Below are 72,089 nucleotides of genomic sequence, written 5' to 3' on the forward strand. Positions count from 1 at the left end.
GCTGTTGTAGATTGTCTTCAGTTGCAAGTCAATGGTGTAGATATGTTGGTATAGTTTCCGAATCTCATCCCTAATGATGGATCTACCCAGAATTTTTACTTGTTTAGCCTTCGTTGCATTGAAGTTAAGTTCTCTTAGTCTACCTCTAGCATAACTAGGCAGCAGGTTGAGACGTAAACATTCGTTGTTATAAAAGATCTTAGATTTTGTAACATTTTCTTGATGTTAAGCTCCTTGTAACGGTGTAGCAAAGTTGCTAGTCTTGCATTATTCAAGTATTGAATGGGTTGCATATGTGAGTCCATATTAAATATAGTAATGAAACACAGACTTACTCACAATCATTTAATTATACTTTGACGACCGGTTTCGATCTCTACAATATACAGATCATCTTCAGGTCGGCGTTACAAGTAGTTAAATGCTACAATAAGAGAAAACTTGTGTTAGACCAGTGTCTGATTGAAGAGATGTTAATAGAAAGCCAAATTTAAAAATTTTAAAAAATTTTTTATAAAATTTCTTGAAATAAAGGTTTGCAACTGTTGACATTTCAGAAAATTGGTATATACAATGTCACACCTATGAGTAAAAATGCTCATAGGCATGTATGTGCAAATGGGTGCGTACAGTTAAAATTTGTTGAAATTAAAATTTTTAACCATTAAAAACAAAATAAAGATAAACTGACTTAAATATGCTTCCAAATTCAAAGTAGTAATAATAAAAGAGATAGTAATATTGTTCTAATCTACTTACATGCCGTTACAAGGATTGCGTTGCAACTTAGTTGTTGTCATATTAGTACGTCCAAATTATGCTAATTGGTTTGTTGGGATAGTGATAGGGTAAACAGACATGTTACGTAGGTAAAAACACAGTAAGATTTCGAATTTGGAATAGATCCTGAAGGAAGATGCGTATGTGAAACGGGTGATGTTTTGTTCGAATGGAGAAAGACAATGCTCCAGGGGTTGCGTATTAATTGTAGCAAAGTATGAAATGTTATTCTAGACTCTTGTACAAATGTGATGGTCTTAGCTCGTAGAAGTTATACGATGCGGGCAGAGGTCAAAGCATAGGAAGTGACAAATAGGAAATTGTTGTCATAAATTAATCTAATTTAAGATGTGTTGTTCTCAGTAAATTAACTGAGGGATGTCATAAGTATAATAATAACATTATAATATTATGAAGTAGTAAGTGCCATACACTGTGAAACTATGAAGTGTATAGAAATTAAAAGAAAACAAGTTAGTTAAATGAAAAATTATTATTATCAAAAAGTCGGTTAAGAAACTTTAAATTGAAAAAGGTAAGAAATTGATAAAATTAAAGATTATTTTGTTTGAGCTATTGTATAATGAGATATGTACAAAGAAAAAGAAAGAAACGAAATATTAATGGAAGGGTGTAGGCACTTACTTGAGAATAGTTTTTTAACTAAATAAATAAATTAACACATAACACATAGGGTTTAAAAGCACAAAGACATAACAATTATTGGTAAAAGGTTTTTTTAAGGGAGGTAGCACTACATTTCCCCAATTACTATTTAACTTAGTTTTTATTTCCTAAATTGAAGTCTAGTTTTTGTGTTTTCAAGAGGGAATATTGACAGTGTAGACAGATGTAGGTTATCTGAAATGTCAAAACACTTCTTCTCAAATGTTGTACAGTAGTTGCCTATTTTAATTAAATCTTTTAGTAACATAAAGTATACAGCATTTTCAAATTTTACAAAAAAGAAAGTTGTTAATTTAATAACAAAATCTAAACTATATGTGTAACCACTATTGTGCAAAAGGCTGTTGTAACAATAATAAAAGTACATGATTAAAAGATAACAGATGTATTATTCTACATTAGTATTCAAGTAGAGAAGAATTAAAGTAGAGAAGAAGTGTTGAGTTTAAGTTTAAGTACGCAGCAAGAATGCATAATCTAACGTACAAGCATATCACCTGTTGCATAATTGTAGGATAAATTGATTAGCTTAGTCTAATTAAATTTAGTAAGTGAAAACAGATATAAAACGTGAAAGTTATAACGAAGAAAAAGAAAAGAAAGTTGGTTGGTAGTATTGTTAATATTGCAGTCGTGGCAATGCCACGTCAACGAGGTCAAAGGAAGCGGAATGTTTAATGACAGGTGTGTGGAGGGAGGTAGGGGGGGGGTGTTAATTTAAAAGAGAACCTAAAGTTTGTTTAAATCCTATTTGTATTTAAATATTGGTGCCAACCAACTTCCTCATGTGCCATACTTGGTAAGTTATAAATTTAAAGTATTTAATAGATTAAAAGGTTTTGATAACTTGTACAAAATGATCATGCACTTCCATAGCGGAACCTATTTATTAAATTTATAAAGCTATAATATAAAATGTGTAGTCTTAGTGAATTCAAAATAATTTAGGGTGACATTTTTAAATTGAGAAACACGTGTTTAATATTTAAGAATATTGTACTGATCAAACTCCGTATTAAATGTTCAAACGGTCAGGCAACTATGGGATATTAACAGAATGAGCTCAAATGCCATACCAGCAAATTTTCTGACATTTTAAAAAGTTGTAGGTTACCATTTTTATATCACCACGTGGAGAAGTGCAGATGGTAATTGATTATCCAGTAATGAAGCTGAGATGGGCCAATTGGCTGTGTACTGAGCTACAAAATCATCAAATTCAACAGGAAACGAACAATGGAGAATGGATTCGAATAAAATTAAAATTAACGGGATTTTGGAAATTAAGGGTGAGTAGTTGTTGTAACTTTAAAAAATTGTAAGAGTGTGTATAAGATTGTGAGTTGGAACTATGGAGTAGTTTGAATGAAAAAGCGGGTACGATAACTGCTGTTGGTGTATGTATATTGAAAGATAGGTTTGAAATAAATTTTAGATTTTGCAGGTTTGAAGTTTTAATTAGATGTCAGGTTGTGTACAGTAATAAGAGTGGGTTATTTTACAGTAAAACTGAATAAGCTGGTATAAATTCAAGCTCCAATTGGGCATTTAATGTATGTCTAGTAGTTAATCTTAGCAGTTAATCTTAGTAATGAAGATTTACTGATTTCCTTAGACATAACTAATCTCTTTACTAACATTCCAACACAAGAAGTTATCAGTATTGTTGCTTTAGACTTGTGGAATAATAATTACCATCCTAATCAAATTATTGAGTATACAGAGCTTTTGAATTTGTGTCTGAGTCAGAATTTCTTTAATTTTAACAACACCACATATGTGCAACCGGACGGACTAGCTATGGGATCTCCTCTTTCACCGATATTAGCTGATATTTTTCTAAATGACTTGGAATCTAATAAAATAGTGAAAAATAATCCATTTACAGATTATATTAAATTTTACGCTAGGTATGTTGACGATACTTTAATAATATGGAATGGCACAATTGACATTCTTCACGATTTCTTAGATTTCCTCAATACTTTACATGACACTATTAAATTTACTTTAGAGATTCAGAATGACTCAAAGAGTTTGAACTTTTTAGATCTTACATTGACACTCAGAAATGGAACGATTGACTTTGGTATTTATAGAAAACCAACCCATACAGGTACAGTTATCCCTGCCGATTCACACCACCCCATACAACATAAACTGGCTGCTTTTTATAGTTACATCAACAGGCTTGTCTCTATCCCATTGACTTCAACTTCATTTAATAAAGAATTAAAAATTATCCAACAAATAGCAGTTAATAATGGTTATACTGTGGACTTAGTAAATAAAATTTTACACAAAAAAACAAATAGAATTTTAGAACATCGAGTATATACACAGCCTATTCCAGTCGAACAGGAGCCAAAACCATATAGATCATTAACATTTACAGGTCAATTCTCTTACAAATTAGCTAATATTTTTAAAGATTTCTGTAATATTTCTTTTAGAACTAATTCAAATTTAGGTTTGGTTTTCTTGAATAACAAGGATAGTCGTGATAGATCTGAGTGTTGTGGAGTTTATGAGCTTAAATGCCATACCTGCTCGTCATATTACGTCGGAAGAACCTTTAGATCGTTCAACACCAGATTGAAGGAACATCTTAGATACATACAGCGTCCAACATCTGGACAGTCTCATTTTTCCCAACATATCCGTAACTCCAACCATAATTTCAATCCGGACACTGATTTCAAAATTCTTCACATCTGCAAAAAGGGCCACGTCCTGAATAACCTGGAACATTTTGAGATTTTAAAATCTTTAAAGGACCCTACTAGACATACATTAAATGCCCAATTGGAGCTTGAATTTATACCAGCTTATTCAGTTTTACTATAAAATAACCCACTCTTATTACTGTACACAACCTGACATCTAATTAAAACTTCAAACCTGCAAAATCTAAAATTTATTTCAAACCTATCTTTCAATATACATACACCAACAGCAGTTATCGTACCCGCTTTTTCATTCAAACTACTCCATAGTTCCAACTCACAATCTTATACACACTCTTACAATTTTTTAAAGTTACAACAACTACTCACCCTTAATTTCCAAAATCCCGTTAATTTTAATTTTATTCGAATCCATTCTCCATTGTTCGTTTCCTGTTGAATTTGATGATTTTGTAGCTCAGTACACAGCCAATTGGCCCATCTCAGCTTCATTACTGGATAATCAATTACCATCTGCACTTCTCCACGTGGTGATATAAAAATGGTAACCTACAACTTTTTAAAATGTCAGAAAATTTGCTGGTATGGCATTTGAGCTCATTCTGTTAATATCCCATAGTTGCCTGACCGTTTGAACATTTAATACGGAGTTTGATCAGTACAATATTCTTAAATATTAAACACGTGTTTCTCAATTTAAAAATGTCACCCTAAATTATTTTGAATTCACTAAGACTACACATTTTATATTATAGCTTTATAAATTTAATAAATAGGTTCCGCTATGGAAGTGCATGATCATTTTGTACAAGTTATCAAAACCTTTTAATCTATTAAATACTTTAAATTTATAACTTACCAAGTATGGCACATGAGGAAGTTGGTTGGCACCAATATTTAAATACAAATAGGATTTAAACAAACTTTAGGTTCTCTTTTAAATTAACACCCCCCCCCCCCCCCCCTACCTCCCTCCACACACCTGTCATTAAACATTCCGCTTCCTTTGACCTCGTTGACGTGGCATTGCCACGACTGCAATATTAACAATACTACCAACCAACTTTCTTTTCTTTTTCTTCGTTATAACTTTCACGTTTTATATCTGTTTTCACTTACTAAATTTAATTAGACTAAGCTAATCAATTTATCCTACAATTATGCAACAGGTGATATGCTTGTACGTTAGATTATGCATTCTTGCTGCGTATTTAAACTTAAACTCAACACTTCTTCTCTACTTTAATTCTTCTCTACTTGAATACTAATGTAGAATAATACATCTGTTATCTTTTAATCATGTACTTTTATTATTGTTACAACAGCCTTTTGCACAATAGTGGTTACACATATAGTTTAGATTTTGTTATTAAATTAACAACTTTCTTTTTTGTAAAATTTGAAAATGCTGTATACTTTATGTTACTAAAAGATTTAATTAAAATAGGCAACTACTGTACAACATTTGAGAAGAAGTGTTTTGACATTTCAGATAACCTACATCTGTCTACACTGTCAATATTCCCTCTTGAAAACACAAAAACTAGACTTCAATTTAGGAAATAAAAACTAAGTTAAATAGTAATTGGGGAAATGTAGTGCTACCTCCCTTAAAAAAACCTTTTACCAATAATTGTTATGTCTTTGTGCTTTTAAACCCTATGTGTTATGTGTTAATTTATTTATTTAGTTAAAAAACTATTCTCAAGTAAGTGCCTACACCCTTCCATTAATATTTCGTTTCTTTCTTTTTCTTTGTACATATCTCATTATACAATAGCTCAAACAAAATAATCTTTAATTTTATCAATTTCTTACCTTTTTCAATTTAAAGTTTCTTAACCGACTTTTTGATAATAATAATTTTTCATTTAACTAACTTGTTTTCTTTTAATTTCTATACACTTCATAGTTTCACAGTGTATGGCACTTACTACTTCATAATATTATAATGTTATTATTATACTTATGACATCCCTCAGTTAATTTACTGAGAACAACACATCTTAAATTAGATTAATTTATGACAACAATTTCCTATTTGTCACTTCCTATGCTTTGACCTCTGCCCGCATCGTATAACTTCTACGAGCTAAGACCATCACATTTGTACAAGAGTCTAGAATAACATTTCATACTTTGCTACAATTAATACGCAACCCCTGGAGCATTGTCTTTCTCCATTCGAACAAAACATCACCCGTTTCACATACGCATCTTCCTTCAGGATCCATTCCAAATTCGAAATCTTACTGTGTTTTTACCTACGTAACATGTCTGTTTACCCTATCACTATCCCAACAAACCAATTAGCATAATTTGGACGTACTAATATGACAACAACTAAGTTGCAACGCAATCCTTGTAACGGCATGTAAGTAGATTAGAACAATATTACTATCTCTTTTATTATTACTACTTTGAATTTGGAAGCATATTTAAGTCAGTTTATCTTTATTTTGTTTTTAATGGTTAAAAATTTTAATTTCAACAAATTTTAACTGTACGCACCCATTTGCACATACATGCCTGTGAGCATTTTTACTCATAGGTGTGACATTGTATATACCAATTTTCTGAAATGTCAACAGTTGCAAACCTTTATTTCAAGAAATTTTATAAAAAATTTTTTAAAATTTTTAAATTTGGCTTTCTATTAACATCTCTTCAATCAGACACTGGTCTAACACAAGTTTTCTCTTATTGTAGCATTTAACTACTTGTAACGCCGACCTGAAGATGATCTGTATATTGTAGAGATCGAAACCGGTCGTCAAAGTATAATTAAATGATTGTGAGTAAGTCTGTGTTTCATTACTATATTTAATATGGACTCACATATGCAACCCATTCAATACTTATATTAGGAGGGTTTTGGGGTCGCTTATAACGAATCCAGGATCCGCTGACCTCTATCACGTGTAGCTGAAGGTCATTTCGAGGTCAAATCAAGATAAATCAACACAATCGCTGTGAAAAAGTATATTAGGGTGTTTTTGGGGTCCCTGATCACAAAACTGGGGCCCGTTGAGCTCAACCACGTCAGGTAAAGGCCATTTCAAGGTCAAATCAATTTTGTTAACTCCTCCTGATTTGAACTTGAAATGACCTTTACATGACGTAGTAGAGCTCAACGGACCGCAGTTTTCATGATCAGCGACCCCAAAACTCCCTATACTTTCAGAGCAATTGTGTCAATTTATGTTGATTTGACCTTAAAATGACGTTGAACTAGACGAGATAGAGGTCAGCGGACTCCGGATTCATCTTCAGCGACCTCAAGAACCCCCTAATATACTTTTTCAGAGCGACTGTCGATTTATCTTGATTTGACCTTGAAATGACCTTTACCTGACGCGATAGAGGTGAGCAGACCCCGGATTTGTGATCAGCCACTCCAAAAACCCCCTTGTCATATGGTTTCGTCAAATTGTCCGAAATTTAGTTTTTTTTGTAAACCTGTGTTATTTATGATAATATGATTGATATTTATTTTAACAAAAATACTAATATATTATTATTGCTGTAAAATGGATTTATTGGAATTAATTAAAAAAGTGTTAATAGTAAGTCATTTCTTTATGAAAATTATATCAAAAATGTTAATAAATAAATTTGAACTTATAGAAAATTTTAATATTTTAGATTTTATTACAGGCACCGTCCTTTTAATTTTTGATGTACCAATAATAATATGTAATAAAAAATTAAATGGCTAAACCCTCCAGGTGGGGATTACCCGCTAAAAAGCTATCTAGATCCATCTTTTTCGAGCAGATTTTTCCCAATCTGCTACTCGATACTATTGACTATGCTTCTCCATTTTTCTATCCTCTTTTGTTTTTCTGCTAGTCTCTAATTCCTGCCCTATATAAATCTTCCTTTAATTCCTGTAACCATTTATTCTAGTTCCTCCGCGTCTCCTTCTAACTCCGGGTCTCCATTGTAAAATTGAGTTTATAGTTGTTGCGCTACCTGCTCTCCATATATGCCCCAACAATCCAACTCTGTGCCCAAATCTGAAAATCTGGAATAATATCTACCCGGGTCGAAACATTTTTTTTTTAATATATGAAAATAGTTATTTATGAAACGGAGTGAGTGCTATACATCGTGTAAGTTCGCAAAAAGTACTTCACGCACAATTTCATACAATATTTTATCTGCTATAAACAAATAAAAATACTGTAACTCTTCGTCACTGGAATTCATTTCTATTCTACAATTCTTAGAACTGTGACATATAAAAATTCTAATTTCTTTCAAACCACAAAACTGTCAAATTTTTTTTTTGTAATTTATTGCTCATTATGTCATCACCTCTCTTGTGCTCTGCACAAGAGATCTAAGGTTAGAGCTAAGAATAAGGTTGGCTAGGTGCTACGTTTTCTCGACTCTGTTTTACGGAATGGAAGCTTGGACCTTGAATGCGGCATCAATGAAAAAACTGGAATCATTCGAGATGTGGGTATATAGAAGAATTCTAAAAATATCATGGACAGAACACGTCACAAACAAAGAGGTTCTGAGAAAGGTGAATAAAGAAATGGAAATCTTAAATACAATTAAAACAAGAAAATTGGAATATCTCGGACATATTACACGTGGAGAGAGATACAACTTGCTCCAACTCATTATGCAGGGAAAGATTCAAGGAAAAAGAAGCATAGGGAGACGCAGAATATCGTGGTTGCGCAACCTGAGAGAATGGTACGGATGTACATCAAACAAACTTTTCAGAGCAGCCGTCTCCAAGGTCCGAATAGCTATGATGATTGCCGACCTCCTTCGCGGAGATGGCACTTGAAGAAAAAGAAGATGTCATCACCATGAAACGCGAAAGTTAAGAAAGAATATTTAATTATATGAAAGTGTGTCAAAAACAGTGAGAAAAAGTAAATCCCATTTAAAATACATTGTTACTTTATGCTTACTTTAAAGCACTGCTATCTATAATGACAGTTTTCACAAACTAAAAATGTATATATTATAATATGACATAGAGTAGATAAAAGTTATTTATTAATTATTAATTGATTATAGTCAGAAGAAAATTAGATCATGCACCCCTTGTTTTTTATAATTGTTAACATACTAAATTACATATCCAATAATTATTGTTATCCATTAAATAGATCGATGCAGATCGGCCTTATATCGGATCCTCTTCTATTAGTCCGTTCGCTGACGGTAAAATATTGCAAAACCCATAAATTTTAAAAAACCACTTAAGATTGACATGAAATTTGGCATACACATAGGTAACATATCAAAGAAGAAAATTGATATTGTGCCGATGTTTTCTTTTGCCAAGCAGACATTCCGTTAACATTTTTAGTCACAACATAATATCAATGTTAAAGTATTATTAGAGCAACGTGTTATGGTGTCACATTTCTTTTAATGACCGACACACAAAATATTCTAATGACGGATCCCACACTAAAATAGAACCAGATTTTTATTACCTACTGCTGATAAGGTAAAGAGTTATCAAATATCACTCCTTGTCATCTCTGTGTTAATTTGAAATAATAAAATATAAATATTGTAGTTTTGTATTCTAACATATTTGGAAAAAATATCTATGTATTTTTTTTTTCATTTAGGTACACATCATTTTAAGGGATTGTCCGGAAGAGTACAGGCTCAGTATATCGGCAAATGAATTTTGTTTTAAATACCGTCCGTATAGAGGAGGTGCTCTTTGGGGATAGGCGCAAAATCTTAGTCCAGTGCTAATTAAATGCATTAATTTTTTTCGAATTCTGAGAAAACTAATAAGTATTTTTGAAAAATTTAAACGCAGAATGGAAGCTTACATTATTACCGAGGGCAGAAAGTCCCTGAAAACTTATATAATGCTTATTTTAATAACTTATATACCTAATATATGTTTATTTTAATAAAGATAATGGGATGAAAAAACAAGAGAAAAGTTAGTGTGATTTTTAATTTCGAATATTTCATTCAAAAGAAACTTTTTTTTATTCTAAGGGACTTTCGGTCCCCCGTAATAATGTTATCTTTCATTCTGGGTGTATGTTTTAAAAAATATTTATTAGTTTTCTCAGGATTCGAAAAAAATAAATGTATTTAAATAGCATTGGACAGAGATTTTGCGCCTACCCCCTTAAGAGAGAGTTTACTGTATTTTATATTATTACTAGAATTTATTACTTTAAACTTTTTATCGCTCTTGATTCATTTTATCGTGTATTTAATTCCATTCAATTGTAATTGTACATTCAATTTTTTTGTAATTTTTACACGTTTTATTACTTTCGAAATAACAATAACTATAAAATCGATTTTTCAGCCTACTTGGGTCAAAAAAATACACAATTTTCGGAAATTTCGTTAAATGAGAACATTTACCTACATTTCTTGTATTTAAGCTTTTAATAAGATTTTTAAAAATAATTTAGATTATTTAATAGATACATTCACCGGCACGAAAAACGGGCACCCCAAAAAATGGCTCATTTTTGATGGCTCGTATCTCCTAAACCTATTCTCCGATTTAAGTATTTCTTTAATATGTTATAGCCTTATTCTTTAACTATATCACTGTAATAATATTGTTTCTAGACAGGTAAATTATCATTGTATACTGGGCGTACCAATCAAACTGTTTTTTTTTTCAATTTTCACAACACTCTGTGGAACATTCTAGCCTTTATACAATATTGAAATTAAAACCCAACTATAGCCCCAGGTTTTCTTAATGTTCTGTTTGTTATTCATTCGCTTATGTTGGATAATAAAAAAGTTAGGGACTTTAACAATTAAACATGTTCTTTATCAATACATGGTGTTTCTAAATAAGTGCGACAAACTTTAAGGGGTAATTCTGCATGAAAAAATAATGATCGTTTACTTGATAAAGCTATGTCCGCAAATGCTTGCAAATATAAAATTATTTTGCCAAACGATCATTATTTTTTCATGCAGAAATTACCCCTTAAAATTTGTCGCACTTATATTTAGAAACACCTGTATCGATAAAGAACATGGCTAGTTGTTAAAGTCCTTAACTTTTTTATTATCCAACGTAAGCGAATGAATAAAAAAACAGAATGTTAATAAAACCTGGAGCTATAGTTAGGCTTTAATTTAAATATTTTATAAAGGCTAGAATATTCCACAGGGTGTTGTGAAAATTGAGAAAAAAACCCAGTTTGATTGGTACACCCGGTATACAATGAAAATTTACCTGTCTATCAACAATGTTATCATAGCTATATTGTTAAATAATAAGGCTATAACATATTAAAAACATTACTTAAATCGGACCAAAGGTTTGGGAGATACGAGACATCAAAAATTACCCATTGTTTTAGGGTGCCCGTTTTTCGTGCCGGTGAGTGTAGATTAAATTAGAAGTTCATTGTAAAAAAGGAAGTAAACAAAAACACGAGAAAAATGAATTTATATAAGTAAATAGGTAAGTAAATATTATAGATTGAAATAAGTACAGAAAATATATAATTATAGAGATATAAAATCACTTATTGTACCTTCATTTAAGGCTAACTTTAAAAGTAAAGCAGATCTGCTATTATTCATGTTTAAAAACAAAAGGCACACAAAACACTAAGTACGATTAGGACCGCGAATCTACAACAGATAAATGTCTGGAAACCGTTACACAGGGTTGCCAAAAAACGGAAGTCACACCGAGCGGTGTGGTATACGGAAGACGCTACGCGTTGTGTACATAACCTGTATAGTAGCATGGGAGCGACACTAGCGCTGGTGATATACCGTCGAACTAAAATCTGATCTTATGAGTATGTTAGATACGATATGACTTCCAGCGAAATTTTTAATATAAGCCTTCTGATACCATCTAGTAGCCAAATTCGTAAAAATATAGGCAAAACGTTGTGACTTCCGAAATCGGAAGTCATAACGGTATATATGAAGTAACAACGTATTACGAGAATCTACTTTGGAAGTCACATGGATACATGTATCAATATATATATATATATATATATATATATATATATATATATATATATATATATATATATCACACAAATGAATATTTGTGTCGAAATAATAATACGTTTGGTCGGTAAACCAATAACTTAGATCTTTTGATCACTGAGTGTGTTTCAAAGATTTACATCTTTTGTTTTTTTTTGTTTTTCAAATATATATATATATATATATATATATATATATATATATATATATAAATAGATGAAATAGAGAATGTGGAAAAATCCCCTTACGAACAATTCACACATCCACCATTTCGGGCTGGGAAAAATTTTTCGAATAGAATCAAAGATCCAAACACCAGTTCTTAGAAATGTGTTTATATATATATATATATATATATATATATATATATATATATATATATATATATATATATATATATATATATATATATATATATATATATAAAGAAGTTTGGTATTATTGACTGACAATATGTAGACTTTAGTTTTTTATTGAGGTTGCAGTCATTTATTTCTAAGGGGCAGGGTAAGAGAAACTCTGTGTTATAATCAAGCTTTCGCAAAATTTATTTGCTTCGTCAGGATTAGCTAAAATTATTATATAGTTATAAATAAATACAACGAAATGAAAGAACATTGCATAAAAATTAGTACAAAAACTTACAACGTGAGGTTTGTTCCTTAATTTGACATTTCTACAAAACATAAAATATCTAAAAAAATCTTTATCCTAATGGTTTTCAAGTTTCAATGTTTTAATTTTTACAATTCATGATAAAAAATATGATTTAATAATTTAGTTCTAAATTTGACTAATGCCAGAAAGACACTTAAATAATGTCAAAAAGACACTCGTAGGTATTTGTTTATTTGATTTTAAGTTGTTAAGAACTAGATTTTTGATTATTACTTGCTTGTGCATTTTAAAATTTTAGAAGTTATAGATATATATATATTGAATACCAAATACCCAATAACCAAAAATATATTAAATACCAAATGAATATGTAAATGAATGAATGAATATTTATTAATATAAATATTTAATCATATTTAATCCAACTTTACTGGCTTCTTGGTCTAATTGTTGTATCATTATTTGTATTTATCCCATATCTGTAGCGATAAGGACGATGTCGTCAGCGTACCTTAGGTGATTTAAATATTGGCCGTTAATAATGATTCCATATTCTTCCCATTGTAATTTCTTAAAAATGTCTTCTAGTGCTTGGTTAAAGAGTTTCGGCGAAATCGTATCTCCCTATCTAACGCCCCTTTTGATAGATATGAGATATGTATTCTGTTTCAAGTTGGATCGTAGTTGTGGCCTTACTATATATATTAGAGATTAGTTCTGTATACCTGTAATCTACTCTGCTATTGTGTAGTGATTGTTTCACTGCCCAGTGTTCTATAGAGTCGAATGCCTTTTCAAAATCTATAAATGCCATATATATGGGTATTTGGTATTCATTCATTCATTTACATATTCATTTGGTATTTAATATATTTTTGGTTATTGGGTATTTGGTATTCAATATATATATATATATCTATAACTTCTAAAATTTTAAAATGCACAAGCAAGTAATAATCAAAAATCTAGTTCTTAACAACTTAAAATCAAATAAACAAATACCTACGAGTGTCTTTTTGACATTATTTAAGTGTCTTTCTGGCATTAGTCAAATTTAGAACTAAATTATTAAATCATATTTTTTATCATGAATTGTAAAAATTAAAACATTGAAACTTGAAAACCATTAGGATAAAGATTTTTTTAGATATTTTATGTTTTGTAGAAATGTCAAATTAAGGAACAAACCTCACGTTGTAAGTTTTTGTACTAATTTTTATGCAATGTTCTTTCATTTCGTTGTATTTATTTATAACTATATAATAATTTTAGCTAATCCTGACGAAGCAAATAAATTTTGCGAAAGCTTGATTATAACACAGAGTTTCTCTTACCCTGCCCCTTAGAAATAAATGACTGCAACCTCAATAAAAAACTAAAGTCTATATATATATATATATATATATATATATATATATATATATATATATATATATATAAAGCAGTTAGGTAATATTGACTGACACTATGTAAAATCTTGTTAATTTTATGTACAATATTTTTTATCGTCTTAATTTCATTGTATTTACTAAAACTTTTTTAGCATATCTTGAAGAAGCAAATAAATTTTGCGAAAGCTTGATAATAACTAAGAGTTTTACTTATCCTGCCCCCTGAAATTTATGACTGCAACCTCAAAATTGACAAGATTTTATATATATATATATATATATATATATATATATATATATATATATATATATATATATATATATAAAAGGTTGTATTATTGGGGAATTCAGTTATAAATATATATACAGGGTGTCCCAGACTAATTTACCCACGCTATATCTCTTAAACGAATAGAAATTTTCGAATGGGACAAAAAGTGGTCTATTCTACTTGTAATACACTTTAATATGGCGAAGAAAACAATCATCCCTTAGTTACAACCCCTAACTTTAATTTTTTTAATAGCACCCTGTATATTTTTTTATAGTTTTGGATCAGGTCTTCTATCGTCTATTCAACACATTTTTTGAAAATAAAATCGGTTCGTAAATAATCAAGAAAATATCAGTTTAGTTTTGTTAATTATATGTCCCAGACTAATTTATCCAGGCTATATTTCTTAAACGAATAGAGATTTTCGAATGGGACAAAAACTGATCTATTACATTTGTAATACACTCTAATATGGCGTAGAAAAAAAATTATCCCCTAAATATTCATCCCTTAGTTACAACCCCTAACTTGATTTTTTAAATAGCACCCTGTAAGTTAGGGATGAATATTTAGGGGATGATTTTTTCTACGCCATATGAAAGTGTATTACAAATGGAATATATCAGCTCTTGTCCCATTCGAAAATCTCTATTCGTTTAAGAAATATAGCCTGGATAAATTAGTCTGGGACACACAATTAACAAGAATAAACTGATAGTTTCTTGGTTATTTACGAACCGATTTTATTTTCAAAAAATGTGTTGAATAGACGATAAAAGACTACATCCAAAATTATAAAAAAATGTGCAGGGTGCTATTAAAAAATTAAAGTTAAGGGTTGTAACTAAGGGATGAATATTTAGGGGATGATTTTTTTGTACGCCGTATTAAAGTGTATTACAAGTAGAATATATCACTTTTTATCACATTCGAAAATCTCTATTCGTTTAAGAGATATAGCGTGGGTAATTTAGTCTGGGACACCCTGTATATATTGTTTTGATTCTACTTATTGATATCTACTTTGATTGGGCTAGCTCAAATTAATAAATTTTTCTCAGGGTTTTACATCATCCAATCGCAGAAATGCAAAACCAAGACTCAGAAAAAACTCATGGAAAAATAAAAATAAAATAAAAATAAAATATAACCGTATATGAAAGAAAAATTAATTATACCAAACAATTGAAACACAAATTTTTAATAATAGAATACAAAAAAAAACAGACAATCTATGAAATGCTTGTGCAAAATACTGAAAACAAATCTGAAAAATAACGCAAATTATTTTGAAATTGAAATTACCCAGTATGAATACAAAATGAATTATAACTACTTAGTAAAACAAAAGTCAATTTGAAAATCACGAAAAAGTTTATGTGAAAGTTTACGTCCTATTTCACTGGATCCTTTACGTATAGGTCGATGCAACCAAATGAAACCAAAAGCGTGGCAAACAGAGACTATTTACGGAGAGTATAATGTATATGTTTGGATACCTCGGTACAGCTGTGTTCACTTGACATTGAATCTTCCTTTGACTTTTAAAATAACATTTTACTTTATAATTTTTATGTACGGGTGCCTATAAGGCTTTTTTATTAACGAAGACCGACATTCTTGTTACTTATTCTTCAACAGTACCTTCTATTTCAGCTCTCTAAAACACACCCTGACTCTCGTTCTTTTCTTGTCTTAAAAAATTAAAATTTCTGACATCCTTCAAACTATATCCTCCCTTCAGTTCCATTCGTCCAAACCAATATCCTTACTACGTCATATATCAACGCCTCCAAACGCTTTTGCCGCTAATTGTTCGTAGAAACACTGTCTATTGAATGTAACCGCACTGTTAACATGATAAACGCATTTGTCCAAAATTCATAGAATTATTTTAACATTATGAAAAAGAAAAACTAATACCTTACAATACAATACTGGGTAATTGAAATCGTTATCTATTTTACAGGGTGAATGAAAAAAATTAAATATTAAAAAAAATTATTTTAACGTAATATAAATTATCATACAATTAGATAATTAGATTTTCTTCTTTTTCCTCTCTGCTTTTCTTTATCTATGACAACTTCCCCGACCTTGGGTATGAACAAAAATCGAGATTGAAAAGAAAAGAATTTTTTTCAAACCCAAATTACTCGAGTAAACTGTAAATAAATTCCAATTACGGGCTCCTAGATAAATACTTATGCTCCCATTACTTTGTTTAATAATGACTACTAGATTTATGTGTTGTGAATGACATTTTTCTATTATTTTATTCCTCAACCTGTTATCTATTTCTTGACCTACATGTTTTCTATATTTACACGGATTAGAGTATATCTTCGAGTGGAAATTATATAAGTTTTTCCTTTTGATTGTGTGTTCGTATTTTGTCGCTACTCTATTTTCAGTTTTGATTTCTCCCGCATGTTCTGCCAATAATTTTTTTAAGTTATGCGTCATTTCTTCTTCACAGACTATTATTGATGTCTCTTCTTTCTTTTCGCAATTCCTTGATTTTATACACATATTGAACTCAACTTCGTTCCCATTCTCCTCCGATTCTTCTCCAAAAACTACAGTTTCTTCCTCATCCAATATTTCAACTTCTTTTTTTGTCATGTTTCTACACACAATTTTCGGCGTAGTACTGACATTTAAATTTTCTTCTTCCTCTTCTTTCTCTTCAGGTCCTACAATTGTGTCCACCTGTGTCGGCGTTACACTTCTTTTCTTCCTATTTCTTCTCCTCCTCTTCTTCCCCTCTTTTCTTTCATCGGTGTACATCGCTTGCGATGCCACACTTCTCATTTTATTAGATTTAAAATTTGTTGTTAAAACATTTACTTCATTTCCTGTGTCCTCTTCTTCCTTGTCCCCTTTATTTTCATCTTGCTTGTTAGTCATTGATGTACACACCTTATTCGGCGCAGTACTATCTTCCTGCTCATCTTCTTTTTCCTTTAAACCTTCTTCCAGTATGTCCTCTCCAAATTTTATATAGTTGTTTGCAAAATTAATTTCCGTTCCATACTTATCCAATTCATCCATTCCAATGACAATATAAGGACATTCCATGTCCTCAATTATAAAACAATTTATCAAATATTCTCTATTTTTAAATCTCAATGTCAAACCAATAGCCTCATTCGTAGTCGAAATCTTTTTTGAATTAGCACTCACTAACCTTATTCGAGAAATATTATACTTTTGAGAATTTAGTCCTAAATCCTTTATCAATTGTTTATTAACTAATGATACCTCTGAACCATTGTCCAAAAGGATATCCAACTTTTTATTTTTAATATACCCCTGTACCATAACCAAATTATTGCGCCCGTATTCAATCTTTTTTTTCGCTAAAGTGATAAATTCCCTAGGGTGAGTATATATTCCTGAATTTGATCTTATCCCTGTTTTTAGTGAGTGCTCTCCCGAAAAGACGACCCTGCTCTATTGCTTTCTACTTCCACATTGTCTATTTCTTGGTGTCCTTGTTCATCTTCTCCTTCTCTGATTAAACTTAGGTTGTTTATTTCTCTGTTTTGTTCTCTTCCTTGTCCATTGTGGTTGTTATATTGGTTTCCTCTGTTAAAATTTTCCCTTCCTGTATTTGGCTGATATGGTTGACTGTTATAATTTCTCCCATTGTTTTGAAATCTACTTTGCTGATATCCATTTCTATTCTGCTCATATCTATTTTGATGAAAATTGTTTGTATATCTTTGTCCTTCGTTATCCCTATATCCATTGTATCGGTATGTATTTGCATTATGAGACGGTCTGTAGTTGTGTATTCGGTTTGTTTGGTTGTTCCCATTGTTTTCCGTTTGCCTACGTGTCCTTCTTTCTTTTCTTCGAGCCTCTCTTACAACTAAGAACTGGCATAAACTGTCCACGTCCCTATATCCTTGCAAGGTGACATAGTCTTCCATTGTATTGTCAAAATGTCTTGCTATCAATTCAACTAGCTGTTCTTCCGAATAATTATAATTTAAATATTTCCCACTGGCGTATACTTGCAATGCATATTTCTCTTCGGATATTCCTAGTTTCTCATCATATTTCCCATTTTGTAGTTCACTATTCACGACCATCTGTTTCTCTTTTCCCCAATAATATCTCAAAAATTTTCTTTCAAATTCTTCCCAATCTTGCAACTCATTTTGCTTACTCTCGAACCATAATGCTGCTCCATCCTTAAAATGATTCCTTATCATATTCTTAGCCTCTTCAAACTCTTCATATCCTTGTTTTTTATTTTTAAGCATCCTAATAAACGGGACTGGGTGCTGTTTCTTTATATCCCCGCCAAATTGGACCTTATTTTCTGCTCCATTGTATATAATTACTTGTCTTCTTTCTCCAGTATTATGTTGTGTTTTTACTTCCAATAGTTTCTTATCTATTTTTTTAAATCTATCCTCTATTTCCTCGTCTCTATCTTCTACATGTTTTTCCAAATTCTGTAGTTTCTTGGTATGTTTTTCTAAAGTTTGGCTAATTTCCTTTGTTTTCTGCTCTATTTCATGTTTTATCTGTTTTAAATACATTTGTAAATCCTCTTTATGCTGTTCTAGTCTCTGCTCCATTTGTTTAAAACCTAGATCTTGTCGTTTACTGTTTTCGTCTATACTTTTTTTATTTTTTTCTGCTTGTCTTCTACTGTTTTCTTCCTGTCTTTGACTGTTATCATTTAATTTTTTATTTATTTCTTCTGTCTGTATCTGTAGCATTTGTAATATCCTATCCATTGTTGACATTTCTGTGCTACTCTCCTTGATTGTTGTTTCTGTAATACTAATTTCTTCGTCTACATTTTCTATTCCTTCCTCGCTATAACGTTCTTCTGTTTCCTTTTGTTTTTTGTTGAGTCTTGTCTCCATTTTCTTTCCTTTTTCTGGACTTAACAATGTGAAATTACAAACCAACCGAACTATTATTTTTGCCTATTGCCCAAGAATGTTGATCAAATAAAAATATCTGGTTATGTAAAAATTTTTTCCAAGATTATTCAAAGCGAAAAAGGTTTGAATAATAAAAATCCAAAATACTTTGTCGAAATTTGGCAGAGAGAAGAAAAATCCTGTAAGAATTTATATATTTTCCAGTACACTTTGTCTGGGTATTGGTGTTTCTGCTTTTGCCTCACACGCTTGGGCGACAATATTGTTTTGATTCTACTTATTGATATCTACTTTGATTGGGCTAGCTCAAATTAATAAATTTTTCTCAGGGTTTTACATCATCCAATCGCAGAAATGCAAAACCAAGACTCAGAAAAAACTCATGGAAAAATAAAAATAAAATATAACCGTATATTAAAGAAAAATTAATTATACCAAAGAATTGAAACACAAATTTTTAATAATAGAATACAAAAAAAAACAGACAATCTATGAAATGCTTGTGCAAAATACTGAAAACAAATCTGAAAAATAACGCAAATTATTTTGAAATTGAAATTACCCAGTATGAATACAAAATGAATTATAACTACTTAGTAAAACAAAAGTCAATTTGAAAATCACGAAAAAGTTTATGTGAAAGTTTACGTCCTATTTCACTGGATCCTTTACGTATAGGTCGATGCAACCAAATGAAACCAAAAGCGTGGCAAACAGAGACTATTTACGGAGAGTATAATGTATATGTTTGGATACCTCGGTACAGCTGTGTTCACTTGACATTGAATCTTCCTTTGACTTTTAAAATAACATTTTACTTTATAATTTTTATGTACGGGTGCCTATAAGGCTTTTTTATTAACGAAGACCGACATTCTTGTTACTTATTCTTCAACAGTACCTTCTATTTCAGCTCTCTAAAACACACCCTGACTCTCGTTCTTTTCTTGTCTTAAAAAATTAAAATTTCTGACATCCTGCAAACTATATCCTCCCTTCAGTTCCATTCGTCCAAATCAATATCCTTACTACGTCATATATCAACGCCTCCAAACGCTTTTGCCGCTAATTGTTCGTAGAAACACTGTCTATTGAATGTAACCGCACTGTTAACATGATAAACGCATTTGTCCAAAATTCATAGAATTATTTTAACATTATGAAAAAGAAAAACTAATACCTTACAATACAATACTGGGTAATTGAAATCGTTATCTATTTTACAGGGTGAATGAAAAAAATTAAATATTAAAAAAAATTATTTTAACGTAATATAAATTATCATACAATTAGATAATTAGATTTTCTTCTTTTTCCTCTCTGCTTTTCTTTATCTATGACAATATATATATATATATATATATATATATATATATATATATATATATATATATATATATATATATATATATATATATTATATATATATATATATATATATATATATATATATATATATATATATATATTGTCAAAGGAGCACTCGTAAGTGTACGGTTTTATCGGTCAAGTGGGTGAAAAAAGAGACAAAGAATTCAGCTACTTCATCTATTTATTGAAGACGTTTCGTCTACTGCTCAGTAGACATCATCAGTTCATCTACAAAAAGAGTGTTATAAGAAACAACATCCAAAAGAGAGGTAAAAAAGCACTAGCGTTACCTTAAAAAGACATGTAGCAAAAGATAAGATGTACATAGTAAAAAAACCTTATCCATGAACCAACGTAATGTAAAAGTATATAACATTTAAGTGTATAGTTAATATTTAAAAAACTTTAGTACAGCCAAAGACAAGACCATGTGGTAACAGTCACATATAAAAAACAAGTGGAAAAAAGCCGGCTTGCTTTTTTAAAGTCAAGAATGAACCAAGAAAAAAGCAGATTCACACTTCCAAAAACTTAATATTTAAGTTTTTAAGCATAAGTATTTAAGCATACTTCATTTTAACTTTAGGTAACATCATTAAATTACTAGAATGCTAATATGCAACTTTGAAAATTTAAAGTTAAATAGTTACCAGCAGGTCATCCGAGCCCAACGGACACACAAAAGAAAATGGAGTTTGAATTATCAGGTGTAAACTGACATCTCGCCAAGAGGCAGGCAACCTTTAAAAAATTATAACAAAGAGTGACTGACAACTGCAGTGCAGCGCGGTAAAATTTAAATTGATGTAATTAAAACAGTTATAAAAGTGTTTAAAAAGTGAAAGTAATATCAAGAAGTAATCAAGGGATGTACCTTATACCTCGTAGCATATTGGTAGCATGTACCATATTGGTAGATAATTCCTACCCTTCCTCCCTTATCAATAAATTTCTTTTTTCCCAAAGCTACGGTTCTTCTCTGAACGACATACCCAATGGTGACCAACTTAGATCAATATCGAATAATACTGTTAACATCACAATTCTGCCTACTACTAATCTTGGGACTCCTGTTTCCCAGTTTTCTTCACTTCCTTATTTTCCTCAGGTTACTGATACACTTATTAAACTATATAAAAATAATATTCCTGTTAAGATTGCAGTTAAGAACGCAAGAACAGTCAGAAATTTGTTCTCTAAGTCTAAAACACCCTTGTCCCCTATGGAACAAGTTAATGTGGTCTACCACATACCTTGTGCTGAATGTGACGCATGTTACGTAGGGCAGACAAAGCGAGCTTTAAAATCACGTTTAATTTCACACCGTAGTGATATCAATTTGAAAAAACCAACTTGTGCCTTAGCCCAACATGCAATAGATACAAAACATAAGGTGGACTTTGATGAAGCCAAGATCCTTTGCAATGAACGCAACCTGTCGAAAAGACAGTTCTTAGAGATGTGTTTCATATTAAAAACCTCTAATGTACTTAACAAGAGAACTGACATCAGTAACTTAAATCAAATATACCATGCATTGATTTTGCAGAATTAGTTGGTATTATTACACTCAAATTATTATATTGTAAAAAAGTTTTTGTGGTTTTCAGGCTTTTCCCACTTCTTTTAATATTGATCTTGCGGAATCAGTCGATGTTATTACACTTAAATTATTTTATTGTAAAAAAGTTTTTGGTGGTTTTTTCAAGCTTTTCCCACTTTTTTTGATGATAACAGTTTACTTAATAGATTGAACAATTTAAAATTTTCCATAGGATAAAATTTGCATTATTGATATTAATTATAGATTACAATTTGCTAAACTGATTTATAAATTTTCTTAAATTATTGCATATTTTTTCTTGCATTTTGAGCTGCGATATATGGGAGTTATACTGTTGTACTATCTTATATATTAGTTAGTTAACTGGATAACCAGTACTAACGTAGGCACTTTTCCATATAATTGTGTGAAGTGCCCTCACTTGTTTAAAATAAACTGTGATTCTTGTCTACGAGGTATAAAGTACATCCCTTGATTACTTCTTGATATTACTTTCACTTTTTAAACACTTTTATAACTGTTTTAATTACATCAATTTAAATTTTACCGCGCTGCACTGCAGTTGTCAGTCACTCTTTGTTATAATTTTTTAAAGGTTGCCTGCCTCTTGGCGAGATGTCAGTTTACACCTGATAATTCAAACTCCATTTTCTTTTGTGTGTCCGTTGGGCTCGGATGACCTGCTGGTAACTATTTAACTTTAAATTTTCAAAGTTGCATATTAGCATTCTAGTCATTTAATGATGTTACCTAAAGTTAAAATGAAGTATGCTTAAATACTACTAAGTTTTTGGAAGTGTGAATCTGGTTTTTTCTTGGTTCATTCTTGACTTTAAAAAAGCAAGCCGGCTTTTTTCCACTTGTTTTTTATATGTGACTGTTACCACATGGTCTTGTCTTTGGCTGTACTAAAGTTTTTTAAATATTAACTATACACTTAAATGTTATATACTTTTACATTACGTTGGTTCATGGATAAGGTTTTTTTACTATGTACATCTTATCTTTTGCTACATGTCTTTTTAAGGTAACGCTAGTGCTTTTTTACCTCTCTTTTGGATGTTGTTTCTTATAACACTCTTTTTGTAGATGAACTGATGATGTCTACTGAGCAGTAGACGAAACGTCTTCAATAAATAGATGAAGTAGCTGAATTCTTTGTCTCTTTTTTCACCCACTTGAGCGATAAAACCCTACACTTACGAGTGCTCCTTTGTTATATTGGAATTGACGGTCGTACTCCTTTATGATATATATATATATATATATATATATATATATATATATATATATATTAATTAAACGAAAAGATTTCTCTGGTATACAGAAGAAATCTTTTCCGTAGCGGACGCGAAAATGTAAATTTCAAAGTCTTCATAAAAGACGATGAACGACAAAAGACACCTCTTTGTGTCACAGATTTGTCTACAAAGCCACGTTATTCGCTACACATTCGTCAATAACGGAGAAGAACCGTGATATGAAAGGAAACGGCAATTGCATTTTATTTCACTTCGACCACCACCGATATTCTACACGACGTGTTTCGAGCTCATGTCAAGCTCTCGTCAGGAACATCTAGGTGGATGGTCGAGGTGTAAGAAAATGCTTTTGGCCTTTCTGGTAATAATAAAATAACCAGACTTCAGTACACTTGGTACGACATCTATATTAATTAAACGAAAAGATTTCTCTGGTATACAGAAGAAATCTTTTCCGTAGCGGACGCGAAAATGTAAATTTCAAAGTCTTCATAAAAGACGATGAACGACAAAAGACACCTCTTTGTGTCACAGATTTGTCTACAAAGCCACGTTATTCGCTACACATTCGTCAATAACGGAGAAGAACCGTGATATGAAAGGAAACGGCAATTGCATTTTATTTCACTTCGACCACCACCGATATTCTACACGACGTGTTTCGAGCTCATGTCAAGCTCTCGTCAGGAACATCTAGGTGGATGGTCGAGGTGTAAGAAAATGCTTTTGGCCTTTCTGGTAATAATAAAATAACCAGACTTCAGTACACTTGGTACGACATCTATATTAATTAAACGAAAAGATTTCTCTGGTATACAGAAGAAATCTTTTCCGTAGCGGACGCGAAAATGTAAATTTCAAAGTCTTCATAAAAGACGATGAACGACAAAAGACACCTCTTTGTGTCAAATTGCCGTTTCCTTTCATATCACGGTTCTTCTCCGTTATTGACGAATGTGTAGCGAATAACGTGGCTTTGTAGACAAATCTGTGATACAAAGAGGTGTCTTTTGTCGTTCATCGTCTTTTATGAAGACTTTGAAATTTACATTTTCGCGTCCGCTGCGGAAAAGATTTCTTCTGTATACCAGAGAAATCTTTTCGTTTAATTAATATAGATGTCGTACCAGGTGTACTGAAGTCTGGTTATTTTATTATTACCAGAAAGGCCAAAAGCATTTTCTTACACCTCGACCATCCACCTAGATGTTCCTGACGAGAGCTTGACATGAGCTCGAAACACGTCGTGTAGAATATCGGTGGTGGTCGAAGTGAAATAAAATGCAATTGCCGTTTCCTTTCATATCACGGTTCTTCTCCGTTATTGACGAATGTGTAGCGATTAACGTGGCTTTGTAGACAAATCTGTGACACAAAGAGGTGTCTTTTGTCGTTCATCGTCTTTTATGAAGACTTTGAAATTTACATTTTCGCGTCTGCTACGGAAAAGATTTCTTCTGTATACCAGAGAAATCTTTTCGTTTAATTAATATAGATGTCGTACCAAGTGTACTGAAGTCTGGTTATTTTATTATTACCAGAAAGGCCAAAAGCATTTGCTTACACCTCGACCATCCACCTAGATGTTCCTGACGAGAGCTTGACATGAGCTCGAAACACGTCGTGTAGAATATCGGTGGTGGTCGAAGTGAAATAAAATGCAATTGCCGTTTCCTTTCATATCACGGTTCTTCTCCGTTATTGACGAATGTGTAGCGAATAACGTGGCTTTGTAGACAAATCTGTGACACAAAGAGGTGTCTTTTGTCGTTCATCGTCTTTTATGAAGACTTTGAAATTTACATTTTCGCGTCCGCTACGGAAAAGATTTCTTCTGTATACCAGAGAAATCTTTTCGTTTAATTAATATAGATGTCGTACCAAGTGTACTGAAGTCTGGTTATTTTATTATTACCAGAAAGGCCAAAAGCATTTTCTTACACCTCGACCATCCACCTAGATGTTCCTGACGAGAGCTTGACATGAGCTCGAAACACGTCGTGTAGAATATCGGTGGTGGTCGAAGTGAAATAAAATGCAATTGCCGTTTCCTTTCATATCACGGTTCTTCTCCGTTATTGACGAATGTGTAGCGAATAACGTGGCTTTGTAGACAAATCTGTGACACAAAGAGGTGTCTTTTGTCGTTTATCGTCTTTTATGAAGACTTTGAAATTTACATTTTCGCGTCCGCTACGGAAAAGATTTCTTCTGTATACCAGAGAAATCTTTTCGTTTAATTAATATAGATGTCGTACCAAGTGTACTGAAGTCTGGTTATTTTATTATTACCAGAAAGGCCAAAAGCATTTTCTTACACCTCGACCATCCACCTAGATGTTCCTGACGAGAGCTTGACATGAGCTCGAAACACGTCGTGTAGAATATCGGTGGTGGTCGAAGTGAAATAAAATGCAATTGCCGTTTCCTTTCATATCACGGTTCTTCTCCGTTATTGACGAATGTGTAGCGAATAACGTGGCCTTGTAGACAAATCTGTGACACAAAGAGGTGTCTTTTTTCGTTCATCGTCTTTTATGAAGACTTTGAAATTTACATTTTCGCGTCCGCTACGGAAAAGATTTCTTCTGTATACCAGAGAAATCTTTTCGTTTAATTAATATAGATGTCGTACCAAGTGTACTGAAGTCTGGTTATTTTATTATTACCAGAAAGGCCAAAAGCATTTTCTTACACCTCGACCATCCACCTAGATGTTCCTGACGAGAGCTTGACATGAGCTCGAAACACGTCGTGTAGAATATCGGTGGTGGTCGAAGTGAAATAAAATGCAATTGCCGTTTCCTTTCATATATATATATATATATATATATATATATATATATATATATATATATATATATATATATATAAAATGATGTTGTTTAATCGAGTACAAATATAAAAATAAATAAGCAAAATCATTGGCTAATACTCGTAAAGTGAATGTGAATTTAGTTGGAAATATATAAAATTTTTAAAATATATAAAATATTTGTACTCGATTAAACAACATCATTTTATTTAATAATGTTATGGCTTTTCATTTCCTCAGGTAGCCTTACCTCCTTGGCAATGTTAGTTGTAGCCTTGCGACTGCAGGTCTTCTAACAATCTGACCAAAAATGGTAACCTTGCTCCTGTAGTAATCATTTTACAAGTTAACAAACAACTTTTTTAACTTGCTACACTATACTGACGAAGCCCAAATAGGCCGAAACACCGGTGTATATAGTTGCACAGAAATGTATGGAATGATGACCCTTCATCATTTTATATATTTCCAACTAAATTCACATTCACTTTACGAGTATTAGCCAATGATTTTGCTTATTTATTTTTATATAACAGGTATATAATCTTTGCTGAACAGTTAGGAAACAAGGTTGAAATATTGGGGTAGCAGCAATCTCAAAGAAAACTCTTTATAATAATTCCAAGCTTTCGATAATGTTTATTATCATCTTCAGGAAACTACAAATATAAATATACAGTATTTAACAATTAGTCTAACTAAAATCAATAAAAATTGTTATCTTTGTGCCATCAAAAATCCAAAACACCATAGTTTTCTCTCACTAAACTAGGTGTCTAGGATCCCCAGAAACACAAAAATAACAAAATATTGCTCTGAGAAATGCAGAGCTAATACTCTCACTATAAACACCGCATATCACAGAACAACCTTACTAAAAAATTATTTATATGTTTTGGTACTTACATTATTTGAGGATGTAGAGCCTAGTTGTTAAATACTGACATAACAATGAAATTTTGTCTTGGTAAATAGTAAATAATATAAATTAAAGTAAAAACTATATAAAAACTTATAAAAATCTGAGTATAAAGCGATAAAAGCTAAAATATTTTTTAAAAAATTATGTATGTCTAATTGGCATTTTACAAAATGTCTAACAAAATGTTATGGATGTTTATTCATTTTTCTTTGAATTCATACGGAAACGTCACATTCACTGAACCAATTACAATTTTGTTATAAATTTATAATAATTTTGAAATAGGAAAAGAGCGAAATGATAATATAAAAGTTTTAATAAATGCAAAATTGTTTCATAGTCCTTGTCTTTTATTATTATGTAGTATACTGAAAAAATCTACAAATTATGTATCAAATTAAAGAAGAATCTGAATTATTAAATTTAAATTGGTTATTTTTGTCTAAAGTGAGCAAATAAGAATAAATTTCACTGAGATGTCTTACATCTGATTTTTTGTTTATCGAATTTTCTTCTTGAAAGATAAAAGCCATTTCCAAAAAAAGTCTTTTTTTATATGAGTTCTCAGAAGCTAGTACTTTAGTATGTTGATAATCCATTACATGACCCTCTTTGGAAACATGTTCTGCTAAAGCACAACGTTCAGGATGTAGTCTAGAATCACTTTTATGTGAAATTATTCGAGATGATAAAGTTCTCGAGGTGATACCTATATAGCTCATATTACAACTACGACATGGTATATTATAAACTACATTTGAACAAGACAATGCAGGAGTTTTATCTTTCAGTCTAGTAAAAATTGAGTTAATAGATAATGTGATACTATTAGCTATTTTTATGCCACTAATTTGATTAAAGATTCTGCTTAGCTTTGGTGTGATGTTCTTAATGTAAGGGAGTGAAAAATATTTAAAGTTAATGGGTTCCTGGTTTTCTGCAACATTAGTAAGATTATTTAAATTTTGGTTGTTAATATTATTATTATTTGTGTATGAGATGTCAGATGTATTAAAAAGTAATTTCTTTATAAGGGTTTTTGGATAGGAATTGTCAATGAATATATTATATAATATTCTTAGATTTGTATTATGAAATGAGTTGTCTGATATTTTTAAAACCCTTGATTTCATTTGTTTTATTAAATTAACTTTTTGAGAAAATTTATGGTAAGACCAGTAATTCATATACCTGCCTGAGCTTATTGGTTTTTGGTACCAGTCAATCATTAAGGTGTTTGTAGTAGTATTACGAATAAATTTAGTATCTAAGAAAGGTAGAGTACCATTTTCATCTTCTCTTTCTAAGGTAAATTGAATGTAAGGATCATAACTGTTGAAGATGAACAAGATTTCATCCAAGGCATTGGAAGGTAGGCTAAGTATTATGTCATCAACATATTTCTTAATAAAACAAAGGTCAAAAGGTAGTACTGGTATTACTACGTCCAACAAATCGTCCATCACATAACATGCAATAATAGGTGAAATTGTCGCTCCCATAGGAGTACCAAATTTTTGAGAATAATATTGATTATTAAAAGAAAAATATTTTTTTTTTTTATTATCTCCCTTTATTGACAATCAGATATAAAACAAATATCTATAAGTCAATTTGTTGGTCTTACATTAAATTAAATTATTGTAAATGTGGTGACGTGGAGAGGTAAACATCCAGCGATGTTTCCTCAGTTACCTCTTAGGTCGGAGGGCCAGCTTCTTCTTAGTCTTCTATTGTGGACAGGTTGCAGTAGTGGATGAAGTAGTGGATTAGGATGGTCTTCTAGTTTGTTGTGGTGTTTTCTGTTGTTTTCTCGGATGACTTCGGTTACATATGGAATTTTTAGATCTGTGTGTAGAGTTTGGTTTGATACATACCATGGTGCATTAACTATTGCTCGAAGTATCTTGGATTGCGCTCTCTGGATAATCACAGTATTGGATTTGCTAGCACAGCCCCACAGTTCAATGCCATAAGTCCAGATTGGCTTTATCACTGCTTTATATATTAGCAATTTGTTTTCTATTGAAAGATGGGAATTTCTTCCAATGAGCCAGTAAAGTTCTTTGGTTTTTAGGTCAAGTTGCATTCTTTTCTTTGTTATATGGTGTTTCCAGTTGAGTTTATTGTCAAAGTGTAGCCCTAGATATTTGACTTGATTACTTTGTGGTATTTTTATTTGATTGATGGTTACTGGTGGGCAGGTTCCAGTCCGGAGAGTGAATGTTATATGGGATGATTTTGTTTCGTTTACCTTAAACTTCCACTTCTTCAGCCATATTTCAAGTGAGTTTAGATGCTCTTGGAGATTTTGTGTTGCTGCAATAGGATCGTCATGCTTGGCAAAAATAGCAGTGTCGTCTGCAAATGTCCCGATGGTTGTTTTATCATTTGTAGGCAAGTCATATGTATATAGTATGTACAATAATGGTCCTAGTATGCTCCCTTGAGGTACGCCAGAGTGAATAGGCTTGTATTCCGAGACTTCTTCATTAACTTTTACTTTAAACTGCCGTTCGTGTAGGTAGGCTCTCAGTAGGTTGTAGTAACTTGCTGGAAGAATTCTTTTTATTTTGCATAACAAGCCTGGATGCCAGACTTTGTCAAAAGCCTGACTGATGTCTATAAAGGCTGCTGTGCAGTACTGCTGATTTTCAAGTGACTGGTTAATGGCGTTGACTATGCGATGGCATTGTTGTATCGTTGAATGGCTTTGTCGAAATCCGAACTGATGATCTGGGATCCAATTTTGTGGATTTATTTCTGCATTTATTCTGTTTAGGATAAGTCTTTCAAGCAACTTGGAGATTGTTGGTAATAAGCTGATAGGCCTATATGATGAGACATCTAGAGGGTTTTTGCCAGGCTTTGGTATCATAATTATTTGTCCAATTTTGAGTGCTTTGGGCCAGTAGTCACATCTAAGTATTGCATTGAATATGTGCAGTAGTTTAACTATGCCCTTTTTGGGTATTTCCTTTAACATTTTTGCGGTTATCAGATCTTCGCCTGGTGCCTTCTTTGGGTTTAGGGTGGCAATTACGTCTCTAATTTCTTTTGGAGTAAATAGTTTTATTCGGTCCTGTATCTGTAGTGGTTCTTCTAATATTTGGTTCGCTTCTGGTACTTGGTCGTCATTTAGTGGAGTAAAAACTTCTGCTAAATACTCGGCAAATAGGTCAGCCTTTTCTTTATCACTTTTTGCCCATGGTCCTGGTGGTGTTGAATTTTTACGTATTGGAGGTAATGCTGTTATTGGCTTTCTCTTACTTTTTATGGGCTTCCATATAGAGTTGTCTTGTCTTGAAAGATTGGTGATATAATTCGTAAATGACTCATTTTTGACTTCTTGCAGCTTTGATTTTAATTTGTTGCTGATGCGATTGTATCTTGTTCTGCTGTCTGGTGTGTGTGTTCGTTGCCATGCAGATCTGGCCTTTCTTTTTTCAGCTACCAGTTTTTTTATTTCTAAAGGTATATTACTTATGTTTCTGTTGGGACTACTTTGTGGGGTAGCTGATTTAGCTGCATACTGTAGTATGTTTATAAATTTGTTATAGTCCTCTTCTATTTCTTCCGGTTTTTTCAGCCTCGTTGTTATTTCGATAGTATCGTGAATTATTTGTCGGTAAGTGTCCCAGTTTGTTTTATTGTTGTGCAGGTGGAGTTTTGGTTTTTTAGTGATAACTGTTGTACTTACCGTTGCTATTATTGGGCTATGGTCAGTAGTTAGGTCATAGCTTGGTGTTATATCTGTATAAGTTATACCGATACCGTTTGTTATGAAGAAGTCCAATAAATCTGGTTTTTTGTTGGGATCGGTCGGCCAGTATGTTGGTGTTCCCGTTGAGATAAATGAGTAATTCTTATTTTGTATAACATGTGCCAGTTCTCTGCCTTTTGTTGTTATAAGTCGTGACCCCCACAAGGTATGCTTGCTGTTGTAATCTCCCCCAGCAATGAATTTTGGTCCTAAAGTTTGGAAAAATTCTTCATAGTGTTCTCGTTTTAGATTATGGCGAGGAGGGCAGTACACAGCTGTTACGTTGACATTATATGGAAGTGCTTCAACGCTTACTGTCGTTGCTTGTATGTGTTCTTCTTTGTACTTCAGTAGTTCATGATGTTTAATATTTTCTTTGATGAGTATTGCTGTACCTCCGTGGGCTGTGCCGTCAGGATGCTCAGTATGATATAGTTTATATTTAGGTATGTTAAAATAAGTTCTGTTTGTGAAGTGTGTTTCACTAATTAAAAATATGTCAATTTTATTTATGTCTAGAAATATTTTCACTTCTTCTGTATGGCTTGGAAGGCCGTTGGCATTCCATTGGGCTATTCGAAGAAACTTAGCCATTTATTTCATTTTGTTCATAAGCATGGTAAGCATGTTGAGGACCATGCTATTTTGTTGGATTAGTTGGTTGAATAGATTCTTGAATTCTTCCAAAAACTTGTTTAACACAGTGGTTGTATCTTCTGTTTGGTTGCGTTTAGTTACTTCAGCATAGCTCATGCCCTGGGGCAGTGGATTGGATAGTTGTTGTGTGTTTCTTGTGTATATATCATTTGTGTAGATTGCTGATGGGTTTTGATGCTCTCCATTGTTTTTATTGCTTCCTTTGGTAAGTTTCTTATAGTGATCACATCCCTTGTAATTGGCTGGGTGGCCTCCATTGCATAACGCACATATGGCTGGCGTCTCCTTTGACTTTTTGCACGTGGTGGTATTGTGTGAGCCTCCGCATTTTACACAGACGTATGGTTTATTACAATATGATTTGGAATGTCCATATTGTTGGCATCTCATGCACTGTATTATACTGTTTTTTTGAGTTCGTGGAGGTTCTATGTGTACTACTCTGTTCTGTAGGCCTGTTATATTATAGACATCTTTGTTGTTTTGCGCGGGTTCTAAATCTACAAAGAAGAGATTAAGTGGTTCTTTGGTTTTTTGTTGTTTTACATTAACTATGTTTCTCACTTTGTGCCCTAACTGAGATAGCTCACTTTTTATGTCATCAGTATTGGTTGAGTGATGTAAGTATCTGATCACGATTCTGTAGGCTCGTTCTTCTTTTAGTTGGTACGTGTGATGGTATATATTTTTTTCCTTGAACTCCTTAACCAATTTTCGGTATATTTCTGGTGTTTCACAATTTATTTTGACAACGTTGTTTATTAAACTTTTTGTCTGGTATTCTTCTTTTTTGGCTATTTCCTCTAATTGCTTTGTCATCTCTTTGAAATCCTGTACCCCGTGTACAAATATTGGTGGAGGTTTTGGTATTTTGTTGGTTTCGACGTTTCCAATATTTTCTTCTGTTTCTTTCGACAGCGGTTGGAATCGGTTACCTGTTTCAATTTCGCTTGGATTTGGTTTGTTGTTATGTATTTTCTTTCTTTTATTGCTTCCCATGACTTGCCAAGCGTTTTTACTGTTTGTCTGATTTTCTTCTTCATCTTCACTGGTTGATGTCATATAGTGAGTTTCTCTGTCTTCGATATTTGCACTATTTTTACTTGATGTCGGCATTTGCTGCTGAACTGGTTGAGAGCTGAACTGGTTGGTATTTACTGTCTGTATAGGAGTTGTATGATACTGTTGTTGCATAGTTGGCATATTCATGTTCATTGCATTTTCTGGTTGCTTCATCATTGTTGGCTGCCACTGTAGTTGGTTATTGGTTGCTTGTGGTATTTGTAAATTTATTGGATCACTCTGTATGTTTTGTTGTTGATAAACTGGTTGTCCATTTCTGAACCCAATAAGATTCCCCGAAGGGAACATATTGTTTTGTTTTTCTCACTTATTGCTAATGGGTTTTTTTTTATTGTTGTTGATAAGATAATTAGAATTCTTAATCACCGGTTTTTCGGAGCGCTTTAACGATGTTTACACCTCGATGGCCCAGCGACGACTAAAAGAAAAATATGTGTTATTAAATAAAAAGCTAATTAAATTTAAGAAGGTGTCTTTCTCAATGTTACAGAAATTACGAATAGAAGACCATTTTTTATTAATAGCTCTTAGAGCTGCATCTAAGTAAACATTACTAAAAAGGGAAACAACATCCAAGCTTGCAATAACATAATTAGGTGGAAGTTTAAAGTTGTTGAATTTGTTAGCAATTTCAAAAGAATCTTTTATGTAGTAATCATTATTAGTGTCATAAGCTTTAGTCAATATATCAGTTAAAAAAGAAGTCAAAAACTGTGTAGGAGCATTAATACAAGCTACTATAGGACGTACTGATAGTGTAGGTTTATGTATTTTAGGAAGAGCATAAAATTTTGGTGAAATACCACTATAACACATAAGTTTCTTTTTTGTATTAGGATCTATTTGGTTTGTATCTACTAGTGATTTTATTAATTTATTACATTTTTGTTGAATAGAAGAAGTAGGGTCCTTTGATAACATAGAATAGGCTTCTCTATTATTTAGTATATTTGAAGATAATTCTAAATATTGTTCTTTATACAAAATTACTGTTATATTACCTTTATCAGATTTTGTAACAACAATATTAGGATTATTTTTCAGAAAATATTTAGTTTTAACTAGTAGTTTATGGTAAAAGACAGATGCGCTACTTTGGTACCTCCCATAATTGTGAATTTGATTAGTAATTACGTTTGTAGATTTAGCTATCAGTACATTCCTTACAAGTGTATCAGATATAGACGAGGTGATGTTGTCGATACAAGATAACATTTTTTTAATAGGAATGTGTATTCCTAGTATAGGTTCAATACTAAATTTGGGGCCAAGAGCCAAAAAACGAAAAATATCATCTGGTATCACAACCTCTGTTAGATTTTTTATCCAGTTTGGTTTAATATTTAACAAAGTATCAACATTATCTTTATATAGCTTATCAAATTTTTTTAAATTATTATTTTTAATTATGTGAAATTTACGGTTATATACTCGTTGTTGTTTTGATTGGAAATTTAAAAAAATTAATTCTGATGTTAAGTTAATAATGTCTATTTTAAATTTTGTTAAATCTGATTCTAATTTATTAATAAGTTTATGGTTAGATTTAATTTCAATATTTAGAACCTTAGATCCCATTTTATTACATAATCTTATAGATTCCTCAGTGTAGGTATTTTGTCTATGGATCAGTGAGAGGATCGGTTTCGTACTATGTCTAATGTGAGGTGGAAGTGTGCCCGTTGTTCGGCATTTTAAAAGGAAACATCTTCTGTTGTATTCATTTGCCAATTTTATTTTGCTTTTTGACCAAGACTTCAATTTCTGGACTGCAATGTCACCAAATTCAATACCGATGTTCTGGTAAAACCCCATTGTCTCTGTAGTTAACAGGTATATAATCTTTGCTGAACAGTTAGGAAACAAGGTTGAAATATTGGGGTAGCAGCAATCTCAAAGAAAACTCTTTATAATAATTCCAAGCTTTCGATAATGTTTATTATCATCTTCAGGAAACTACAAATATAAATATACAGTATTTAACAATTAGTCTAACTAAAATCAATAAAAATTGTTATCTTTGTGCCATCAAAAATCCAAAACACCATAGTTTTCTCTCACTAAACTAGGTGTCTAGGATCCCCAGAAACACAAAAATAACAAAATATTGCTCTGAGAAATGCAGAGCTAATACTCTCACTATAAACACCGCATATCACAGAACAACCTTACTAAAAAATTATTTATATGTTTTGGTACTTACATTATTTGAGGATGTAGAGCCTAGTTGTTAAATACTGACATAACAATGAAATTTTGTCTTGGTAAATAGTAAATAATATAAATTAAAGTAAAAACTATATAAAAACTTATAAAAATCTGAGTATAAAGCGATAAAAGCTAAAATATTTTTTAAAAAATTATGTATGTCTAATTGGCATTTTACAAAATGTCTAACAAAATGTTATGGATGTTTATTCATTTTTCTTTGAATTCATACGGAAACGTCACATTCACTGAACCAATTACAATTTTGTTATAAATTTATAATAATTTTGAAATAGGAAAAGAGCGAAATGATAATATAAAAGTTTTAATAAATGCAAAATTGTTTCATAGTCCTTGTCTTTTATTATTATGTAGTATACTGAAAAAATCTACAAATTATGTATCAAATTAAAGAAGAATCTGAATTATTAAATTTAAATTGGTTATTTTTGTCTAAAGTGAGCAAATAAGAATAAATTTCACTGAGATGTCTTACATCTGATTTTTTGTTTATCGAATTTTCTTCTTGAAAGATAAAAGCCATTTCCAAAAAAAGTCTTTTTTTATATGAGTTCTCAGAAGCTAGTACTTTAGTATGTTGATAATCCATTACATGACCCTCTTTGGAAACATGTTCTGCTAAAGCACAACGTTCAGGATGTAGTCTAGAATCACTTTTATGTGAAATTATTCGAGATGATAAAGTTCTCGAGGTGATACCTATATAGCTCATATTACAACTACGACATGGTATATTATAAACTACATTTGAACAAGACAATGCAGGAGTTTTATCTTTCAGTCTAGTAAAAATTGAGTTAATAGATAATGTGATACTATTAGCTATTTTTATGCCACTAATTTGATTAAAGATTCTGCTTAGCTTTGGTGTGATGTTCTTAATGTAAGGGAGTGAAAAATATTTAAAGTTAATGGGTTCCTGGTTTTCTGCAACATTAGTAAGATTATTTAAATTTTGGTTGTTAATATTATTATTATTTGTGTATGAGATGTCAGATGTATTAAAAAGTAATTTCTTTATAAGGGTTTTTGGATAGGAATTGTCAATGAATATATTATATAATATTCTTAGATTTGTATTATGAAATGAGTTGTCTGATATTTTTAAAACCCTTGATTTCATTTGTTTTATTAAATTAACTTTTTGAGAAAATTTATGGTAAGACCAGTAATTCATATACCTGCCTGAGCTTATTGGTTTTTGGTACCAGTCAATCATTAAGGTGTTTGTAGTAGTATTACGAATAAATTTAGTATCTAAGAAAGGTAGAGTACCATTTTCATGTTCTCTTTCTAAGGTAAATTGAATGTAAGGATCATAACTGTTGAAGATGAACAAGATTTCATCCAAGGCATTGGAAGGTAGGCTAAGTATTATGTCATCAACATATTTCTTAATAAAACAAAGGTCAAAAGGTAGTACTGGTATTACTACGTCCAACAAATCGTCCATCACATAACATGCAATAATAGGTGAAATTGTCGCTCCCATAGGAGTACCAAATTTTTGAGAATAATATTGATTATTAAAAGAAAAATATGTGTTATTAAATAAAAAGCTAATTAAATTTAAGAAGGTGTCTTTCTCAATGTTACAGAAATTACGAATAGAAGACCATTTTTTATTAATAGCTCTTAGAGCTGCATCTAAGTAAACATTACTAAAAAGGGAAACAACATCCAAGCTTGCAATAACATAATTAGGTGGAAGTTTAAAGTTGTTGAATTTGTTAGCAATTTCAAAAGAATCTTTTATGTAGTAATCATTATTAGTGTCATAAGCTTTAGTCAATATATCAGTTAAAAAAGAAGCCAAAAACTGTGTAGGAGCATTAATACAAGCTACTATAGGACGTACTGATAGTGTAGGTTTATGTATTTTAGGAAGAGCATAAAATTTTGGTGAAATACCACTATAACACATAAGTTTCTTTTTTGTATTAGGATCTATTTGGTTTGTATCTACTAGTGATTTTATTAATTTATTACATTTTTGTTGAATAGAAGAAGTAGGGTCCTTTGATAACATAGAATAGGCTTCTCTATTATTTAGTATATTTGAAGATAATTCTAAATATTGTTCTTTATACAAAATTACTGTTATATTACCTTTAGCAGATTTTGTAACAACAATATTAGGATTATTTTTCAGAAAATATTTAGTTTTAACTAGTAGTTTATGGTAAAAGACAGATGCGCTACTTTGGTACCTCCCATAATTGTGAATTTGATTAGTAATTACGTTTGTAGATTTAGCTATCAGTACATTCCTTACAAGTGTATCAGATATAGACGAGGTGATGTTGTCGATACAAGATAACATTTTTTTAATAGGAATGTGTATTCCTAGTATAGGTTCAATACTAAATTTGGGGCCAAGAGCCAAAAAACGAAAAATATCATCTGGTATCACAACCTCTGTTAGATTTTTTATCCAGTTTGGTTTAATATTTAACAAAGTATCAACATTATCTTTATATAGGTTATCAAATTTTTTTAAATTATTATTTTTAATTATGTGAAATTTACGGTTATATACTCGTTGTTGTTTTGATTGGAAATTTAAAAAAATTAATTCTGATGTTAAGTTAATAATGTCTATTTTAAATTTTGTTAAATCTGATTCTAATTTATTAATAAGTTTATGGTTAGATTTAATTTCAATATTTAGAACCTTAGATCCCATTTTATTACATAATCTTATAGATTCCTCAGTGTAGGTATTTTGTCTATGGATCAGTGAGAGGATCGGTTTCGTACTATGTCTAATGTGAGGTGGAAGTGTGCCCGTTGTTCGGCATTTTAAAAGGAAACATCTTCTGTTGTATTCATTTGCCAATTTTATTTTGCTTTTTGACCAAGACTTCAATTTCTGGACTGCAATGTCACCAAATTCAATACCGATGTTCTGGTAAAACCCCATTGTCTCTGTAGTTAACAGGTATATAATCTTTGCTGAACAGTTAGGAAACAAGGTTGAAATATTGGGGTAGCAGCAATCTCAAAGAAAACTCTTTATAATAATTCCAAGCTTTCGATAATGTTTATTATCATCTTCAGGAAACTACAAATATAAATATACAGTATTTAACAATTAGTCTAACTAAAATCAATAAAAATTGTTATCTTTGTGCCATCAAAAATCCAAAACACCATAGTTTTCTCTCACTAAACTAGGTGTCTAGGATCCCCAGAAACACAAAAATAACAAAATATTGCTCTGAGAAATGCAGAGCTAATACTCTCACTATAAACACCGCATATCACAGAACAACCTTACTAAAAAATTATTTATATGTTTTGGTACTTACATTATTTGAGGATGTAGAGCCTAGTTGTTAAATACTGACATAACAATGAAATTTTGTCTTGGTAAATAGTAAATAATATAAATTAAAGTAAAAACTATATAAAAACTTATAAAAATCTGAGTATAAAGCGATAAAAGCTAAAATATTTTTTAAAAAATTATGTATGTCTAATTGGCATTTTACAAAATGTCTAACAAAATGTTATGGATGTTTATTCATTTTTCTTTGAATTCATACGGAAACGTCACATTCACTGAACCAATTACAATTTTGTTATAAATTTATAATAATTTTGAAATAGGAAAAGAGCGAAATGATAATATAAAAGTTTTAATAAATGCAAAATTGTTTCATAGTCCTTGTCTTTTATTATTATGTAGTATACTGAAAAAATCTACAAATTATGTATCAAATTAAAGAAGAATCTGAATTATTAAATTTAAATTGGTTATTTTTGTCTAAAGTGAGCAAATAAGAATAAATTTCACTGAGATGTCTTACATCTGATTTTTTGTTTATCGAATTTTCTTCTTGAAAGATAAAAGCCATTTCCAAAAAAAAGTCTTTTTTTATATGAGTTCTCAGAAGCTAGTACTTTAGTATGTTGATAATCCATTACATGACCCTCTTTGGAAACATGTTCTGCTAAAGCACAACGTTCAGGATGTAGTCTAGAATCACTTTTATGTGAAATTATTCGAGATGATAAAGTTCTCGAGGTGATACCTATATAGCTCATATTACAACTACGACATGGTATATTATAAACTACATTTGAACAAGACAATGCAGGAGTTTTATCTTTCAGTCTAGTAAAAATTGAGTTAATAGATAATGTGATACTATTAGCTATTTTTATGCCACTAATTTGATTAAAGATTCTGCTTAGCTTTGGTGTGATGTTCTTAATGTAAGGGAGTGAAAAATATTTAAAGTTAATGGGTTCCTGGTTTTCTGCAACATTAGTAAGATTATTTAAATTTTGGTTGTTAATATTATTATTATTTGTGTATGAGATGTCAGATGTATTAAAAAGTAATTTCTTTATAAGGGTTTTTGGATAGGAATTGTCAATGAATATATTATATAATATTCTTAGATTTGTATTATGAAATGAGTTGTCTGATATTTTTAAAACCCTTGATTTCATTTGTTTTATTAAATTAACTTTTTGAGAAAATTTATGGTAAGACCAGTAATTCATATACCTGCCTGAGCTTATTGGTTTTTGGTACCAGTCAATCATTAAGGTGTTTGTAGTAGTATTACGAATAAATTTAGTATCTAAGAAAGGTAGAGTACCATTTTCATCTTCTCTTTCTAAGGTAAATTGAATGTAAGGATCATAACTGTTGAAGATGAACAAGATTTCATCCAAGGCATTGGAAGGTAGGCTAAGTATTATGTCATCAACATATTTCTTAATAAAACAAAGGTCAAAAGGTAGTACTGGTATTACTACGTCCAACAAATCGTCCATCACATAACATGCAATAATAGGTGAAATTGTCGCTCCCATAGGAGTACCAAATTTTTGAGAATAATATTGATTATTAAAAGAAAAATATGTGTTATTAAATAAAAAGCTAATTAAATTTAAGAAGGTGTCTTTCTCAATGTTACAGAAATTACGAATAGAAGACCATTTTTTATTAATAGCTCTTAGAGCTGCATCTAAGTAAACATTACTAAAAAGGGAAACAACATCCAAGCTTGCAATAACATAATTAGGTGGAAGTTTAAAGTTGTTGAATTTGTTAGCAATTTCAAAAGAATCTTTTATGTAGTAATCATTATTAGTGTCATAAGCTTTAGTCAATATATCAGTTAAAAAAGAAGCCAAAAACTGTGTAGGAGCATTAATACAAGCTACTATAGGACGTACTGATAGTGTAGGTTAATGTATTTTAGGAAGAGCATAAAATTTTGGTGAAATACCACTATAACACATAAGTTTCTTTTTTGTATTAGGATCTATTTGGTTTGTATCTACTAGTGATTTTATTAATTTATTACATTTTTGTTGAATAGAAGAAGTAGGGTCCTTTGATAACATAGAATAGGCTTCTCTATTATTTAGTATATTTGAAGATAATTCTAAATATTGTTCTTTATACAAAATTACTGTTATATTACCTTTATCAGATTTTGTAACAACAATATTAGGATTATTTTTCAGAAAATATTTAGTTTTAACTAGTAGTTTATGGTAAAAGACAGATGCGCTACTTTGGTACCTCCCATAATTGTGAATTTGATTAGTAATTACGTTTGTAGATTTAGCTATCAGTACATTCCTTACAAGTGTATCAGATATAGACGAGGTGATGTTGTCGATACAAGATAACATTTTTTTAATAGGAATGTGTATTCCTAGTATAGGTTCAATACTAAATTTGGGGCCAAGAGCCAAAAAACGAAAAATATCATCTGGTATCACAACCTCTGTTAGATTTTTTATCCAGTTTGGTTTAATATTTAACAAAGTATCAACATTATCTTTATATAGCTTATCAAATTTTTTTAAATTATTATTTTTAATTATGTGAAATTTACGGTTATATACTCGTTGTTGTTTTGATTGGAAATTTAAAAAAATTAATTCTGATGTTAAGTTAATAATGTCTATTTTAAATTTTGTTAAATCTGATTCTAATTTATTAATAAGTTTATGGTTAGATTTAATTTCAATATTTAGAACCTTAGATCCCATTTTATTACATAATCTTATAGATTCCTCAGTGTAGGTATTTTGTCTATGGATCAGTGAGAGGATCGGTTTCGTACTATGTCTAATGTGAGGTGGAAGTGTGCCCGTTGTTCGGCATTTTAAAAGGAAACATCTTCTGTTGTATTCATTTGCCAATTTTATTTTGCTTTTTGACCAAGACTTCAATTTCTGGACTGCAATGTCACCAAATTCAATACCGATGTTCTGGTAAAACCCCATTGTCTCTGTAGTTAACAGGTATATAATCTTTGCTGAACAGTTAGGAAACAAGGTTGAAATATTGGGGTAGCAGCAATCTCAAAGAAAACTCTTTATAATAATTCCAAGCTTTCGATAATGTTTATTATCATCTTCAGGAAACTACAAATATAAATATACAGTATTTAACAATTAGTCTAACTAAAATCAATAAAAATTGTTATCTTTGTGCCATCAAAAATCCAAAACACCATAGTTTTCTCTCACTAAACTAGGTGTCTAGGATCCCCAGAAACACAAAAATAACAAAATATTGCTCTGAGAAATGCAGAGCTAATACTCTCACTATAAACACCGCATATCACAGAACAACCTTACTAAAAAATTATTTATATGTTTTGGTACTTACATTATTTGAGGATGTAGAGCCTAGTTGTTAAATACTGACATAACAATGAAATTTTGTCTTGGTAAATAGTAAATAATATAAATTAAAGTAAAAACTATATAAAAACTTATAAAAATCTGAGTATAAAGCGATAAAAGCTAAAATATTTTTTAAAAAATTATGTATGTCTAATTGGCATTTTACAAAATGTCTAACAAAATGTTATGGATGTTTATTCATTTTTCTTTGAATTCATACGGAAACGTCACATTCACTGAACCAATTACAATTTTGTTATAAATTTATAATAATTTTGAAATAGGAAAAGAGCGAAATGATAATATAAAAGTTTTAATAAATGCAAAATTGTTTCATAGTCCTTGTCTTTTATTATTATGTAGTATACTGAAAAAATCTACAAATTATGTATCAAATTAAAGAAGAATCTGAATTATTAAATTTAAATTGGTTATTTTTGTCTAAAGTGAGCAAATAAGAATAAATTTCACTGAGATGTCTTACATCTGATTTTTTGTTTATCGAATTTTCTTCTTGAAAGATAAAAGCCATTTCCAAAAAAAGTCTTTTTTTATATGAGTTCTCAGAAGCTAGTACTTTAGTATGTTGATAATCCATTACATGACCCTCTTTGGAAACATGTTCTGCTAAAGCACAACGTTCAGGATGTAGTCTAGAATCACTTTTATGTGAAATTATTCGAGATGATAAAGTTCTCGAGGTGATACCTATATAGCTCATATTACAACTACGACATGGTATATTATAAACTACATTTGAACAAGACAATGCAGGAGTTTTATCTTTCAGTCTAGTAAAAATTGAGTTAATAGATAATGTGATACTATTAGCTATTTTTATGCCACTAATTTGATTAAAGATTCTGCTTAGCTTTGGTGTGATGTTCTTAATGTAAGGGAGTGAAAAATATTTAAAGTTAATGGGTTCCTGGTTTTCTGCAACATTAGTAAGATTATTTAAATTTTGGTTGTTAATATTATTATTATTTGTGTATGAGATGTCAGATGTATTAAAAAGTAATTTCTTTATAAGGGTTTTTGGATAGGAATTGTCAATGAATATATTATATAATATTCTTAGATTTGTATTATGAAATGAGTTGTCTGATATTTTTAAAACCCTTGATTTCATTTGTTTTATTAAATTAACTTTTTGAGAAAATTTATGGTAAGACCAGTAATTCATATACCTGCCTGAGCTTATTGGTTTTTGGTACCAGTCAATCATTAAGGTGTTTGTAGTAGTATTACGAATAAATTTAGTATCTAAGAAAGGTAGAGTACCATTTTCATGTTCTCTTTCTAAGGTAAATTGAATGTAAGGATCATAACTGTTGAAGATGAACAAGATTTCATCCAAGGCATTGGAAGGTAGGCTAAGTATTATGTCATCAACATATTTCTTAATAAAACAAAGGTCAAAAGGTAGTACTGGTATTACTACGTCCAACAAATCGTCCATCACATAACATGCAATAATAGGTGAAATTGTCGCTCCCATAGGAGTACCAAATTTTTGAGAATAATATTGATTATTAAAAGAAAAATATGTGTTATTAAATAAAAAGCTAATTAAATTTAAGAAGGTGTCTTTCTCAATGTTACAGAAATTACGAATAGAAGACCATTTTTTATTAATAGCTCTTAGAGCTGCATCTAAGTAAACATTACTAAAAAGGGAAACAACATCCAAGCTTGCAATAACATAATTAGGTGGAAGTTTAAAGTTGTTGAATTTGTTAGCAATTTCAAAAGAATCTTTTATGTAGTAATCATTATTAGTGTCATAAGCTTTAGTCAATATATCAGTTAAAAAAGAAGCCAAAAACTGTGTAGGAGCATTAATACAAGCTACTATAGGACGTACTGATAGTGTAGGTTTATGTATTTTAGGAAGAGCATAAAATTTTGGTGAAATACCACTATAACACATAAGTTTCTTTTTTGTATTAGGATCTATTTGGTTTGTATCTACTAGTGATTTTATTAATTTATTACATTTTTGTTGAATAGAAGAAGTAGGGTCCTTTGATAACATAGAATAGGCTTCTCTATTATTTAGTATATTTGAAGATAATTCTAAATATTGTTCTTTATACAAAATTACTGTTATATTACCTTTATCAGATTTTGTAACAACAATATTAGGATTATTTTTCAGAAAATATTTAGTTTTAACTAGTAGTTTATGGTAAAAGACAGATGCGCTACTTTGGTACCTCCCATAATTGTGAATTTGATTAGTAATTACGTTTGTAGATTTAGCTATCAGTACATTCCTTACAAGTGTATCAGATATAGACGAGGTGATGTTGTCGATACAAGATAACATTTTTTTAATAGGAATGTGTATTCCTAGTATAGGTTCAATACTAAATTTGGGGCCAAGAGCCAAAAAACGAAAAATATCATCTGGTATCACAACCTCTGTTAGATTTTTTATCCAGTTTGGTTTAATATTTAACAAAGTATCAACATTATCTTTATATAGCTTATCAAATTTTTTTAAATTATTATTTTTAATTATGTGAAATTTACGGTTATATACTCGTTGTTGTTTTGATTGGAAATTTAAAAAAATTAATTCTGATGTTAAGTTAATAATGTCTATTTTAAATTTTGTTAAATCTGATTCTAATTTATTAATAAGTTTATGGTTAGATTTAATTTCAATATTTAGAACCTTAGATCCCATTTTATTACATAATCTTATAGATTCCTCAGTGTAGGTATTTTGTCTATGGATCAGTGAGAGGATCGGTTTCGTACTATGTCTAATGTGAGGTGGAAGTGTGCCCGTTGTTCGGCATTTTAAAAGGAAACATCTTCTGTTGTATTCATTTGCCAATTTTATTTTGCTTTTTGACCAAGACTTCAATTTCTGGACTGCAATGTCACCAAATTCAATACCGATGTTCTGGTAAAACCCCATTGTCTCTGTAGTTAACAGGTATATAATCTTTGCTGAACAGTTAGGAAACAAGGTTGAAATATTGGGGTAGCAGCAATCTCAAAGAAAACTCTTTATAATAATTCCAAGCTTTCGATAATGTTTATTATCATCTTCAGGAAACTACAAATATAAATATACAGTATTTAACAATTAGTCTAACTAAAATCAATAAAAATTGTTATCTTTGTGCCATCAAAAATCCAAAACACCATAGTTTTCTCTCACTAAACTAGGTGTCTAGGATCCCCAGAAACACAAAAATAACAAAATATTGCTCTGAGAAATGCAGAGCTAATACTCTCACTATAAACACCGCATATCACAGAACAACCTTACTAAAAAATTATTTATATGTTTTGGTACTTACATTATTTGAGGATGTAGAGCCTAGTTGTTAAATACTGACATAACAATGAAATTTTGTCTTGGTAAATAGTAAATAATATAAATTAAAGTAAAAACTATATAAAAACTTATAAAAATCTGAGTATAAAGCGATAAAAGCTAAAATATTTTTTAAAAAATTATGTATGTCTAATTGGCATTTTACAAAATGTCTAACAAAATGTTATGGATGTTTATTCATTTTTCTTTGAATTCATACGGAAACGTCACATTCACTGAACCAATTACAATTTTGTTATAAATTTATAATAATTTTGAAATAGGAAAAGAGCGAAATGATAATATAAAAGTTTTAATAAATGCAAAATTGTTTCATAGTCCTTGTCTTTTATTATTATGTAGTATACTGAAAAAATCTACAAATTATGTATCAAATTAAAGAAGAATCTGAATTATTAAATTTAAATTGGTTATTTTTGTCTAAAGTGAGCAAATAAGAATAAATTTCACTGAGATGTCTTACATCTGATTTTTTGTTTATCGAATTTTCTTCTTGAAAGATAAAAGCCATTTCCAAAAAAAGTCTTTTTTTATATGAGTTCTCAGAAGCTAGTACTTTAGTATGTTGATAATCCATTACATGACCCTCTTTGGAAACATGTTCTGCTAAAGCACAACGTTCAGGATGTAGTCTAGAATCACTTTTATGTGAAATTATTCGAGATGATAAAGTTCTCGAGGTGATACCTATATAGCTCATATTACAACTACGACATGGTATATTATAAACTACATTTGAACAAGACAATGCAGGAGTTTTATCTTTCAGTCTAGTAAAAATTGAGTTAATAGATAATGTGATACTATTAGCTATTTTTATGCCACTAATTTGATTAAAGATTCTGCTTAGCTTTGGTGTGATGTTCTTAATGTAAGGGAGTGAAAAATATTTAAAGTTAATGGGTTCCTGGTTTTCTGCAACATTAGTAAGATTATTTAAATTTTGGTTGTTAATATTATTATTATTTGTGTATGAGATGTCAGATGTATTAAAAAGTAATTTCTTTATAAGGGTTTTTGGATAGGAATTGTCAATGAATATATTATATAATATTCTTAGATTTGTATTATGAAATGAGTTGTCTGATATTTTTAAAACCCTTGATTTCATTTGTTTTATTAAATTAACTTTTTGAGAAAATTTATGGTAAGACCAGTAATTCATATACCTGCCTGAGCTTATTGGTTTTTGGTACCAGTCAATCATTAAGGTGTTTGTAGTAGTATTACGAATAAATTTAGTATCTAAGAAAGGTAGAGTACCATTTTCATCTTCTCTTTCTAAGGTAAATTGAATGTAAGGATCATAACTGTTGAAGATGAACAAGATTTCATCCAAGGCATTGGAAGGTAGGCTAAGTATTATGTCATCAACATATTTCTTAATAAAACAAAGGTCAAAAGGTAGTACTGGTATTACTACGTCCAACAAATCGTCCATCACATAACATGCAATAATAGGTGAAATTGTCGCTCCCATAGGAGTACCAAATTTTTGAGAATAATATTGATTATTAAAAGAAAAATATGTGTTATTAAATAAAAAGCTAATTAAATTTAAGAAGGTGTCTTTCTCAATGTTACAGAAATTACGAATAGAAGACCATTTTTTATTAATAGCTCTTAGAGCTGCATCTAAGTAAACATTACTAAAAAGGGAAACAACATCCAAGCTTGCAATAACATAATTAGGTGGAAGTTTAAAGTTGTTGAATTTGTTAGCAATTTCAAAAGAATCTTTTATGTAGTAATCATTATTAGTGTCATAAGCTTTAGTCAATATATCAGTTAAAAAAGAAGCCAAAAACTGTGTAGGAGCATTAATACAAGCTACTATAGGACGTACTGATAGTGTAGGTTTATGTATTTTAGGAAGAGCATAAAATTTTGGTGAAATACCACTATAACACATAAGTTTCTTTTTTGTATTAGGATCTATTTGGTTTGTATCTACTAGTGATTTTATTAATTTATTACATTTTTGTTGAATAGAAGAAGTAGGGTCCTTTGACAACATAGAATAGGCTTCTCTATTATTTAGTATATTTGAAGATAATTCTAAATATTGTTCTTTATACAAAATTACTGTTATATTACCTTTATCAGATTTTGTAACAACAATATTAGGATTATTTTTCAGAAAATATTTAGTTTTAACTAGTAGTTTATGGTAAAAGACAGATGCGCTACTTTGGTACCTCCCATAATTGTGAATTTGATTAGTAATTACGTTTGTAGATTTAGCTATCAGTACATTCCTTACAAGTGTATCAGATATAGACGAGGTGATGTTGTCGATACAAGATAACATTTTTTTAATAGGAATGTGTATTCCTAGTATAGGTTCAATACTAAATTTGGGGCCAAGAGCCAAAAAACGAAAAATATCATCTGGTATCACAACCTCTGTTAGATTTTTTATCCAGTTTGGTTTAATATTTAACAAAGTATCAACATTATCTTTATATAGCTTATCAAATTTTTTTAAATTATTATTTTTAATTATGTGAAATTTACGGTTATATACTCGTTGTTGTTTTGATTGGAAATTTAAAAAAATTAATTCTGATGTTAAGTTAATAATGTCTATTTTAAATTTTGTTAAATCTGATTCTAATTTATTAATAAGTTTATGGTTAGATTTAATTTCAATATTTAGAACCTTAGATCCCATTTTATTACATAATCTTATAGATTCCTCAGTGTAGGTATTTTGTCTATGGATCAGTGAGAGGATCGGTTTCGTACTATGTCTAATGTGAGGTGGAAGTGTGCCCGTTGTTCGGCATTTTAAAAGGAAACATCTTCTGTTGTATTCATTTGCCAATTTTATTTTGCTTTTTGACCAAGACTTCAATTTCTGGACTGCAATGTCACCAAATTCAATACCGATGTTCTGGTAAAACCCCATTGTCTCTGTAGTTAACAGGTATATAATCTTTGCTGAACAGTTAGGAAACAAGGTTGAAATATTGAGGTAGCAGCAATCTCAAAGAAAACTCTTTATAATAATTCCAAGCTTTCGATAATGTTTATTATCATCTTCAGGAAACTACAAATATAAATATACAGTATTTAACAATTAGTCTAACTAAAATCAATAAAAATTGTTATCTTTGTGCCATCAAAAATCCAAAACACCATAGTTTTCTCTCACTAAACTAGGTGTCTAGGATCCCCAGAAACACAAAAATAACAAAATATTGCTCTGAGAAATGCAGAGCTAATACTCTCACTATAAACACCGCATATCACAGAACAACCTTACTAAAAAATTATTTATATGTTTTGGTACTTACATTATTTGAGGATGTAGAGCCTAGTTGTTAAATACTGACATAACAATGAAATTTTGTCTTGGTAAATAGTAAATAATATAAATTAAAGTAAAAACTATATAAAAACTTATAAAAATCTGAGTATAAAGCGATAAAAGCTAAAATATTTTTTAAAAAATTATGTATGTCTAATTGGCATTTTACAAAATGTCTAACAAAATGTTATGGATGTTTATTCATTTTTCTTTGAATTCATACGGAAACGACACATTCACTGAACCAATTACAATTTTGTTATAAATTTATAATAATTTTGAAATAGGAAAAGAGCGAAATGATAATATAAAAGTTTTAATAAATGCAAAATTGTTTCATAGTCCTTGTCTTTTATTATTATGTAGTATACTGAAAAAATCTACAAATTATGTATCAAATTAAAGAAGAATCTGAATTATTAAATTTAAATTGGTTATTTTTGTCTAAAGTGAGCAAATAAGAATAAATTTCACTGAGATGTCTTACATCTGATTTTTTGTTTATCGAATTTTCTTCTTGAAAGATAAAAGCCATTTCCAAAAAAAAGTCTTTTTTTATATGAGTTCTCAGAAGCTAGTACTTTAGTATGTTGATAATCCATTACATGACCCTCTTTGGAAACATGTTCTGCTAAAGCACAACGTTCAGGATGTAGTCTAGAATCACTTTTATGTGAAATTATTCGAGATGATAAAGTTCTCGAGGTGATACCTATATAGCTCATATTACAACTACGACATGGTATATTATAAACTACATTTGAACAAGACAATGCAGGAGTTTTATCTTTCAGTCTAGTAAAAATTGAGTTAATAGATAATGTGATACTATTAGCTATTTTTATGCCACTAATTTGATTAAAGATTCTGCTTAGCTTTGGTGTGATGTTCTTAATGTAAGGGAGTGAAAAATATTTAAAGTTAATGGGTTCCTGGTTTTCTGCAACATTAGTAAGATTATTTAAATTTTGGTTGTTAATATTATTATTATTTGTGTATGAGATGTCAGATGTATTAAAAAGTAATTTCTTTATAAGGGTTTTTGGATAGGAATTGTCAATGAATATATTATATAATATTCTTAGATTTGTATTATGAAATGAGTTGTCTGATATTTTTAAAACCCTTGATTTCATTTGTTTTATTAAATTAACTTTTTGAGAAAATTTATGGTAAGACCAGTAATTCATATACCTGCCTGAGCTTATTGGTTTTTGGTACCAGTCAATCATTAAGGTGTTTGTAGTAGTATTACGAATAAATTTAGTATCTAAGAAAGGTAGAGTACCATTTTCATCTTCTCTTTCTAAGGTAAATTGAATGTAAGGATCATAACTGTTGAAGATGAACAAGATTTCATCCAAGGCATTGGAAGGTAGGCTAAGTATTATGTCATCAACATATTTCTTAATAAAACAAAGGTCAAAAGGTAGTACTGGTATTACTACGTCCAACAAATCGTCCATCACATAACATGCAATAATAGGTGAAATTGTCGCTCCCATAGGAGTACCAAATTTTTGAGAATAATATTGATTATTAAAAGAAAAATATGTGTTATTAAATAAAAAGCTAATTAAATTTAAGAAGGTGTCTTTCTCAATGTTACAGAAATTACGAATAGAAGACCATTTTTTATTAATAGCTCTTAGAGCTGCATCTAAGTAAACATTACTAAAAAGGGAAACAACATCCAAGCTTGCAATAACATAATTAGGTGGAAGTTTAAAGTTGTTGAATTTGTTAGCAATTTCAAAAGAATCTTTTATGTAGTAATCATTATTAGTGTCATAAGCTTTAGTCAATATATCAGTTAAAAAAGAAGCCAAAAACTGTGTAGGAGCATTAATACAAGCTACTATAGGACGTACTGATAGTGTAGGTTTATGTATTTTAGGAAGAGCATAAAATTTTGGTGAAATACCACTATAACACATAAGTTTCTTTTTTGTATTAGGATCTATTTGGTTTGTATCTACTAGTGATTTTATTAATTTATTACATTTTTGTTGAATAGAAGAAGTAGGGTCCTTTGACAACATAGAATAGGCTTCTCTATTATTTAGTATATTTGAAGATAATTCTAAATATTGTTCTTTATACAAAATTACTGTTATATTACCTTTATCAGATTTTGTAACAACAATATTAGGATTATTTTTCAGAAAATATTTAGTTTTAACTAGTAGTTTATGGTAAAAGACAGATGCGCTACTTTGGTACCTCCCATAATTGTGAATTTGATTAGTAATTACGTTTGTAGATTTAGCTATCAGTACATTCCTTACAAGTGTATCAGATATAGACGAGGTGATGTTGTCGATACAAGATAACATTTTTTTAATAGGAATGTGTATTCCTAGTATAGGTTCAATACTAAATTTGGGGCCAAGAGCCAAAAAACGAAAAATATCATCTGGTATCACAACCTCTGTTAGATTTTTTATCCAGTTTGGTTTAATATTTAACAAAGTATCAACATTATCTTTATATAGCTTATCAAATTTTTTTAAATTATTATTTTTAATTATGTGAAATTTACGGTTATATACTCGTTGTTGTTTTGATTGGAAATTTAAAAAAATTAATTCTGATGTTAAGTTAATAATGTCTATTTTAAATTTTGTTAAATCTGATTCTAATTTATTAATAAGTTTATGGTTAGATTTAATTTCAATATTTAGAACCTTAGATCCCATTTTATTACATAATCTTATAGATTCCTCAGTGTAGGTATTTTGTCTATGGATCAGTGAGAGGATCGGTTTCGTACTATGTCTAATGTGAGGTGGAAGTGTGCCCGTTGTTCGGCATTTTAAAAGGAAACATCTTCTGTTGTATTCATTTGCCAATTTTATTTTGCTTTTTGACCAAGACTTCAATTTCTGGACTGCAATGTCACCAAATTCAATACCGATGTTCTGGTAAAACCCCATTGTCTCTGTAGTTAACAGGTATATAATCTTTGCTGAACAGTTAGGAAACAAGGTTGAAATATTGGGGTAGCAGCAATCTCAAAGAAAACTCTTTATAATAATTCCAAGCTTTCGATAATGTTTATTATCATCTTCAGGAAACTACAAATATAAATATACAGTATTTAACAATTAGTCTAACTAAAATCAATAAAAATTGTTATCTTTGTGCCATCAAAAATCCAAAACACCATAGTTTTCTCTCACTAAACTAGGTGTCTAGGATCCCCAGAAACACAAAAATAACAAAATATTGCTCTGAGAAATGCAGAGCTAATACTCTCACTATAAACACCGCATATCACAGAACAACCTTACTAAAAAATTATTTATATGTTTTGGTACTTACATTATTTGAGGATGTAGAGCCTAGTTGTTAAATACTGACATAACAATGAAATTTTGTCTTGGTAAATAGTAAATAATATAAATTAAAGTAAAAACTATATAAAAACTTATAAAAATCTGAGTATAAAGCGATAAAAGCTAAAATATTTTTTAAAAAATTATGTATGTCTAGTACCAAAAAAAAAAAAAGTACCAAAACATATAAATAATTTTTTAGTAAGGTTGTTCTGTGATATGCGGTGTTTATAGTGAGAGTATTAGCTCTGCATTTCTCAGAGCAATATTTTGTTATTTTTGTGTTTCTGGGGATCCTAGACACCTAGTTTAGTGAGAGAAAACTATGGTGTTTTGGATTTTTGATGGCACAAAGATAACAATTTTTATTGATTTTAGTTAGACTAATTGTTAAATACTGTATATTTATATTTGTAGTTTCCTGAAGATGATAATAAACATTATCGAAAGCTTGGAATTATTATAAAGAGTTTTCTTTGAGATTGCTGCTACCCCAATATTTCAACCTTGTTTTATATATATATATATATATATATATATATATATATATATATATATAGTCTCATGAGCCACTCTCTCAAGCTACTTCTTAAGATAATTCCTAATAGAATCAAGCAGAAATGTGAAGACAATGGGAAACAAACAATTCGGTTTCAGAGAAGGATTGGGAACAAGAGATGCTTTGTTATCAATGTTAACATTACTTCAACGATCATGGGAAGTACAGAAACCAATTTACGTCTGCTTTATAGATTTTGAGAAGGCTTTTGATAGAGTTCAACATGATAGGTTGTTTGAATATCTAAAAAAGATTGGAATAGATGATAAAGATCTGAGACTTTTACATCTATATTGGAATCAAGAAGCTTCTATTCTGGTAGACGGCAAAGAAACAGACAAAATTTGCATTCAAAAAGGTGTCAGACAGGGTTGTGTGTTATCCCCAACTTTGTTTAATGTATACTCAGAAATAATTTTTAATGAGGCCTTGGAAGGACAATGTGGAGTTCGAATCGGGGGAGAAACTATTAACAACATCAGATATGCAGACGACACCGCGATCATGGCTGAAAATATCGAAGATCTTCAACTCCTTATAGATCGAGTCACTAGAGAATGCTCCAATAACGGACTTAACATAAATGCAACAAAGACAAAGTTACTTGTGGTTAGTAAACAAGACGTCGGCACTATGCAACTAATTGTCAGTGATGAATCAATAACAAAAGTTTTTTAAATCCATTTAAAATGGATTTAAATCCACAAAAACCATTTTAAATACCTAGGATGTTGGATAAACGAGACACTAAATCCGTATGAAGAAATTAAAACTCGTATAGAAATTGCAAGAGGAGCATTTATGAAACTGATCTATTCTGAGCAACTCTCAGCTGAACTTACAACTAAGAATCAAGTTCCTAAAATGTTATGTGTATCCTGTATTACTATATGGATGTGAAACCTGGATCATGAAGGTTAACATGATGAACAAATTAGAAGCCTTTGGGATGTGGTCGTATCGTAGAATGCTCAGAATATCTTGGGTTCAACGCATTTTAAACAGAGAAGTCTTAAACAGAGTAGGCCAAGGCGAAGGTGACTTAATGAAGATGATAAAAAAGAGAAAACTTGAATATCTGGGGCATATAATGAGAGATAGCAGATACAGGATGCTGCAGTTAATACTCAATGGAAAGATCGACGGAAAAAGAGGAATTGGTCGAAAGAAATATTCATGGCTCCAAAACCTTCGTCAATGGACTGGCTTATCAGCAGATCAATTGTTACATGCCGCACAAGATCGAGAACGATATCGGCAAATTGGTATGGAAGCTATCCACACCTAAATTTGGGCACGGTACTTAGAGAAGAAGGAATAGCACATTCGTCTTTTTTTGCTTTCTTCACTTATTTTTTTTTTAACATATTGATATGCCGCTTCCACTCTTGGACCAGGATCATCTGTACATTGTCTCTGTTTTTTCTTTGGTGGTAATTTCTTTGGTGAGAGAAATTTCTTTCTTTTGACGGTTGGTTGGTTGGTTATGAGTAGGCTTACCATAATTACGAAGAGCCAAACCGGGACGCAGAAGAGGAAGAGGATCATTTTCGTTTTGCTTTTCGCTTAATTTGTATTTTTCGTGTTAAAAATGCAATGTAAAAAGAGATGAAAGTATAATTAATACTAACAACACTAAAAATGTATCCAGTTTTATTACTCGCTTACGCTTGTTTAATATGTTTCACTAGAATGCACATTCCTTAGAATATTTCTGTCGTGCTTGTCATAAAATTCACTGCATGACATGTTCAAGTTGAATTTGCAATCACGTAAGTAATGCTTCCACACCGCATTCTTCCATCCTCCCCCGATCGTCAGACAACATTTTTTTCATATGTGAAAAAAATCTTTCCACTGGCGCTGAAGTACTGGGTAGACACATAGCAAATTCCACAATTTTTTTTAATCCGGCACTTCAATGCTGCTTGTAATGAGTGAATAGCTGGACCAATTTCTCGGAGTAACTAGCTTGATTAGAATTTTGGAAGAAGCCTTTTGCTAATAACACCTTATCAAATAACTCATCAATCATTATTTGGGGTTTCGATTGAGGTTTTTGCATTTTGTTTATATTTTCTGCTGTTTTTGCGTTTTCATTCCAGTTAAGCTCATTTTTCAAGCAGATCTCAAAATCTTCGGCTCCATCGAAGCTCTTTTCCCACAATTCTAAATACGAAATGCAGCGCTCATAAAAAGCGTGAACGTCACTCATGAAGTCTTCGGCATGTATGGAATCTTCCAATTTATTTAGTTGTTTAGCTGCTTGTGGAAGAAATTTGTTTTTTATCCTGTTTTGAAGATTAGTTTTTAACTATGTCAACTCCATACCTACATCTGTCGCAGTTGAGTTAGTCTTCTCCATAGACTAAATGGTTTTGTTGAGTAGTGTGTATTTGTACACCCAAAGAGGAGGAATATTAATTAGGTGAACATCCGTTGTCTAGGGTGAATATTAATTAGTTTAATTAACGCCATTTGAGTAAATTAAAAAAAAAGGGGAGGGGAATATATGATATTTTGTATGCAAAATGAGGAATGATTATGCATTAACGAAAATCAGTGACCATGATAATGATTTATATGAGTACCACACCATTAGAAGGAATCCATGATAAAAATTCTCTAACGCCAACCTGATGTATTAAAAGTAATCCAATGTGTGTTGTAAAATATATTCTTGATTGTTCCTTCTCCCCTAAGCATGAGTACATATCTAAAGATCTTTAATTATAAAATAACAGTCGAATGCACACGTAGCAGAAGATTACTAAAAATATATTCTTCATGAACTATTTTTTGTTGGTTATTAACCATGATTTGCAATCTATGATAATTGTAACATAACAGGCATATGCAAAAAGGAGCTACCGGAATTCCATAAAGTATTGTGACTTGTGAATGCCCGCTGAACGGTTGGCAAGATACGTGGGTGCAAAAATTAAGAAATATTCCTCTTAATATAAAAAATAATTTCTATTTAATACATTTACGATTGCACATGCAGACACTTACTTAAAAAGTGAGAAGCGTGCTCACGAATGTCGTGAAGGGGATGCAAATTTTGGTTTCCACTCTACTGAATAGAACCTCATATTTTATTCATTTGAACAGTAATAATTAAAAAATACGCGTGCTTTATTACAATGTAGTGTATATTATAATTTTATAAATTAAAACCAGCCAGGTATAAACGTATATGCCACTTTATATCAAGCAGCCATGCATGATCTAAGATTTAGTTCATTATCATATAACACTCAATTTATGCATTTTTTAAAGATTGAATAATTTCTGTGGTATTAAAACACACTAGGGGGGTGTAGCATACATTTCATTGGCTGGTCACCTGCTCATGGGTAATAAAGTGTATTAAAAAGCAGGGATTTTAAAATTGTAAAAATTTGAGCCCAACCCATACCATTAAGCTATAAAACCGTAGGTACTACCCGCCACTAGAGTAGTTTGACTAATATTACCTTGTTCGTACTCTAAATGAAAGAAAAACTTGCTGTACCGGTATGTGCGAGGTCAAGTCGTAAAATTATAAATCATTTAAAAATGTCACCTGATGTGATGACTCCTAGTGGAGTTAAAAACATAGAAAACAGTGAAAGGGGCTTAAACCGTAGTTGTGAAGTGATTTTAGTTCGCACCGGAATAAAACTCTAAAACTCTTAAAACATGACATGTGAACAAAAAGCTAGTACGGGAGTGCTTAAAAAAGTGAACGCTAACATCTGACTTGCTAGTGAAATCTTAACGGCGGCTTGGATTACGAAAGTGATAAAAAACATCGGGTTTAAAATGGACATAGTGAACAAAAACTAGTACGGGGTGCGTAAAAGAGGACGGAAACATCAGACGTGACAATAAAATTCGCCGTCGGTTTGGATTACGAAAGTGATAAAAAAGCATCGCGTTTTAAAATGGACATAGTGAACAAAAACTAGTACGGGGGTGCTTAAAAGGTGGACGCTAACATCGTGGTTGCTAATAAAATTCACCGGCGGTTTGGATTACGAAAGTGAGAAAAAACATCGCGTTTTAAAATGGACATAGTGGACAAAAACTAGTACGGGGGTGCTTGAAAAAGTGAACGCTAGCATCTGACTTGCTAGTGAAATCTTAACGACAGTTTGGATTACGAAAGTGATAAAAAAGCATCGCGTTTTAAAATAGACATAGTGAACAAAAACTAGTACGGGGGTGCTTAAAAAGTGGACGCTAACAACGTGGTTGCTAATAAAATTCACCGGCGGTTTGGATTACGAAAGTGAGAAAAAACATCGCGTTTTAAAATGGACATAGTGGATAAAAACTAGTACGGGGGTGCTTGAAAAAGTGAACGCTCGCATCTGACTTGCTAGTGAAATCTTAACGACAGTTTGGATTACGAAAGTGATAAAAAAGCATCGCGTTTTAAAATAGACATAGTGAACAAAAACTAGTACGGGGGTGCTTAAAAAAGTGGGTGCTAACATCGGGGTTGCTAATAAAATTCGTCGTCGGTTTGGATTACGAAAGTGATAAAAAAACATCGGGTTTAAAATGGACATAAGCATCGGGTTGAAAATGGACATAGTGAACAAAACTAATACGTGTTCTTTAAAAAGCTGGTGTATGACGATGACGGTGATGTCAATCACAATTTGTGTCCATCATGTTTTTGAGACTCTTCGCGGAGTACGCGGCTCATATCACTGAACATTCGACTGGAAATTTGAATGAAATTAGTGAGCGTATTTGTGCCTGTTGGAATAATAATTTGTTGAACTACATACTGTATTGTTTAACTTTCATTTCGGGATATGTTCAAAAAACTATAAGGTAATATCAATAAAATAAATACTTTAAATATTATTTCAGTTCTTTTCTTAACCCACACCTGACTTTTCTTTGTTGTGTTTTTTAACTATCTAAATTAATAACATTGTGTTATTGGTTTAAATAGGTAAACACACATATATTCTAAAATGAAAATTTTTCTTTCGGGATATATGTCCAAAAACTATATGGTAATCTTAATAAAATAAAAAGTTTAGATAATATCTCAGTTTTTTCATAACCCACACCTGACTTTTCTGTGTTGTTTTTTAACTATCTAAAGTAATAACATTGTGTTATTGGTTTAAATAGGTAAACACACATATATTCTAAAATGAAAATTTTACTTGCATTTTGGGATATGTTCAAAAAAATGTTTAGCAATATTAATAAAATACATATTTTAGATAATATGTGGTTTAACCCACACATGACTTCCAAAAACCAAAAAATTTCTTTAAAGCAAAGAATGAAAAACGAGAAATATTAATAAAAAACATTGACAAATAACTGATTATATATACGACACACCTAATCAAAGGACAAACCAGACAAAAGACCGAAAAAGGAGGAAATATGTTAAAATATAATAAAACTATGTAAAATTCACTCAAAAAAGTGAAAACCCGGTCAAAAACATTGACAAATAACTGATTATATTTACGACAGACATAATCAAAGGACAAACGAGATGAAAGACCGAAAATCGGTGAACGATGTTAAAATATAATAAAACTATGTAAAATTCACTCAAAAATAGGAAAACCAACCAAAAACATTGGATAATAACGGATTAGCCAAAAATGAACTAAAATACAAAAAAAAACTATGTAAAATTCACTCAAAAAACGTGAAAAACCGGTCAAAAATATTGGCAAATAACTGATTATATTTACGACAGACATAATCAAAGGACAAACGAGATGAAATATCAAAAATCGGTGAACGATGTTAAAATATAATAAAACTTTGTAAAATTCACTCAAAAAAGTGAAAACCCGGTCAAAAACATTGACAAATAACTGATTATATTTACGACAGACATAATCAAAGGACAAACGAGATGAAAGATCAAAAATCGGTGAACGATGTTAAAATATAATAAAACTTTGTAAAATTTACTCAAAACGAGGAAAACCAACCAAAAACATTGGTAAATAACTGATTATATATCCAACGGATGTAATCAAAGAAAAAACGAGACAAAGAGACCGAAAATATGGTAAAATACCATAAAACTGTGAAAAATGTCTCAAATACGTGAAAACCCGGTCAAAAACATTGACAAATAACTGATTATATATTATTCGACAGACATAATCAGACAAACGAGTCAAAAAGACCAACAACCAGCGAAGCATGATAAAATATAATAAATCTATGTAAAATTCGCTAAAAAAAAACGAGTTGACCAACCAAAATAATTGGAAAATAACTGATTATATATGCGAAGGATGTAATTAAAGGTCAAACGAGACTAAAGACCGAAAATCGGCGAACTATGTTAAAATATAACAAAACTATGTAAAATTCACTCAAAACGAGGAAAACGAACCAAAAACATTGAGAAATAACTGATTATATATCCAACGGATGTAATCAAAGAAAAAACGAGTCAAAAAGACATAAAATATGGTAAAATACAATAAAAATGTCTTAAATACGTGAAAACCCGGTCAAAAACATTGACAAATAACTGATTATATTTACGACAGACGAAATCAAAGGACAAACGAAACAAAAGACCAAAAATCGGTGAACTATGTGAACTAGTAAAACCAACGAAAAAACATTGACAAATAATTGATTATATATACGACAGACGTAATCAAAGGACAAATGAGAGAAAGAGACCGAAAATTGGTGAACTATATTATAATATAATAAAACTATGTAAAATTCACTCATAAACAAGTAAACCCAATCAAAAACATTGACAAATAACTGATTTGAGTTGCAAAACCAAAAAATTTCTTTAAAGCAAAGAGTGAAAAACGAGTAAAACGAACCAAAAAAAAAACATTGATAAATAACTGATTACGTATCCTACACACGTAATCAAAGGACAAACGAACCAAAGACCGAAAATTGGCAAACGATGTTAAAATATAATAAAACTTTGTAAAATTTACTCAAAACGAGGAAAACCAACCAAAAACATTGGTAAATAACTGATTATATATCCAACGGATGTAATCAAAGAAAAAACGAGACAAAGAGACCGAAAATATGGTAAAATACCATAAAACTGTGAAAAATGTCTCAAATACGTGAAAACCCGATCAAAAACATTGACAAATAACTGATTATATATTATTCGACAGACATAATCAGACAAACGAGTCAAAAAGACCAACAACCAGCGTAGTATGATAAAATATAATAAATCTATGTAAAATTCGCTAAAAAAAAACGAGTTGACCAACCAAAATAATTGGAAAATAACTGATTATATATGCGAAGGATGTAATTAAAGGTCAAACGAGACTAAAGACCGAAAATCGGCGAACTATGTTAAAATATAACAAAACTATGTAAAATTCACTCAAAAACGAGTAAAACCAATCAAAAACATTGACAAATAACTGATTTGAGTGACAAAACCAAAAATTTCTGTTAAGCAAAGAGTGAAAAACGAGTAAAACCAACCAAAAAACACTGACAAATAACTGATTATATATCCGACAGACGTTATCAAAGGACAAACGAGACAAAAGACCGAAAAATCGGTGAATGATGTTAAAATATAATAAAACTTTGTAAAAATCACTCAAAACGAGTAAAACCAACAAAAAAACTTTGACAAATAACTGATTATGTATCCGACAGACGTTATCAAAGGACAAACGAGACAAAAGACCGAAATTCGGCGAACGATGTTAAAATATAATAAAACTTTGTAAAATTCACTCAAAACGAGGAAAACCAACCAAAAACATTGAGAAATAACTGATTATATATCCAACGGATGTAATCAAAGAAAAAAGAGTCAAAAAGACATAAAATATGGTAAAATACAATAAAAATGTCTTAAATACGTGAAAACCCGGTCAAAAACATTGACAAATAACTGATTATATTTACGACAGACGAAATCAAAGGACAAACGAAACAAAAGACCAAAAATCGGTGAACTATGTGAACTAGTAAAACCAACGAAAAAACATTGACAAATAATTGATTATATATACGACAGACGTAATCAAAGCACAAATGAGACAAAGAGACCGAAAATTGGTGAACTATATTATAATATAATAAAACTATGTAAAATTCACTCATAAACAAGTAAACCCAATCAAAAACCTTGACAAATAACTGATTTGAGTTGCAAAACCAAAAAATTTCTTTAAAGCAAAGAGTGAAAAACGAGTAAAACGAACCAAAAAAACATTGATAAATAACTGATTACGTATCCGACACACGTAATCAAAGGACAAACGAACCAAAGACCGAAAATTGGCAAACGATGTTAAAATATAATAAAACTGTGTAAAATTCACTCAAAACGAGGAAAACCAACCAAAAACATTGGAAAATAACTGATTATATATCCGACGGACGTTATCAAAGGACAAACGAGACAAAAGACCGAAAATCGGCGAACTATGTTAAAATATAATGAATCTATGTAAAATTCACTTAAAATGAGTAAAACCAATCAAAAACATTGACAAATAACTGATTATATATCCAACGGATGTAATCTAAGAAAAAACGAGACAAAAAGACCTAAAATATGGTAAAATACAATAAAACTGTGACAAATGTCTCAAATACGTGAAAACCCGGTCAAAAACATTGACAAATAACTGAATATATTTACAACAGACGAAATCAAAGGACAAACGAAACAAAACGACCAAAAATCGGTGAACTATGTTAACACATAATAAAATTATTTAAAATTCACTTAAAAACGAGTAAAACCAATGAAAAAACATTGACAAATAACTGATTATATATACGACAGACGTAATCAAAACAGAAATGAGACAAAAAGACCGAAAATTGGTGAACTATGTTATAATATAATAAAACTATGTAAAATTCACTCATAAACGAGTAAACCCAATAAAAAACATTGACAAATAACTGATTTGAGTTGCAAAACCAAAAAATTTCTTTAAAGCAAAAAGTGAAAAACGAGTAAAACCAACCAAAAAAAAAACATTGATAAATAACTGATTACGTATCAGACACACGTAATCAAAGGACAAACGAACCATAGACCGAAAATTGGTAAACGATGTTAAAATATAATAAAACTATGTAAAATTCACTCAAAAACGAGGAAAACTAACCAAAAACATTGGATAATCACTGAATATATATCCAATGGATGTAATCAAAGAAAAAACGAGACAAAAAAGACCGAAGATACGCTAAAATACAATAAAACTAAAAAATATACTCAAAAAACGTGAAAACCCGATCAAAAACAATGACAAATAACTGATTATATTTACGACAGACACAATCAAAATACAAACGAGACAAAAGACCGAACATCGGTGAACTATTTTAAAACATAATAAATTATTTAAAATTCACTTAAATTAAAAAACAAGTAAACCCAATCAAAAACATTGACAAATAATTGATTATATATATGATAGACTTAATCAAAGGACAAATTGAGATAAAAGAAAGAAAATCGACAAGCTATGTTAAAATATACTAAAACTATGTAAAATTCACTCAAGAAAAAACGAGGAAAACCAACCAAAAACATTGGCAAATAACTGATATATATCCGACGGGCATAATTAAAGAAAAACGAGACAAAGAGAGCTAAAATATGCTAAAATACAAAAAAAAAACGTGAAAACCCGGTCAAAAAACATCGTCAAAAAGCTGATTACATATCCGACGGACGTAAACAGCAGAAAAATAAGATAAAAGACCAAAAATCAGCGAAATATATGTTAAAATACAATAAAACTCTGTATAATACACTCAAAACGTGGAAAACCAATCAGAAACATTCTCAAATAACTGATTACACATCCAACGTACGTAATCATGGGAGGAACTGCGAAATAAGCAAATATATAATGAAAAGTAAAAACACACCTCACATAAAAATATAATACTGTTAGCGTTTGATTTAAAACCAACAAAAATAGATCACATATTGTTGTACCTATTTAGGAATAAAAGACACCTGAACTCAGTATTATGCGACAACCTCAACTTGTCTGATAAAACGCTATTTGTAAAAACAGACATGGTTTCCAATTATTTTTGTTATAATGCAGAATATTTGAAGACCGTATTCTACACAATAAAAGTGAATGGATGCTACTGATGATGATACAGTCTCAAAGCTATATTTTCATACTCAACTAGGATTAATGGAATATCGCAATACTTATCAAAACTTTTTGACTCGCCCGTTTGTGTACGCCCCGCTCAAATCGTCAGATTTCTGAAATATACACTCTTTTGCATGTACTTAACTTACCTTATCTTAATCTGACAATTTCGAGTATTTTTAAAAATAGATTTTTTTCAGGCCCCCCCCTTAACGAATGCCCCTGTGTTAAGAGCCAATATATGGTAGAGGTACATCTGCAGGGTACCAAGTATCTTCCCATACGATAATCTGACGCACTCGAGTAACGGCAAAAAATCCCCCGCGAGGGCTCCACTACCAAAATGATATTCTATCATTAGTTTGAAAAAGTTAAGACACCTAGGTGTTTAAACCTAAATTTAAGATGGAGATCAATACGTAAGTATAGCATTATCAATAAGAAAATGAAGCTTGTTTTTTTTTTTTTTTTCTTTTTTGGCATGGGCTGTCGCCACTCAGCCAGTCACAATAAGTATATTTTAAAAACTAAAAACATTTCAAAAATATAAAACAACACAAAAATAAGAAAGATAAAGAAACGTTACCGTAAAGGTGGTTGTTAATATTGTAATTATTGTATTCAGGAGTTAAGGTAGGAATAAGACAGGGTCACTTGCTTCTTCTCGTCTAGGGACCCTTCAAGACATTTCGTTTAGACATAACTAGACTAGGTCGCGGATAGGAGGTAAATACATATGGGATAAAACAAAGGTAAATAATCATGTGTGGATAATGCTTAAAGGTTGATTTTACTTTTACAAATAAATTCCATTAAACAGTCATATATTTTTTTCTTATTTAGAGAAAGTAGGTAACATAAATTATGAGGTGGAAATATATTATATTTTAATAAATTTTCAATTAGTTTATTAGTTTGTTGAGTATACTTTGAGCACTCAAAAAATATATGATTTAAGTCTCCCTCTTTTTGACAGTCTAGACATAGATTTGAAGATAAAATGTTAATTTTCGCCAAATGAAAAGGATAACAGGCGTGCCCAAATTTTATTCTAATAATGGAAGTTATATATCTGCGGGGAACCGAATAATTTTTAAACCAGTACTCAGTAGGCACTTTAGGTTGAATCATCGCATATTGTGAGGAACTATGTTTGCTAGATTCGTTCCATGTTCGTCTCCATTGTTCGTTAACTTCATTTTTAACAATTGCACATATATCTGGATTAGAAGGTTTATGTCCGGTTAACGATCCATGTGTGATGGCTTTTTTTGCTAATAAATCAACATGTTCATTACAGGTGATACCTATGTGTGCTTTAACCCATAGGAAATGCACTTCTCTTCGTTTTTTATAGATTTCATAAAGTATTTTTTTAATTTGGAAGATATAGTTGTTTAAATTATGACTTGGAAATATTATTATCTGAATAGCTGTCAGTACGGAAAGTGAGTCAGAAACAATTACTGTAGACTTATTTTCTGTATTCATAAAATATAATAAAGCTTGATAAATTGCAATTGCTTCAGCGCTGAATATTGAGAAAGCATTATTTATTTTATACATTTTTTCTGTATTGTTTGATGGGACATAAAAGGCACATCCAGTGCCAAACGTTGACTTCGACGCATCTGTGTAGATAATTATAGACTCCGAAAAAACGTCCAAGATACTTCTTAAGATGTTATGACTGATAGCTGCATTTTCATGATAACTTGGCTTAATTACTTTTAGCAAATGTAATAAAGAAGGAAAATCTTCAAAGTCTAAGATTTCGTCTGGATTAGAAGTAACATCAAAGTTTGACATACTGCGAAAAGCTTCACAAAGTGGAGGTGAATTCTTTTGTGTCCAATATTTATTCGTCAAATCAGCTTCATTCAATTTGCTTATTTTTATATGAAGGGAAGGATCTTTATGTTGTAATTTCATAATAAATTTTTTACTTAGATAGTCTCTTCTATATTTCAGTGGCATCTCTAAAGCTTCGACATGTAACGCATTAATTGGAGTTGATTTCATAGCACCTAAACAAATCCTCAGAACTGTATTTTGTGTTACGTCGATTCTGCTTAGGACCCGATCAGATGCAGAGCCATAGAGTACACAACCATAATCTATGATTGATCGTATATAAGCTTTGTAGAAAAGTAATGATGTTTCAACATCTGCTCCCCACCACGTTTTTGAAATTGCTTTTAAAAAATTTATTCCTTGATTACATTTGTTTAGCATAAACTCAATATGTGATTTCCATGTTAGTTTTCGGTCAAGTATCATCCCCAAATATTTGATAGAAGTTTGAAAACTATACTCATGATTGCTTAATTGTAATTTATCAATATTTGGTAAGTTGTGTCGTGTGAAAATGCAAACACTAGATTTGTTTGTAGAAATTTCAAATCCATTTTGTTGGAACCAATTGTTTGACAAGTTGTGCATTTTACCTAATGTTTGTATACAATTATCAAATTTTTTTGAAAAAGAGTATACAAGGAAATCGTCAGCATATTGTATAATCTTCAAAGTGCAGTTTTCAATTTGGCTATTATGTAGATCAGCAGTGTACAAATTAAACAACAAAGGGCTCAATACTGATCCTTGGGGCAGCCCCAAGTTATTGTATCGTGGACCTATGAGACTACTGTTATGTGCTCTGAGATATATCTTTCTACATGAGTAAAAATTATATATTGTTCCTGCTAGTTGAGCTGGTATTTGGAAATTTTTGACTAATTTTTCAACTAAAATATCTAGACAGACTCTATCATATGCACCCTCTATGTCCATACATATTGCAGGTAAATAATTGTTGTCTGTAAATGTATCTTGTATATCTACCACTAATGTTGAAAGGGCGTCTAAAGTACTTCTTCCTTTTCTGTACCCAAATTGAAGGTTGGGAAGTAATTTCTTTTTTTCTAACCACCATTCCAATCTCTGTTTTATCATTCGTTCGACTGTTTTAAGAAGGCATGACATAAGAGATATAGGTCTATATGATTGTGCCACGTTGCGATTTTTACCTGGTTTCAGTATTGGTATTATAATGACATCTTGAAATTGAGGAACTAAACTCCCATTTTTGACCATCTCATTGAATATTTCCAGCAGCAAGAGTTTAGCTATTTTTGGAAGGTGTTGTATCATGGGATATTTAATATTATCCAAACCTGGACTTGTGTTATTCCGATTTTTGAGAGCATATTCTAATTCTGTAATGTTGAACGGTTCTAGCAAAAAATGGTTTTGTTCATTTGAAGCATAGCTGTAGCTTTTTAGTAATTGGACTGATGGAGGAGCAACTTGATCAAAAATTTCATCGACTAATGTATCATTAAGACATGTTGGATTAGTAATTGGTTTTCTATTGATCTTTCTAGCTTGATTCCATAATGTTGAGGAAGGAGTGTTTTTGTTTAAGTTTGAGACAAAGTTTTTCCAACTTTCTTTAGCTATTTCCTTTAAATTTTTTTTACTTTTAGCCATGCTCCCTTGGCATTTTAAGTAATTTTCAAAGTTACGGTTTTGCTTATAATTTGAAAGTGCTTCTTTTCTTTCCTTGATAATGTTATCACAATTTGTATTCCACCACGGCGGAGAATTTCTGATTTTGTTTTTATAAGCTTTATATTGTGGAATTGATAGTTGAGCTGCATAATTTATACAATCAATTAAAAAATTATATTTGTCCGACATATTTTCCATTTGGTAATAGTTATTGAAAAATTGCTCTGCTGAAATTTCGTACATGGACCAATTAGCCTTTCTTGTATTCCATTTACTTTTAGGAATAATTTCTTCAGGTAAATGAATGTCGGTAATTTCCATATAGATCATAAAATGATTCGATCCCAAGGTGTCTGTATGTATAGACCAATTAATTTTATTGACTAGATCAGCTGTAACGAAAGTAACATCAATAGCTGATTTATTTTGATCTGATTTAGTTAAAATGGTAGGTTCTCCATTATTAATTACTGTAAAATTTAAGTCATCTGCAGTTTTAATAAGTTGTATTCCAGTTGCATCATTATAATTAGATCCCCAAATCGTATGATGTGCATTGAAATCTCCACCTATAACTACTGAACCAATGACCTGTGAAAATATATTTGCCCAATCAGATACTGTACTTTTACATTTAGGAGGTTTGTATATAGATAATATATTGAGTTCAATATTTTTAAAGTTTGTTTTGATGCCACAAACTTCAATATCAGAATTAAAGTTATAATTTAGTTTTAGTTCACTGAAGGTTACTGTGTTACGGATAAGAATCGCAACGCCACCAAACCGGTCTTCCTTCCTATCTCTTCTTATTAGGTTATAACCATTAAATCTGTAATGGGAATCTTTTTTAAACCATGTTTCGCTAATTAGCAAAATATCAATTTTTTTATTGTTTACGTATTGCATTAAACTGTTTTTGTTTGACATAATAGATCTAGCATTCCATTGACCAATTTTTAAAATATTTTGTACAGCCATTAGAAGCTATTATTGTTTACAGTATTTAAAACCTGTTCTAATTCATTAATTATAGTCTTATCGTCTAACGTTTTTATATCTTCAATTGAACGAATATGTTCTAAGAGGTTCATTATAAAATTTGTTATAGTTTTTGTCAACTGATTTTTATTTTCAACTTTGTTATAATTGGGTTTATGTGGATTAGCCGGTAAAGGCTGGGCAGGTCCAAATGTAAAGGGAAAGATAGGTTTATGAATAGGAGATTGTATGATAGGAGAATTTGGTTTCCTTTTCTTTCCTACAGATGCATGTGAATTATTCATGTTCAATTGAGGAGATATTAGAGAGCGCGCTTTATTGGTTTGTGGGCCTAGCTGAGTGGAGACAGAATTTTTATTAATTTTTGGAAGCGAAGGAAATTCTTGTTCATTATTTTCAAGCAAAGAAAAATAATTTTGATTCATAACACCAGAAAATGATTGTTCACACAAATGTTTTGCCTCTAAAAAAGTAATCTTTTGTTCGATCATTATACTTTTAATCTTTTTTTGTTTTTCATAAAAGGGACACCTTTTTGATATCGTAACATGCTCATTACTTTTACAATGTACACAATACATAGCTTTATCGCAAGTATGGTTAGTAGTTTTAGTTTGCCCACATTGAATACAACATTCCTGGGAACTTTTACACTGCTTTGACACGTGACCAAATTTCAAACATCGATAGCATTGAACGACCCTACCAATAAATTGTTCGACCGGAAAATAGACTCTATTAAAACCTATATAGTTGGGTAAAATATTACCCTCAAAGGTGACAACTATAGTTTTTTTATCTACGTATTCAATTTTTTCTTCTTTTTGGATTCTACGCTTTGTCCTATAAATATTTAAAACTTTGGAGGTAGATTCAATGTTTTCCATAAGATAATTAATGTCAAATTGGGTGTCTACATCCCTTACAAGCCCTTTAACCTCCAACAAGTGATTTGGAATGTAAGCTCTTAAATTTTGAGCGTCTAATAATTTATTTTTGACAAGATTATTAGCTTCTAAACGTGATGACAGCAACACTTTTATACGATTACGGCCAATGCTTTTTATCTCTTTAATATGTGTAAGTTTCAGGGTCTTAAATAGTAGGTGACCTATCGACATAGGATGCAATCTGGACAGACCACTTTCATTCCCAATTTTTTCAATATAAACCCAAATATTATCTAAATTGTACTTATCTGAAACCAAGTTTAAATATTTGATATCCTTTTGTTTTTCTATCAGCAAAGTAGCACTAGGTTGAAAACTATTATTTTCCATTACACTATCTATGTCTTTCGTCTGAGAGGACGTCCCTAATGAACTTTGTTCCCCCATAATGGGGGAACCAATTTAATTTGTTTATTTAAAAATTCACTGGACTATAAAATTTTATTTTTAACAAGTATTAAATTTTTAACGAGTTTTTAATGATTCAACAAAAATTAATAAATCCGGTTCTCACTGTAAATGATAGCCTGCGATCGATTCGAAGGTACGATTAAGACTGAATGAAGCTTGTTGACATGTCATACTTAAAATAGATTATTTTTGTCTTTCCTTTTACAAATCTCATCTTTTCATCTTTAATTACACTAGTTTTTCACCGTTGTGGTCTGTTGTTCGGTTTTTTAATTGAAGTGTGTGACAAATTTTTTAAATCAGAAAAGTCCTAATACCGATTTGAAGTCTTTACATTTATATTGTTCTATACATACTTTTTATCACTAACAGTGGCATTTGTAGTTTCCCTTGCATTTTGAAAAAAAAACAGACAAGTAATATGGCGTACCATAGATTGAACTGATTTTTAGCGGTTTACATGCCACTATGTATAGAGTTATCTTCCATACAGGAATGTCCCGACTCTAAAAATTTATTTTTAATAACATTTTGAAAATGATATATTTTTTGAACAGCCCCATAACAGTAAGACCACAAAATACTGATTACGATACTGTCCTCCGCAGGTATAAGAAAATACTAGTACACTTATTTCACTTACATAATTTGGGACACATTTTGATAAGAAGTCGAGTATACATAATGCTTTCAATTTCAGAACTTCCTTGTCTACCGTTAATTTCTGACCAGGCAAAAACGGTGAGCTACATTTGGAAATGCGGCTTTTCTTAATTTTCATAAATGACGTGGAAAATTAATTTTATTCATGTGTTAGTAAAAAAACTACCCCTTTGTATTGAATTTAAAAATGAGCTATATATATATTTCTGAATTGTTCATTTTTTCCGTTTTCGTTGATATATAACAATATTATGTTGTTTTATGATAAAATTCCCTGTAAGGGTGAACTATCCTGATTCCAATAGTCAAATAATAAAAATAATATGAGTTTTAGGGAGATATTTCTTTTTAAAACATTAATTCAAAAAATCTTTTCTTAATTTTCATAAATGACATGGAAAATTAATTTTATTCATATTTTTTGCATTATGCGGAGAAGAGACATTCGCCCCGCTAACGTAAAAATGAACCCGGCATAGATGAGCGAAAACCGATTTTCACTTATTTCACTTACATAATTTGGGACACATTTTGTTAAGAAGTCGAGTATACATAATGCTTTCAATTTCAGAACTTCCTTGTCTACCGTTAATTTCTGACCAGGCAAAAACGGTGAGCTACATTTGGAAATGCGGCTTTTCTTAATTTTCATAGATGACGTGGAAAATAATTTTATTCATGTGTTAGTAAAAAAAAACTACCCCTTTGTATTGAATTTAAAAATGAGCTATATGTATTTCTGAATTGTTCATTTTTTCCCTTTTCGTTGATATATAACAATATTATATTGTTTTATGATAAAATTCCCTGTAAGGGTGAACTACCCTGATTCCAATAGTCAAATAATAAAAATAATATGAGTTTTAGGGAGATATCTCTTTTTAAAACTTTAATTCAAAAAAATCTTTTCTTAATTTTCATAAATGACATGGAAAATTAATTTTATTCATATAAATTTTTGCATTATGCGGAGAAGAGACATTCGCCCCGCTAATGTAAAAATGAACCCAGCATAGATGAGCGAAAACCGATTCGCTTCTTATTCACCCACGTAATAGGGGTAAATAGCATTTAGGTATTTTTGGAAATTATTATAATTTAAATCTCGAGTAGTTGACGATTATATTTTTTTACTAATTAAAATAAAAAAAAAGTCGTAGAAAAAGTATGGCATTCTACTCGCATGTAATGGCTATTACTCACGATGATGAAGTTTGCGACACGAGCCGTAGGCGAGTGTCGTAATTTATCATCGTGAGTAACGATGATAAATTACGACACTCGCCTACGGCTCGTGTCGCAAACTTCATCATCGTGAGTAATAGCCATTACATACGAGTAGAATACTATACTTTTTCTACGACTTTTTTTTATTTTAATTAGTAAAAAATATAATCGTCAACTACTCGAGTTTTAAATTATAATCAAGTATATTCAAATGGGAAATAAGCCACAATTTTACCTAAAAATGATTTTATTAACGTTTCGACGCCCAAGTCGGGTGTCGTTGTCAAAATACAAAATAATACTCAATAAACAAAAATGTTGTTGCTTAGTAAAAAATTCTTCTAATAATTTATTTAATCTGACTCATTTATATTGGCAATTCAGGCACGTATTATACATTTTAAAGTAGACGACTTTAAAATGATATTGACAATATTGATGAGTTGCGTTCCTGGGACGACTTTACTAAAAGATAGTTCATTCGATTACATGAAATCAATCCCTACTCAAGCATATCCGCCACAAAAAATCATAGCATGTGATCTGTCTTTAAAAAGACAACCAAATGCAACGGTGGCAATGAAATTCTCGCGTTAGAGATTCCATAGTAAATCACGAGGAAAAACCAGGAAAAACCTCGTGATACTATCCCGACATCGTAAGTATTTGGGTTTACATTTAGTTTACTCTCAAAACTAATAAAAAATTCTGACTTGATATTTTAAATAATACTAAAATACTAAATATGTACTAACTCGATATGTTACTGATTTACTAATTGTGGTATTTTCTTTCTATTGACTTCCTCCTTTAATATGGGTAACCACATCCTACTGCATTCTACCGAGGAATTTGCGACACAATTGGTTTCATTTAGTATAATTAGAGCCGCTTCTTTGATTTTTCTCTTTTTACTATCTGCTTCTTTTAGGACTATACTTGAATCTCTCCACTGAATTCTCAATTCTCCTTGTAGTGAACTATCAAAATTTTTATTAAATATTATAAAACCATTTGCAAATAATAATGACACATTTATAAAAAATATACAACATTTTTTAAACAAATTATCAAATATTGAATTTAATCCAAATAATATTTTAGTAAGTTTTGACGTAAACAGTTTATTTACAAATGTGCCATTAGATAAAACTTTAAACATAATCAAAACGAATTTAGAAAATGATAATACATTAACAACTAGGACAAGACTAAATGTATCAGCCATAATGGAGTTATTGGCATTATGTACTAATAATACCTATTTTCAACTAAATCAGGGTTTCCCAAACTTTTTTGTACCACGCCCCCTTTTGTTGAAATGAAAGTTTCTCGCGCCCCCCCTCCTTTACAATAAATTGTATGCTCCTAAATATGAACCAATAAAAACAAATAAGAATTAGCTTGAAAACAAAACATTTAACTATTCTGCCATGAGATACAACAATATAAGTTTCCACAAAATCCAAAAATTATTAATAAAAGAAAAATAGATTAGGTTGGTTAGTGAGAGGGATGTGCTTGCATTTTATTTACTTGTATGCCTATTCGTGGCCTAGTTTTAGTAAGTGCACAACACAAGTCACTAGCAACATCAAGTTTATTCCGATACTTTGTTTTAATTGCCACAAGTGTTGAAAATCGCACAAATAGTTACTTGAAAATGGCAAATATAAATGAAGAGCTTCCCGTGATACACTAAGATACACTTTGAAACATTTTAACCAAAATGAAGGTTTGTCCATTATAACAAAGTATTTGGCAGAGGAATCATGCAAAAAGTCATTTGGATTTATTTGCAAAGCATCTTCTTGAAGTGACTCAGGCAGGGAGTCTATGTTGACATGGAATGGATCAGTTGACATTCTGTAAATAAAATTGTCACAAGTGTTTGGGAAGTATTTCTGGAACTCTTCAATTAGGCTCTCCAAATGATTTG

At 30.6% G+C, this 72,089-nt stretch overlaps 1 protein-coding gene across 1 annotated transcript; it reads right to left on the reverse strand.

Moving 5' to 3' along the window:
* Positions 1 to 17,854: 17,854 nt before the first annotated feature.
* On the reverse strand, positions 17,855 to 33,067 carry LOC126891214 (probable serine/threonine-protein kinase DDB_G0283337). Its single transcript, XM_050660395.1, has 2 exons — positions 32,632 to 33,067; positions 17,855 to 19,335 (listed from the first exon to the last, which is right to left on the reverse strand). Exons 1-2 carry the CDS (start codon positions 33,065 to 33,067, stop codon positions 17,855 to 17,857), a joined length of 1,917 nt encoding a protein of 638 aa, XP_050516352.1.
* Between the last annotated feature and the right edge of the window lie 39,022 nt (positions 33,068 to 72,089).

This window comes from Diabrotica virgifera, chromosome 9 (assembly GCF_917563875.1).
Source record: "Diabrotica virgifera virgifera chromosome 9, PGI_DIABVI_V3a".
Taxonomy (NCBI): Eukaryota; Metazoa; Arthropoda; class Insecta; order Coleoptera; family Chrysomelidae; genus Diabrotica; species Diabrotica virgifera.

Bases quoted from the DNA above. Each gene is read 5' to 3' on its own strand.
- LOC126891214 (XM_050660395.1), bottom strand. From the start codon at position 33,067: ATGTTCCCTTCGGGGAATCTTATTGGGTTCAGAAATGGACAACCAGTT. The intron at 19,336-32,631 runs GTAACCGATTCC...TGTTAAGTCCAG, and splicing joins TCCAAGCGAAATTGAAACAG to AAAAAGGAAAGAAAATGGAG.